The 61,529-nt window shown below is 37.8% G+C and overlaps 4 protein-coding genes across 4 annotated transcripts; all 4 read right to left on the bottom strand.

Annotated features, from left to right (window-relative positions):
- Nucleotides 1-18,586: 18,586 nt before the first annotated feature.
- On the bottom strand, nucleotides 18,587-21,873 carry LOC146916697 (protein MEI2-like 2). The gene is made up of 7 exons (XM_085721707.1): nucleotides 21,599-21,873; nucleotides 20,983-21,298; nucleotides 20,715-20,873; nucleotides 20,426-20,542; nucleotides 20,207-20,331; nucleotides 19,747-19,845; nucleotides 18,587-18,825 (listed from the first exon to the last, which is right to left on the bottom strand). The coding sequence occupies exons 1-6, from the start codon at nucleotides 21,871-21,873 to the stop codon at nucleotides 19,809-19,811; spliced, it is 1,029 nt and encodes a 342-aa protein (XP_085577833.1). The 3' UTR covers nucleotides 18,587-18,825; nucleotides 19,747-19,808.
- A 16,192-nt stretch (nucleotides 21,874-38,065) lies between these two features.
- LOC146916696 (uncharacterized) lies at nucleotides 38,066-38,665 on the bottom strand. The gene has a single exon (XM_085721706.1). It carries the CDS (start codon nucleotides 38,663-38,665, stop codon nucleotides 38,066-38,068), a length of 600 nt encoding a protein of 199 aa, XP_085577832.1.
- A 147-nt stretch (nucleotides 38,666-38,812) lies between these two features.
- Nucleotides 38,813-42,335, bottom strand: LOC146916695 (uncharacterized). The gene is made up of 2 exons (XM_085721705.1): nucleotides 39,628-42,335; nucleotides 38,813-39,182 (listed from the first exon to the last, which is right to left on the bottom strand). Exons 1-2 carry the CDS (start codon nucleotides 42,333-42,335, stop codon nucleotides 38,813-38,815), a joined length of 3,078 nt encoding a protein of 1,025 aa, XP_085577831.1.
- A 17,485-nt stretch (nucleotides 42,336-59,820) lies between these two features.
- LOC146916694 (uncharacterized) lies at nucleotides 59,821-60,258 on the bottom strand. Its single transcript, XM_085721704.1, has one exon. The coding sequence runs from the start codon at nucleotides 60,256-60,258 to the stop codon at nucleotides 59,821-59,823; it is 438 nt and encodes a 145-aa protein (XP_085577830.1).
- Nucleotides 60,259-61,529: the final 1,271 nt, after the last annotated feature.

Genomic DNA, 61,529 nt, shown 5'->3' with positions numbered 1-61,529 from the left:
TTCAGATTCAATTGCGCAAACACTTGTCTTTCATGACAATGCTTTTGAGGTTTGGGAAGATTTGAAAGAACGTTTCTCCAAAGTTGATAGAATTCGCATTGCTCAATTAAGATCTTCACTTCACACATTGAAGCAAGGTAATAAATCTGTATTGGATTATTTCACAGAGATGAAGGCTTTGTGGGAAGAATTGCACTCACATAGGCCTCTTCCTACTTGTCACTGTCCTTTTTCTTGCAAATGTGATGTTGTGAGGCTACCAAAGACCTATAGGGTTGAAGACCAGATTGTTCAGTTTCTCACTGGTCTCAATGAGCAATTTTCAGTGGTTAAGACTCAAGTTCTCTTAATGGATCCTCTTCCTACACTGAACAAAGTCTTTTCATTGGTTATTCAAGAAGAGAGCAATAATGCTTCTGTTCCTGCTATGGCAACTCTTGAAGATAGCAGTGTTTCAATCAATGCTTATGATGCAAGAAAGTCACAGGGGCGTGGTAAAGGTGGTAATAATAATAAACCTCCTAGGCACTGTACTTTCTGCAACAAAACTAATCACACAGTTGATTATTGTTATCAGAAGCATGGGTTTCCCAATGTGAATAAGTCCAATTCACAAGCTAATGCCTCTTCTAGTGATGTATCTGAGGTTAATACTTCTTCTGGTGTATCTGGTTTGTCTCAAGAAAAGATGGATCAACTTGTGGCTTTATTGCAGCAGGCAAATTTGATTCCCTCACCTTCAAATTCTTCTGCTCCTGTCACCAATCATGTTGTTGTTCCTCAGGTTTCTTCCAGCTACACCAATCCTTCCTCATTGTCTCCTACTTCTGCAGGTATAATCAATTCCACTACCTGTTCTTCTTTATCAAACACATATTGGTTAGTTGATTCTGGTGCCAATGAGCACATATGTTGTGATTTAAGTTTGTTTACTTCATATCATGCTATTTCACCTACCACAGTTACTTTACCTAATGGCTCAACTGTCACTGTCACTCATGCTGGCAATATCAGTTTCAGTCCCCAGTTTTATCTTACCAAAGTCCTTTATTCTTCATCTTTCAAATTGAATCTTATGTCTGTTCACAAGGTTTGTGAGTCATTATCTTGCATCTTTAAATTTTTGCCTAACCAATGCATCATACAGGACTCAACATCCATGAAGATGATTGGTTTGGCTAGTCAGCAAGATGGATTGTACAAGTTCAATGCTACTTCTATTTTACAAAATAAAGTGTCATCTAGTTTGAATTCTAGTCTTTGTAACATTTCTGCTTCTTGTAATTCCAGTATTATACCAAATAAAGCCATTTGGCACTTTAGGTTTGGGCATCTTTCTCATCAGAGAATGAATATGATGTCTTCATTGTACTCAAATATTGTATCTGATAATAAAAACTCTGTTTGTGATATCTGTTACTTTGCCAAACAAAAGCATTTACCATTTTCTCTTAGTACTTCAAATGCTACTTCTAATTTGGAACTCTTGCATCTTGACATTTGGGGACCCCTATCTATTTCTTCTATTCATGGTCATAAATATTTTCTTACCATTGTTGATGACCATAGTAGATTCTTGTGGATCATTTTGCTTAAAAGTAAATCTGAAGTTTCTAATCATGTTAAATCATTCATTCATATGGTTCAAAATCAGTTTCATGTCACCCCTAAATGTATTAGATCAGATAATGGTCCAGAGTTCCTCATCCCATCCTTTTATGAATCCCTTGGCATTTTACATCAAAAATCTTGTGTTGAGACACCTCAACAAAATGGTAAGGTTGAAAGAAAACACCAACACATTTTGAATGTAGGGAGGGCCCTTTTGTATCAATCTAAACTCCCTGCATCTTATTGGTCATATGCTCTTTTGCATGCAGTTTTCCTTATAAATAGAATACCTACTCCCTTACTTAAGGTCAGTCTCCATACTATGTTCTTTATAACAAACTTCCTGACCTTGATACCTCCAAAGTGTTTGGTTGTCTTTGTCATGCTTCTTCCCTTCAATCTCACAGAACCAAACTTCAGCCTAGAGCCAGAAAAACTGTTTTCTTGGGCTATAAGTCAGGTTACAAAGGTTTCATTCTAGAGAGATATTTGTCTCTAGACATGTGGTTTTTCATGAATATTTTTTACCTTATCCAAGCAACAATGAATCTGTCACTTCTCAATGGGAGTATTTCTCACCTGTTGAACCTGTTGCTTCTGAGTCTGTTAATACTCCCCCACCTGTTCCTATCATTGATGATGAGGATTATCCTCCATCATCCTCTTCACCTGACATTGCAAATTCACTCCCTCCTTCACCTATCAACCATTCTCCTGATATTCCTGTCATTCCTGACATTCATTCTTCACCAAGAAAGTCCACTAGAACTAGAAATGCACCAGTTTACTTACAAGACTATGTTTGTAACCATTTGCATACTGCTACTTACCCTATTTCCAATTATGTTTCTCATAATAATTTGTCTAACACTCATTCTCATTTTGTTATGTCTTTACACTCCCAAATTGAGCCCAAAACATATGCTGAGGCAAGCAAATTTGACTGTTGGAATAAAGCTATGCAAGTTGAATTGTCAGCTCTTGAGGCAACTGGTACTTGGAAGATTGTTGATCTACCAGATAACATTAAGCCTATAGGCTGCATATGGATATATAAAATAAAATACAATGCTGATGGTTCAGTGGAGAGATACAAAGCCAGATTGGTTGCCAAAGGTTACACTCAAATTGAGGGCCTTGATTACTTTGATACATACTCTCCTGTTGCCAAGATGACTACTATCAGGCTTGTTATTGCATTGGCATCTATTCATAATTGGCATCTTCACAAATTAGATGTTAACAATGCCTTTCTTCATGGTGAATTACAAGAGGATGTTTATATGATGCTACCTCCTGGTATCACTTCCACCAAACCAAATCAAGTCTGCAAATTGCTCAAATATTTATATGGTTTAAAGCAGGCCAGTAGGAAATGGTATGAGAAATTAACTTCCATACTCATTCAACAAAACTACACTCAGGCCTCTGCAGATCATTCTCTATTCACTAAACACACTGATACATCCTTTACCATCCTTCTGGTTTATGTGGATGACATTATCTTGGCAGGCAATTCATTATCTGAGTTCCATCACATCAAATCCATACTGCATTCTTCTTTTAAGATCAAGGATTTGGGAAAATTGAAGTATTTTCTTGGTCTTGAAGTGGCACACTCTAAGCAAGGAATTTCTTTATGTCAAAGAAAATATTGCTTAGACCTATTATCTGATACAGGTACCATCAACTCCAAACCTATTTCTACTCCTTCAGATGCCTCTCTTAAACTTTATAATGATACATCCCCATTATATGAGGACATTCCTTCTTATAGAAGATTGGTTGGTAGGCTTCTTTACCTCAACTCTACTAGACCAGATATCACATTTATCACACAACAGTTGAGCCAGTTCCTTTCTAAGCCAACTCAAACACATCATGCTGCTGCTTTAAGAGTCCTCAAGTATCTTAAAGGTTGTCCAGGAAAGGGTCTCTTTCTTCCCCAGAAACTCCTCTCTTCACTTGCAAGGGTTTTCTGATGCAGACTGGGCAGGTTGTGTGGATAGCAGGCGCTCCATTTCTGGTCAATGCTTCTTCATAGGCAACTCTCTGATATCATGGAGGACAAAGAAACAAACAACTGTTTCTAGGTCTTCTTCTGAAGCTGAGTATAGAGCTTTAGCCTCAGCAACTTGTGAGCTGCAGTGGATTTTATATCTGCTCAAAGATCTCAGCATTCAAAGTTCCAAACTTCCAGTTTTGTTTTGTGATAATCAGAGTGCCCTTCATATAGCTGCCAATCCAGTTTTTCATGAACGTACAAAGCATTTGGAGATTGATTGTCATCTTGTAAGGGAGAAACTCCAAGCTGGCATCATGAAACTTTTGCCTGTTTCTTCACACGATCAGCTTGCTGATTTTTTTACCAAGTCATTACTTCCTCAGCCTTTCAACACTCTTATATCCAAGTTAGGGTTGCTTGATTTGTACCAACCTCTAACTTGTGGGGGGCTATTACATGACATTGCAAATGGAGATGACTTGAGCTCCAAGTAACAGGCTTTAGGGTTTTACTTAGACAATAAGCTACTGCCAGTCCATAGTATGTTATGGTGCTCTTGCAGTTTAGCTATATATAGCTTGGTAATCATTGAACAATCATAATAATACAATCATATTTTTTTTTTTTACGTTTCTTCCAAATTCTTTTCTGTTCTGTTGTAACAATGGCAAGTTATATATTTTGTTTGGCAAACTTGATTGTCAAAATCATTATGCCTCTAACTTGCACTTTTTTTAACATAACTTTTACGTTCATTAAAAAAAAGATTGTACTGTATAATCTTGTGGTTAATTTACAATCTGTCTATATATCAAATTATTATAAAAATCACAACTTTACGTTCATTGGTATTATAATAATTTTTCTACTTGCATTTTTCCACCTGTAACATGCATTTTTCAATCAAATTATTATAATCAATAAACTTAACATAACTTATTTTTAGGTCTCCTTATTTTGATATCATTTGTCCAGAATTTTTAAGATCAATCAACCTGCTAGTAGTATATTATCTAATAGTCTTTTTTTTTGAAGAAATATTATCTAATAGTCTATACACTCATTGATTGAATGTTTTTCTTCGGTTGATTTATAACTGTACTTTTGTTTTTGAGATTTTTTGGCAACTGATCTATACATCTACTAGGATTATATTGTACTGTATCTTTAAATTTATTGACCCTTTTAAAATCTTAAAAATCCATTTAACTCCTTTAAAATCTATACCATGAATCCATTAAAATCTTGCAGAGAATCTTGATTGTAAAAAGTCTTTCAAAAAATGTCTTTTAAAATCCCACAAAATCAATACAATCCAACAAAGTCTTTTAAAATCTTCAAGATTTTTTCTATGAAAACAGTCTTTTAAAATCTCAATCCAATACACCCTTAGTTACAAAGTAAGTTTTCTTGTAGTGTTAATGTAAAGTTGATAATTAATAATCTTAGTGGTTTTTAATTTCTACTCGAGATTCCAAAATTCCTAAACATGAACCGGGTTAATCACAAATAATTTAAATATTTCTTCATTTGAACTGTGAATTTTTTTTTTTTACAGTGTAATTTGAAATATCGGGATTTGAAGAACGCTTGGCCCAATATGTTGGGAGAAAACTTTAGATTTTGGGACACCCAATGGGAAGTGCATGGTACATGTACGCATGAATTTATGGACCAGAGTCAGTATTTTGATACGGCCATAAGAATTTATAAAGATAATAATCTTTTTTATATGTTTCGAAAAAATTCCTTTAAACTCGATCCCAATCGAACTTATAGGCTAACTGATATTAGAAGCTTTCTTCAGAGAGAACTTGGTAACTTTGAAAAAAAAATTTACTTTGGAATATTGCATAACTGATATGCAATATTTTTTAATGTTAAGTTATTTATGTATCAAATGAGATGAAATTCATTGAACCAGAATTATAAGAAGTTATAGATTTTTTAAATAAGTTGTATGGATTACTAATAACATAAGAAATGAGTCAAGTGGAAATGTTGTAAATTTCAGAGCTTATAGTATCTATTAATCACTACTTAACAATTGGAGAAAACAATAACTTACTTAACATTAATTGAATACATAGCTTATTAATCTCCTATTACAGTCATACATAGGAGGATCCTTGCAAAAAAAAAAGTCATAAGATCTGTCACATGTCTAGTAAAATGCTACTCTTGTTCCACAAGATACATCTGGATCAGTACAATTCACTCTGTTAGTTCCAGTTAGGTCGTAACAAAGTCGGATTTCATGGATTTGGAGTGGCACTCCACTGTTGTTATAGACTATTAGATAATATTTCTTCAAAAAAAAGACTATTAGATAATATACTACTAGCAGGTTGATTGATCTTAAAAATTCTGGACAAATGATATCAAAATAAGTAGACCTAAAAATAAGTTATGTTAAGTTTATTGATTATAATAATTTGATTGAAAAATGCATGTTACAGGTGGAAAAATGCAAGTAGAAAAATTATTATAATACCAATGAACGTAAAGTTGTGATTTTTATAATAATTTGATATATAGGTAGACTGTAAATTAACCACAAGATTATACAGTACGTTCTTTTTTTTAATGAACGTAAAAGTTATGTTAAAAAAAGTGCAAGTTAGAGGCATGATGATTTCGACAATCAAGTTTGCCAAACAAAATATATAACTTGCCATTGTTACAACAGAACAGAAAAGAATTGGGAAGAAACGTAAAAAAAAATGAATTTGGAAGAGTATCACAAAAGTTTGTGTGAGATTGTTGGATGAGTGTATTTTAACTAAAAAGACTCACACAATCCATTCCACAAATGAATCCATTAAAATCCGTCCAATTTTCAATACCACGAGACATTTTATAAGTTCTTAGAAATCTTAATTGAATACGGATTTTGATGTCTTAAAAAAAGTCTTAATTGTCTTGATTGAATACCACAAGATTTATTTAGATTTCATAAAAGTCTTGATTCAATACCTCAAGATTTTCTTTTCATAAAAAAGTCTGTTAAAATCGTTTAAAATCTCAATTCAATACACCCCTCTAAGAATGTACAAATTTGATTATTAATTAACCAAAATTGGCATGAAAATTTTTATAAGACTATAAACATTCAATAAAACTTACCACTGAGCGGTCAAACGATTTACCACCTGCGCATAAGAACGGACCCGGTTTCCAACCGGGACCCCAATATTTTGTGGGCCAAACCCGTGAATACTAAAATCATTTCTTGGGTTTTTTCTGCATCGTGTAGATGGTTCCCTACAAGTGGCGGGCTGCCACTGGAACGAGACGACAATGTAGACGTATTCATATCCAATTGCATATGTGAAAAAACAAAGAACAAAATAAACTCGAAATGCAAATTTCATTTTGCTCAGTGTTTTTCAAAATGTGTTTTCGAGCTTCAAAATACGTTGCACATTAATAGTTTGCAGATTGTTGAAGTAGTTGAGTGGTTGGTTGCACACAAATTTCATCCCTGTGATGAGTAGTTGGCTAAAAAAAAATGTATTTTGTATGAAGAACCTGCATGAGTGTATTTTACCATCAGATCCATTTTGTCTTATGATCTTTTTATTGCACTATTACTTTTGACAAATCATGCATTATTCCTCTTTTTTTTACAAACCATGCACTAATCCTATCAAAGAGAAAAAAAACATAAACATTAGTACATAAAAAACAATCAAGAATGGGAGAGATGGGTTGCCCTTTTCCGTAATGAAGAAGAAAAAGAAGAACGTTAATGATTAACCTTAACTTTTTTTTTTTTGAGGGAAAACTTTAAGCTCCCTTATGGACAGGAGGTTGTAAATTTAAACAAACCTGCTAAATTGTCTATTTTGACTGGAAGTTACTTTTAGTTGTGTCATATGGGTGAAGGGTAGTTTTGGAATGGAAGAAGGCTACACCAAATTCAATTTTTTTTTACCTGTATTGATAGTTAGGCTTAAGTGTAGTTTTGGTCTCTCTCTTTTAATAAATCTGCAATTTTGGTCCCCCTATCTTAAATTACACAATTTTGGTCATCAATCTTGAAAAAATTCATACATTTGATCCCCTGTCGATTTAACTTTCAATTTTGATGATGTGGCAACTAATTGAGTGATGTGGCTTTAAATATATGCTTTACCGGAAGCCATGTCATAACTTTTCCATTTTAATTTAAACAAAACATTTTAAATAAAATTATTGTTTTGAAATTAGTTAAATTGAACTAAAATAAAGAGGGGAGAATTGTTGCTCATGAACCCTAATTTGCCAAACATAGAAAAAGATTAGTTTTTTTTTTTTTTTTTTACCAAAACATTAAAGACGAAGATAGTTTAAGTTCCCATTATTTCCCAAAAGTCATAACATCTGAATCATTAACAGATGAAAGCAATGGATTACAAAGAACCTGAAGGTGAAAATGTGCACAAAAGTTCTATCTTTTTTGAAAAGGTAAATTAGTCCACTAAATTAACACTAGAGACGATTGAACCTAGACCTTGAGGAGGAACAAACTCCTAAGTCTCAAACTAACATGCAAAATTCTTCAATTAAAATAAGTTTATGAATTCATTACTTATTATCATTTTCATTGACCCATAAAAATCTTATAATTTCAACATGGTATAGCATTCAACATGTGTTAAAATAATTTAAACAAAATCGTCTACATCCATGCGTGGATACGAAAGTCCTATTACATGAATTGCAGCCTAACACAATTTGTTCAAACAATAAATGGATCCTAAATCACACACCTATGGCTCTTATACCACATGTAAGAAATAAATGAAATATTCTAATGTCATATATTAAAATAAAGGCTTAATAGCATTTTTAGCCCCCTAACTTTTTCAAAGTTGCGTTTTGGCCCCCTAAGAAAAAAAACTACAAAACAGCCCCCTAAGTCAAAGTCAATTTTGATTCGGTCTAACGCTGACATGACACCCTAAGTGAGGTGCCACGTGTTATTTTTTTTTATTTTTTTTGGCCTTGGGGGCCAAAACTGCTTCAGTTGCAAAACTTAGGGGGCGGTTTTGTAGTTTTTTTTCTTAGGGGTTCAAAATCGCAACTTCGTGAACGTTAGGGGGCGAAAACTGCTATTAAGCCTAAAATAAAGGCTTATTCAATCACCCGGTCCCTTAACTTAATTGATTGTCTTAATTTGGTCCCTTAACGTTTTTTGAGAGAAACTAACAGAAAGGACTAAAACTAGTAACGGAGCAAAACACAGAGGACCAAATTGGTACAAATTATTGTTATGGGACCAAATTTGAGACAATCAATTAAGTTAAAGGACCAGGTGATTGAATAAGCCTAAAATAAATTGCACATCATGGCAAGAGCGAAAAATCATAATCATATAGTGTATTTTGTCATGAACAATTAACCCTGGATCTAGTTCCATGAATTTAGAACATTATATATAATTTAAAGATAAAAAAAAGGGGTGAGAAAACTTATCTCTTGAATACATCTTCTTGATCTCTATTTGATACTCTTGAATGTCTGTCTTGAATAATAATAGGATAGGATCTTCCTCTCCTTATTTCTTAAGTCTCAATGGATAGACATACAATGACATAAACGAAAATAATAATAATAATAATAATAATAATAATAATAATAATAATAATAATAATAATAATAATAATAATAATAATAATAATAATAATAATATGTTTTCGGTCCCTATAATAAGGGTTAAATATGTTTTCGGTCCCTATAAATATACCAATTTTTCGTTTTAGTCCCTCTAAAATTTTCCTTCAATTTTTAGTCCCTATAAAATTTTCATGAACTACTTTTGGTCCCTATTTTGAAGTTAATTTTAGTATTTTTTAATGAAATTGTGTAGAAATGTGTAGAATATTGTAAAAATATTTTCCAAAAAAAATTAGAATTTTTTAACAAAACATAAATTTAATATGAATTTTTAACCATAAAATATATAAAAAATCATATTAAATTCATGTTTTTTTAAAAAATTCTAAATTTTTTTGGGAGAGATTCTTATAATATTATTAATTTTTCTGAAAAATTTTATTCGAAAATATAAATTCTACATATGAGTTTACTTTAAAAGAGGGACCAAAAGTGAAGATGGAAAATTTTTGGAGGACTAAAAGTTGAAGGAAAATTTTAGAGGGACTAAAACGAAAAGTTGGTATATTTATAGGGACCGAAAACATATTTAACCCTAATAATAATAATAATAATAATAAAAGTTAAAGTACATAAAATATATTTTAATTTTATGTTAAAGTGTTCATCAAGCATGTATGAACTCATGTTTTCAATAGGGCTTTCATAGGGTGGGCTTTCAATTGTTTTCATTGCCTTCCATCATTTTGAAGGCACGTCTAGAAGAATGTAAACATATAACAAATAAATAATATTGAGTAAGGGATAAAAATATATTCTTAGTCAATTCTTATCCTTAGTAATGAATAACTTTGCTGACAAACTGTTTCTATTAGACCATATGATTGTGTCAACAAAAGACAAAAGTAGTGGACGGCTCATTCGTCCTCAACAGATTCATGGTCGAAGTGGAGAGATGTTTGTGATCTGTAAGTGGTTCTCATCTTGGAGAGAATAGCTACGGAGAATGCAAGTTTGGTTGGGAGAAAAGAGAGATTATGAGACAATACCTCATCAGGTAACATGCTAATAATATTAAAGGGTGATTAATAATCCATAATCGATGATGAGTTGATATAAAAATTGATTGTTTTTTAGTGTGATGAAGGTAAAGGTTTTAGTGTGATGAAGGTAAAGGTAACTTGAATTTATAGAGTAGGTTGAAGAGAAGTAGAATGAGACATTTATTGTGAAGGTAATTTTAGAGTAGGTAAAGAGAGGTTCAAAGGGTCAGTTATTGTGGAGGCTTTAGAGTAGGTGAGAAGAGGTTGCAAAGAGCATTTAACGTGAAGAGGTTTTGTAGTTTTTGAGTTTTTTCTTTTTACCTATTTCAAAATATAAAAAACAAAATATATTTTTCTTTGAAGTTAATAAAAATTGAACTTTTTTTTTGGAAAAAGAATACAAATTGAAGTTAAAAAATGAATTCCCATTTCACACTTGAGAATTTGAAGAGGAGCACACTCTCAAGTCCTAAATCCATCATGCAAACTCAAATGGGTTAAAAAAAATCATTTTTATTCTATGAAATAAACATGTAATTTAAATCTTTTAGAAGAAAATGTTACCTAATCCAAAAAGTAAAATCTTTTTAATTTGTTCAGTTTATCGCATAACTCTAACAAGTCAAATTCATTTGAAAATTGTCGTTTTCCTCATTTACTATATCTGTTACTAACAAATTCTACAAAATCATATTAACACAATTTATAAAAATATTACACACAATTAAACTTATATAGAAATGGAAATCTTTTTACGGTTCATTTGTTGTTAATGAATATGAAATAAACTGATTTGACATTAAATAGGTTATAGATTCTTAAAAATACATAAACTAGTTTGTTGTATACGTTCACCATAACAAGAAGCATTTTTTCAAATAAAACTGTTTTTTTTTTTTTTGGAAAAACTACTCAAAACAACTTCTCATTCAAAGTAGTTTTAAATCTTTATTTTTACATACTCATTTCTCAAAACAAGATTGTAATAAACGGATTAAATATAAAAAAAATGATAATTTTGTTTTTAAAATCTGATTTTTCACCCAAAAATAAAGCTACTCAAGGTGATTTTTTAACAAATGGCAATGAAAAATCTTAGATAGTGTTTGTAGTTTGCCTTAACTTTGGCTTCTCTTCTCCTCAAAAGGAGAGTAGAGCCAATCAAAATTTAGGAAAATTTCAACATTCAAAAGAAACATTTTTAGGAAGAAAATAAAACAACTATAACTTCTAGAAAGGAGTTGGGAGGAGCTTAACATGTGCTACTGAGCAACTCAAATTTTATCCAATCTTAATCTTGACCAAACATATTTTCTAAATAGGTTTTTGTAATCCTTATTAACAACTTTAACTCTTTTTCTTGTTAAAGTAAATGTTTATTGTTAGTAGTCTTTACCATTAATTTACAACTCAATTCTTTTTGTTTTAAGTAGAGTTCGAACATGTAATGTTTGTGAATACTTTTAGAGAATAAGAAGACCAAGATAGGACAAGAACATTATTGAGAAATGTTCAAATCAAAGGTCATATAAAAGATCTTGAGAAAATGAGGCATGCAACCTTTCTTCTTGATTCAATGGCGTTATTCTTTTCACTTTCATCATGTACAAGAAAGCTTGGGTTGGTTTATCAATGAAATGAACTACACAAGAAAACCAAGAAAGAAAAGAATTTCGCAAAACAATACACATGATTTCAAATTCTTAAATCATAAACATATATAGCAAGAGTTTGAAAGAAAAAAAAATTAGGAACATTTAAAAAGGGAGACTTTCCATTACATGATTGACCATATGGGCAATCAATAACTCTTTCACCAAAGTCAAGAGATCAGTAAAATCATCAATGATAAAACATATTCATTATTTCACTTATTTTTTTTATTTTTTTTGGTACATATTCATTATTTCACTTAGACAAAGGAATAATACTACATGTAAAACGGTAGTTTTTTGTTTTGAAAAAGCAAGTGGATAATACACTGAGTTGCTTTTAAATCAAGACGATAATTATTGAATTGCTTCTTAAATAGGTGTAAGGGTTATTACACAAGTAACGACTACGAGCATCAAGATACCAACTCTAACTAAGAGTGGAAGAATCCGTGTTATCTTGATGCTCGTAGTGTACTACCTTTTTCCAATCATTTGCTTTGCCTCTTACAGCGTGATGAGGAATATTTTCGGTTAGCATTTCAAATCCTCGATTGCTTCATTTTCGGATCACATATCATGTGTTCCTTAAATTCCTCAAATTCGATTATTGCCTAATGTGTGTATTCTCTTCTGATATTTGAGATCATAACAATAGGACAAACCTTGTTTTATCCACGTGCTTTAGATTCATGTGTGTAGGTTCACATTTAGCAACAAAGTGTTGTAAATTTTGAGTATATTTCAAAAGTTTTAAATATTTTGTGTCTCATAATTTTAATTGAGAGAAATATAGAAAAATATTTTTAATAAAAAGTTATAATTATCATGTTTTACTCCATACTTATGTGAATACATTTTAATGATGGTTTACTTGGTCAATGCCTCTCTATAACGTGCCTTTCCTTCAATCTTGTAAATTGGCTTTAATGTGTAACTGATTGTTTTAATATGCAACGGATTGATTGGCATATTGGCATTTATAGAGAAACATTATTCCACATTGATCAGTATGAAAAAGGATATACAATTTCTTTACGTTTTCATATATAGATACAATGGCTCCTCACATTCATTTTTTAGTATATATACTAACTGACCAAAAAAACCAATCTTTCTTAAGCTATACACTACTTTGGGTTTCATCTTCCTGATTAAATTATATTCTTGCTAGTTTCTGTATCCTTGATTAATATCAAGAAGGGTCTGTTAAATCCTGGGGGATTAGCGTATAATTACGCGGAAAATCCTTAAGGACAGTGCGATCAGCACGTCTCAGACTATTCATGTTTTGTTCGATTATAAGGTGTTGATTTTAATCAGATTTGGCTGTGGTCGGTGATATGATTCAACAACAATCTCAAAAGATAAGTTTATTGACCTCTCTTTTGTTTATATTTAATTAATTTTTATATTTACATATTAATTATTATTTATAGAGATATTTTTATCCCTAATTTTACAACAATCTTAAGGATTTTCATTTAATTAATTGTTGAAACCTGTCACTCAAAATTTATTTACTCTCCTTCTAGATAAATGGGAAAGGAATTGCTTATCTTGAAAATGGAAACCAGTCGTCCGTGAATCCGTGAAAGCGCCAATTTATATTTCAAGCGCAAGGTTCTTAGTGCTATGGGGTTAAATACAAAGCCTTTGATTATCAGGTTTTTTCGATCATTATTTATTTTTATAGGTCATGGCTAAGTGTGTGTTTGTGATGATGCATGTGATAATATGGTGTAATAGAACTTGATTTGTTCATCCTTTCCACATTGAGCTTTCTATATTTTGCTTGTCTGTTGGAGTTATGTAAGTTGCTGCCTCATATATAGTATTTTGACGACATGATATTTTTTATTTCATATATAGTAAATATAAAATACACATGTGATAAAACTTTGATGTATTCCATCATGTTTATTCTTGCTTTGAGAAATAGATGTTTTATGGATAATTTAAAAGGCTAGTTGTGATATATTTTAGTCTTTTCCAATTGACATCCATGCATGTAATGTTACATCTATTGCATACGACATGTTTGTTTAATTACTAGGTTTGTTACTTGATAAGAAATTGATAATTCTGATTTTCAACTATTTGTATACATGTAAAGGTATGTCTATTAACTAGCTTGCTAGATTTTCATTGAGATGAATTCTAGATATGGTATGCATAATATCTTCGTGGTTCAGGAATTTTATAAATGCATTGATATGATATATAATAATGTATTATGTGGTTAATTCTTACTAAATTGCTTTAGACCATATTGTGAGGTCACAAAATTTGGAAGAACAAATGTTTGTGTTTTTGGACTTTGTATTTAGACTCTTTGTTTAACCTGCTTAACTGAAGTATGCAAGATATTTTTACTTGGCTCTGTTTGGTAAGACCATGAAAAGAGCTTATAGCTTATAGCGGATAGCTTATAAGCTCGTCTGACAAAATAAGCTCTGTTTGGTAACATTTTTTACAACGAGCTTATAGCTTATTTCACGAATTTCCACGAGCTTATAAACTATTTTTCAGAAGCTATTCCAAGTAGCGTTTGAGCTTATAGCTTATAGCTTATCATCTTTTATTCCATTTTTACCCTTATTAGTTTAACTAAATTTCATTTTTTGCCCTTTAACATTCATTATATTATAAATTAAAATACATATGGTTTAAACATGCATATATGAATGATTCTTTTTTTAATGAAAGATATTTTTTTCCAGTTACGTTTACGCTACTTTTGTTTTTACAATTGTTATGTTTTTTTTGGTAACTATTTCAATATTTACTATCGCTATATTGTTACGGCATAGCATTATTTTTACGCTTTACTTTTTTTTTTTTGGGTACAAACTACTTTTTATTTTAAAGAAGGTACAAACTACTGTTACATTTAAAATATGTAATTTTGTTTTTGAAGCGATGTAATTTTATTTATTGTTAATATATTTTTAACACTTTATATGTAATTTTTCTAGACAAATGAAAATAAATATAAATTAATATTTAGGGATTAAAAATTAATTTAATAATAATATTAAATTAATAAATTTAAATTATTAAATTTTAAGTACTTAGTTGATATAAACTTTATTATGAATTAAAAATGTCCTTTTATGTCATTTTACATTTATCAGCTAGTTGAACGCTAATTTTACCAAACACTTCAAATAGCTTATCAGCTATAAGCTATCAGCTATCAGCTATAAGCTATCAGCTATAAGTCATCAGCTATAAGTCATCAGCTATAAGCTATCAGCTAGCTTATCAGTCATCCGCTATTTTTACCAAACAGAGCATGTATTGTGCCGGAATGAAATAGGAATGTTGTGGCAGTGAATGCTTTCTACTTTTTATGTTGTGTGGTAATGTGTAAAGTTTTCTCTATATAATTGACTTTGATTGGGTATATGTCATATATGTTTATATTGAGACCACTCTGAGTTTAGTGTTTTGAAAATTTTATCTTACACAAGTGAATTGACATGAGACATTTTATTGAGAAAATTATGAAAAATATCTTATGGGTTATCCATTGTATTAGAATAATGCAATGATGTTTAATTAAATTTGTTTATGATAATACTTCAAAAAAATAATATATTATTTATGAGAAAATATATATTTATCGGATTTATTTTCCATTGAGGAAGTGTTGTCACTTGAAAATTATTCAAGTAGACCTGTAAAATAAATCTATACATAAAGTTATATTTTCTCAATGTGGGGGTTTGTCGATTAGACCTCAATGTGGGGGTTTGTCGCTTAGACTTTATCTAAGTAGACCTGGTGATTTATATCAAGGAAGTAAGTTTGACAATATATGAACTATTGTTTAGAGTTAATGAACCATTGCATCAAAATAATGCAATGATGTTAATTGATATTGAAATCTAATTAGAATAATCAAAATGTACAATTATTTTACTTATTGTGCCGATGTTGTCGCTTGTAGTCAGTCAAGCAGACCTGTATAATAAATCTACGAATGGATTTATATTTATCCACATTGATAGTGATGTCGCTTACTAATAATGTAAGCAGACATGTATAAAAATAATTATAGAGATCAAGTTTATTGTTATGGACTTTGATAAATATATGAGGTTGATTGACTTAGAGACGTCTTAGTCAATCTTATATGATGAAAGAAAATTGTCTTCATCATTTGTGTATAATGTAGCTATTAAACAAAACCCCTTGGGATGAAATAATTTGTGTACACGAGGGGATTGGGACTTAAGCCATTCGAAATTAATAAGTGATGGGAACCCAACCTTTTGGAGATCCCATGAATAAGGTTCATATGGGTAAGAACATGTCACTTATTAGTTCTGCTAGCACCAAAAATTAGTTAATTAATTTTTGTTCTCGTCCCTTTCCTATGGTGTGTGTGAGAAGTGCTAGACACTGCATTATTGAGAGGATAAGCCTATAAAGTTTTTAATGAATTTCATATCCCTTATGGGTGGTGTATGATTTGCAGCATACACTTGATGAAATCACCTATGTGAGTGTCAAGTGGGGCCGCTTGTATGAGATCTTGGCGAAATCTCTGGAGCACTCATGAAATAATCCAGGCACGCGCACGGCCTATTCGCGCACCACAGCGCCAACGGCAAGAATTGTGGGGGTGTGATGCGAATGGTATACCGCTAACATACGCCAAATGATTTTGGTTCATATAGCTTGCTACACCAACTTCACTGTGTGTTAAGTATTATCATTCTAGGGCTGGTTCATATAGCTTGCTACACCAGTTTGATGCATCACATCTAGGATGTTAACCCAGGAAGTCTTTTTTCTAATTTCTTTTAAACTTTTGAAATATGTGGGGGATTGTTGTAAATTTTGAGTATATTTCAAAAGTTTCAAATATTTTGTGTCTCATAATTTTAATTGAGAGAAATATAGAAAAATATTTTTAATAAAAAGTTATAATTATCATGTTTTACTCCATACTTATGTGAATACATTTTAATGATGGTTTACTTGGTCAATGCCTCTCTATAACGTGCCTTTCCTTCAATCTTGTAAATTGGCTTTAATGTGTAACTGATTGTTTTAATATGCAACGGATTGATTGGCATTTATAGAGAAACATTATTCCACATTGATCGGTATGAAAAAGGATATACAATTTCTTTACGTTTTCATATATAGATACAATGGCTCCTCACATTCATTTTTTAGTATATATACTAACTGACCAAAAAAACCAATCTTTCTTAAGCTATACACTACTTTGGGTTTCATCTTCCTGATTAAATTATATTCTTGCTAGTTTCTGTATCCTTGATTAATATCAAGAAGGGTCTGTTAAATCCTGGGGGATTAGCGTATAATTACGCGGAAAATCCTTAAGGACAGTGCGATCAGCACGTCTCAGACTATTCATGTTTTGTTCGATTATAAGGTGTTGATTTTAATCAGATTTGGTTGTGGTCGGTGATATGATTCAACAACAATCTCAAAAGATAAGTTTATTGACCTCTCTTTTGTTTATATTTAATTAATTTTTATATTTACATATTAATTATTATTTATAGAGATATTTTTATCCCTAATTTTACAACACAGAGATTAAAAACTCTTGAACAAAGGATTGATATGATTTTCTCTATTTTACTATATTGGCTCCTCCTATTTTGAAGTATATAAACATGTCATCTACAAGACTTCCTTCTTCATTTATTTTTATTCGCTTCAGCAGCAGATTTATCAAAATAACACTTTAATTTAATAGCTAGTAGTATGCATAATATGGAGTTTATTTGACCAATTTGTAATGCTTTAATGTATACTATAAAAACAGTTTAGCAACTTATTTACAAGATGATAGAAAAATATACAACAATTACGATAAAAATAATACAGTGTGGAATACTTTACCCCGAAACATTCAAGAAGTTGAAGATTCTGGTATAGGTCTAGTAGGAGAAGAAAGAATAGGTTTGGGTGGTATTTCCAATGAATTTATTTTGCCTTCTAACATTTCAATCACTCTACTACTCACTAGGTCGCGAACCCGTGCTTCGCACGGGTCAACGTTGTCCACAAAAAATATACATGACAAAGTCATTGTCAATTTGCATAAAAATAACAAAATAAGATAATTAAGAAGAGTTCCCAATAGGCTGATTGTTAAGATGACTGTACCTCTCTTAAACATCTCTGTGAATTATGGATATGTGATCACTCAGAAAATGAAAACTTGGTGGATACAAATGAAGTCAAAGATTGGATATTTATAGTACAATCATAAGGACATTGGATACAAACTGATGACAAAGTTACATCACCAGATAAAAGTGGATATATTAGGAAGAGAATTATTTGGTTAAAGGTTTATGGCTTTATGCGCAAGAAAGGTTGCATGCCATAGAAGCCTAGAACATCTTAATCTTTATGCTGCATACATACACATTATCAGCAAGTATCACCCGATAGGCCAGCCTACTAAACCTCTAATAATGATTATGTTTTAAATTATAACCTATTTTTCATGCTGATTGGGTGCAGCAATTTTCTTCTTGTGCAAGTATATGTAAACACTCTAATCACCTACTATTTATCAATAATAGGGCGGTTTGTAGACTGCACCACGTACAAAATTATCTGTCCCACACACACATAACACTTCAACATACCTGTCACCGTCCTAGGCACAAATAACACATAATAATCATTACTACTCCCATTATTAGGTGATATGAACCAAGGTTAGCATAGGAAAAGCATGTGCACTTAAACATAGCTATTTATCCAAGAGCATGATTACATTACATTATGCACCTTCTACACATGTGAGGTACACTTATCTTATTGATAGCACAAAATGGTCCAGGACAGTAGTGGCTTATGTATGGGGGAATGCAGCCGCCCTTCAAGGGAAATCAAACCATGCCAAAACCTTCACATGTATTTAGAGAAATGATGAGTACTTATCTCATTGATAACATAAACCTGTGCAAGAGAAATCGTGATTGCTTAAATAAATTAAATAAAAAAACTACGACAACATAGAATGGAGTGCACTAATTACATAATATGTGGTAAAACGTTCAAGCAAGTCCATTGTGTCATTTTAACAAATTGTGCAAATAAATATCCTTCTGATAACCTATAGCTTACATCCAATTGAAATCATAATGAATGGATTTAATTGACAGGCATCCTTATAAACACACTCAGATTGATAACCTTGCTATATAAGAGCTTGCTTGTAGATGGTAAAACCTTAACCAAATTTCCAAAAAAAAATTGACAAAAAAAAAAAACAGGCTCAGGTATATCAGCCATTTTTATGGACATCTGGTTTAACCATGGCATTATGGCACCTACAATATACATGATTTGCGCATCCTCATGTATCCATTTCTGCATCATTCACATCAGAACATGAATGACCCTCACTCATCCAATCATCAAATTTAATGACACAACAGATAAGGACTTTATGTGATTGAAAAGTTTCCATGAATTTTTTTTGAAGAGTTTTTGTTCATAACATCTGGTATAAACTCGTGAAACTAAACTTTTTTCAATGTCCTTTTCATGTATATTTTTTAAACTCTGATAAACTGCCATTCAGAAAGCGCGAAATCTCTGACCACATTCATTGATAGCTATTTTACCACATACTCATTTTACTAACAGACCAAAGTTCAACAACCATAATTTATTCAGCAACTATTACCCCTGCAACTGAGTGTAAAAATGGATAATAGTCTAAAAGTCAGGAAGAATCATATGGGAACATCAAATGGAAGAAGAGAAGCAAAAAAATAGATAGTGGAAGAAGAGAAAACGTATGAAAAAGGTTGGTGCAAACCTATACTTGTAGTAGAAACTTATAGCAAAACCCATCTCCTACATCATCAAGGCTCCACTCAATTATTCACATGCTAGTTCCCTGTTGCTCAGATATTGCCTAAACTACCAAATTTATAAGTCAATAATAATAAGTAGTAAAAGCATATATTAAAAAACAAAATTAGAAAATATAAATGAAATTGAACATGTTTATCATTTGGATGATAAAGCGCTTTAGATGTAATATTTTCCAAAACGGCTATGGTAGTCAATTTCTGGTCCTAGTTTTCCATCAAGGGGATCTATATTAAGTATGCATGTCCATTATAAAACCTTAACTACAAAATATCATTTAGATAGGCACACATAAATAAATTGATGAGTCATTAAAAGAAGTACTCTTTATCACGGGCGTTAAAAAGAAACAAATAAAATAAAAATAGCTAAAAGGAAGTGGGTATCGCCATCATGTTGCAAACCTAGGATGGCCAAGTTCAAGTTTGATCTTCTTTCCAGCAATTTTAATCCTGTTCAATGCCCGAAGTTCAGCTACATTATAAAAATCTATAAATTTGAGATGCTTCATCTCTGGATATTCATAGATCTGCAATTAAAAACATAAAATTTAAGGAATCTTGTATTATCTCCATGAAAATACAGGCAACTATGACCGGTAAAAACCAACAATGCACACTTACTTCTTTAATTTCTCCACAGAAGCCAAAAACACGTTTGAACTCATCGTTTAAAACACATGAATCAAGACCAGATAACATCAGTGTACCATGACCAATATCCTTATCTGGAGCATTGACCTAAAGAAGCAATCAAGTTATGATACATCTTTAGAAAAAGCATAAAAAGTAGGAAACTGAGGCGATTGGAAAAAGCAAAGCACATAGCACATAGCAAAGCACAGCCAAGTATATCCAAATGAAGGCTACAGAAATTGAATTATGCACACAGAACACATTGTTAGGAAAATACCTTTGAAATCGAATAATGTATATCGAGTTTCCGAGACCTCAATGGCTTGCTTTGAGGGGCTTGCATTGCCCTTTGTGCTGCTCTTAGATCAAAATAAGAAATCATGACAAAGCCGCGATGCTTGCAAGCAGTATACATGGTACGAATATCTCCATATTGCTGCCAGAAAAAAAAAAAACAGCAATCCATTTACGTTTTACAATTAATGCTTTTAAATGATTGCTAAAAATTAAGAATATATTAGCGTCGAAAAATAATGAGGACATACCTCAAATAGAGTCTTTAGCTCAAAGTCTTCTACACTGCTATTAATGTTTCTAACAAAAAGTGTTCTAGAAGGCTGTTCAACAAAAGGAAGTTTTCCTTTAGAACCTCCAAAGAAACCATGATCTCCATCCAAACCACTTGTTCTTCTTGGTGAACTTAAATGTTCATCTCTTTCCAGCTCCATGCCTCCACCGCTGCTAAAAACATCAGTATATTCCGAGTCATCATTAGTCCTAGCATGAGAATTGTATTCTAACCCATCAGCAACACCAAAAAATAGATCATCTTCATCAGGAAGGAGATTATGTAAATAGATCCTTTATCAATTTGCATTTTAAATACCATAGCTGTTTTGGAAATATCTTATTCAACACTGAAAAAGAGCTGATGTAGGAAAACCAGTATATGCGATGAAAAAAACAATTAATCAAGAATAAAAAAACCAAATAACCAAATAGCATAAAAAATTATTGATCAAGCATAAAAAAACCAAATAGCCACAATTAGAAATGACTAATATGCGATGAACAAAACCAGTATATGCACCAGAAGTGCATAAAAAAGAGCTGATGAACAAAACAAAAGGCAATAAAAGCCAAGCCCCAAAAGACAGCTACCTGGCGCAAACAAAGCCAGAAACAGGCAGCAAAAAACAGAAAACTGCAGCAGCAGGAACACGGCTACAACAGACACCAACAACCTTAAGAACGAAGGATGTGTGATTGTTCCTACTATCATGATTTGTGAAGAAGCAGAACCAAGATAAAAGAGGAAGAGGTCGCTGCTTTTCCACCACCACCATTGAACACACCACAGGCAACCGCAACTGCCGCCGCAATCCACCAGTTATGCGACAACAAACATCAACACCAACCCTGTTTTCCGTTTCCATCTCACTACTCACTCTCCACTACGGCGACCCCGTCGTCAAACCCGCATCTTCAACCTCTCTTTGTCGCCACTTTCGACTACGGTCGTGCGTGCCCAAATCCACCGTACTACCACCAACTCATCTGATCTCCATCTTTCTCTTTGCCTTTTTCTTCTTCCTCTTCGTTTTCTCTCTCGGTTTTATGTGTTTGAGTTTCATTAATTTTTTTTTTTTTTAAACTAAGGAACAAACCAGGAGGAAACTCAATAATCTATGGAAAATTTTGGGGTGGAGAGTATCATCTAACCATTGGTCTATTCTACTATGCAATAATTAATTTTGCTGTAAAAGTTGTGCATAGAACCGACCACCTATGTTAAATAGCCGTCCACTATGTTCTAGGCAGGGTTGTCATATCACAAATTTAAACCATAGTTTCCCTCCCAGCAAGGGCAATGCAGTAAAATTACTGTTTCCAATCCTAGGGTTTTGCTAGGGTTTTCATGCATCTTTTCCTTTCATTTGTATTGTTAAGATTGTGTTGGAATTTTATTTGATAATTTATTTTAAAGTTAAGTATTATATATATATATATATATATATATATTAATTATTATTATTTAATTAATTCCTTTGGCTTGGTCATAGTTTACGGTTACTTGATATTTCCTATTCCTAAGCTAGCCGTTTTACACATGTTGAAATGCTTATCGAATGGCTTTTACTTGCTTTTGGTCCAAGCTTTGATTTGGTCTTTGTAACAACAATTTCCCCATTAATTTCGGTTTGAACTTTCACTTAAATATGAATTAATTGTACGTGTATATGGAGGATATATAGTGGGTTGGGGAGAGGAAAAATTGGGCAGAGGTTTACATACATATGCTCCATTTTTCCTTGTGTCAATTTCATCTCTAATCACAAACATATAAATTAAGTTCCCTTGAGCATCTATAAGTTGTTCCTGAGACCTTGCTAATTCACGTGCGGTGCTAGCAAGATGTGACTATTGTATGCTGGGGAGTATTAGCTATGAGACCTACTGCATCGGGTAACCTATCCGGGGTGGCAAAATACTCTTAAGCCCAGTGCTTCGTGCAAGCCTCAGTCAATACTCGATAAGTTTACTTGTTCTCTATTCAATTATATTTAGAGTTCTATTAATTTGATGCTAATATTATTTGTTGTTTATTACCTTATAATAATTCTATGTCATATTTTTCCAACAATCTTAAGAGTATTTTGTTGACATGGAATTATTGTTATAATTATCAAAAGTGACACTGTTGTTATTCTATTTTGAAATTATATATTGTTGTGGATTATTTCTTATATCACCGTAGTACTTCAGGTAGTATTATTTGTTTTTGATTTGGAAACATGGTGTCACAACATGCAATTTAAATATATATGATTTGTCATTTGATTGTGATAAAAGGAGAGGATTTTCCGTGGATGATTCAAAATTGGTAGTGAATCTTTGATTTAAAAAAGAATGTCTATTCAGCTAAAGCCCAAACATATTCTTCCGAAATCAAACTCATGTTTTTCCCAAAAATGGATGGTTCAGAAGATATACAAATTAAAGAAACTAGAAGAGTATGATGTGATCAACTTTGTTGTAAGTTTTAAATTCTTGTACCCTTGAAATCAACCACAAGGGGTCAGGTACACATTCTAACCATATACCTCACAAATCTTGATTTTGTGTGTTGTGAAATTGCAAGAGTATGTATTGAATATGTTGGGAAAAATAGTGCTTGCTCTTGTAGCTTTCTTTTATGCCTCTACATTAGCTATTGAGTTTTATTTTGATAATGATTAATGATTTTACTGTTGGAGTCTTTGAATGCTCTTTTAGCTTACATGTTAATTTTTGAATGCGTGAAAATGATCTTGAATTTTGTTTATCTTCAATTAAATGTTACTAAGTAGATGGTGTACGTGATTAGAACTCGGATTTAAATATTATTGTTAAAACTAAAGGTTTTTAATAGCGGTGAACTTAGTGTAGGAGGAAATGGAAAATAATTCTCTACCAATTATATTGGATAAATGTTGTCATGCAGGTTCTATCAATTTCATCTTATTTCTCATTATTATATATGATTTACTTGTGTCAATTATAAATGATTCATAGCCATGATAAAATTTTCAAGTTTATTTGGTTCAAGTTTAAGCTGTTGTGAATTGATGTATACAAGTACCTAATTTTGGTGTATTTCTAATGCTAGGTTTACTTGTGCATCTGACTATGTTATATGCTTCATTTTGATAGTTATTTACTCTATGAGATTTGGATATTTTTGAGCTTTGTTTGAGTCAACACTTGAATTGTTTTGTTTACTATGTGAGCATCACATAAAAATTTCATGAGAGTGACTTGGAATTATTTTTATCTCTTTAACTTAAATTTCGATAGTGAGATATTGAGTTGTCCATTTTTTTATATTATGCATTAACTGTCATTTTAATAGATGCAATAAGATCGTAGCCATTGAAGCATGAAAATACATACATGACAAATAAAGAGAAATTCATTAAGATACATGTATGATATTATGAGTGAAATAAGTGCAATTGAGATGTTGTCGCTTAGAAATAATCTAAGTAGACCTGAATATATTCTTGCGACACTTGCTAACTCATGAGTTATATATTGAGATTCACCTTAAAATAATGGTGACATCTTGTGGATTATCCATTATATTAAAATAATACAATGATGTTTAATTTATCTATATGTGGATTTATTTTTCCCAATGTGGGGGTGTCGTCACTTGAAAAATAATTCAAGTAGACTTAAGTAAAAATTCACAAACTGATTTATATTTACCCAATGTGGGGGCGTTGTTGCTTGGAAGCATTTTCAAGTAGACCTGTATAATAATCTAAATAGAGATTTAATTTTCTCATATGTGGGGGTGTTGTTGCTTAGAATTTAATTAAGCAAACCTATGATAATATATCATAGATGATGTTTTGATAATATATATGAGATACTGACTGAGAGACGTCTTGGTCAATGTATTATTTTTGATACAGCTGTATAGTGAAAAATATATTTACATCGAAGAGGGATGAATTATGTCCAATACAAAAATTGAGAGTGATGGTAACCCAACATAAATTGTGAAAATTCGCAAGGTTATGTTCATATGGATAAGAACAAGTCACTTGTCAATTTGATGAGACACTATCCATTTTATTTTTGAGAATTCATCCCTATGGTGTAGGATAGTGTATACTACAGTGTTGTAGGTTGAGTTCATACTCTTAATAAATCTATAGCTCATTCAATTGAGTGGTGTGCTTGACTGTGGTGTACACTTGATAGATTTACTTATATGAGTGTTGGAGGTGGGGCCGCCTCTATGAAAGTTTGGGCAGACTTTCTAGAGTCACTCATGAAATCCAGGCATAGGTGCAAGGCCAAAATGCACCACACCGCGTTGAACAAACTTTGGACGAGAGATCAATGTGAGTGATGAAGTCACTGATTCACATACGGAATGAGGTTCATAGATGTTATAATCTCACCGACATTCTAGTGGGTCAAATTTCATTTGCTCTATGTGCTAGCTCATAGTCCAAAAGACACTAGTGCTTATGCATTGATTTTTCACGCTCATGGGGAACACCTAAAACTTTAAAATAAATTGTGGGGGATTGTTGGAATTTTATTTGATAATTTATTTTAAAGTTAAGTATTATATATATTAATTATTATTATTTAATTAATTCCTTTGGCTTGGTCATAGTTTACTGTTACTTGATATTTCCTATTCCTAAGCTAGCCGTTTTACACATGTTGAAATGCTTATTGAATGACTTTTACTTGCTTTTGGTCCAAGCTTTGATTTGGTCTTTGTAACAACAATTTCCCCATTAATTTCGGTTTGAACTTTCACTTAAATATGAATTAATTGTATGTGTATATGGAGGATATATAGTGGGTTGGGGAGAGGAAAAATTGGGCAGAGGTTTACATACATATGCTCCATTTTTCCTTGTGTCAATTTCATCTCGAATCACAAACATATAAATTAAGTTCCCTTGAGCATCTATAAGTTGTTCCTGGACCTTGCTAATTCACATGCGGTGCTAGCAAGATGTGACTGTTGTATCCTGGGGAGTATTTGCTATGAGACCTACTGCATCGGGTAACCTATCCAGAGTGGCAAAATACTCTTAAGCCCAGTGCTTCGTGCACGCATCAGTCAATACTCGATAAGTTTACTTGTTCTCTATTCAATTGTATTTAGAGTTCTTATTAGCTACTATTTACTAAATCACCTTAATTTAAAATAATAGTTTATGAGTGAGTTAGTGGGATAGAAGCAAAAAAGATTATTATGGAGAAGAAAATAAAGAGTAATTGCAAAGCTGTCATTTTACAATCATAAGTCTCGATATTTAAAAGTCAACAATTAGGGAGAAAACTTCTCAGAACCTCCCCACTTTCTACTTCACGTTAAACATAACCAAAAACCCTCACCCTTGACTCCCAATAACAACAAGAACGGTTCCAACAATTCTTGGCATCATCACTGGCCCCTTCTTAATCAGGTGAGTTCTTATTAAGTGTTGATTTTAGAGATTATAATTTGAGAATTAAATAGGTATAGTAATTCAGATATAAATTGGTAATTGAATTAGTCATCATATAGAATAGATGATGTTGTTACTAGAATCCCCACGATGAACGGTGTGGAAATGAATTTTGAGTTGTTAGAACCCAAAAAGGTGTAGCTTCTGTGAGATGTAGCTCTGTTAGGTGTAGTTCCCGTGAGATGTAAAACCTAGAATCTACATCTACTTGTTTATATGTGAACCTGGAGCATGTAGCTCTTATATAATCAAAATTGGTGGATACTACTTATGGGCAACTAAATTAAGATCATTATATATGGGTAGGAATGTGAATCGTATAATAATATTAATACTCATATGTATATATATTAGGTAGTTCTTATGCTTTGGATTGTGAAGAACCTGTGTCTATTAACCTCTATTATGAATGGAATTATACACATATATATCTGTATGTGCCGCACTGGATATATATATATAGACACACACACACATACATACACATACATACACATGAGAATTAGCTTCTATGTGGTAGTGGGTTTTGCACCTTTAAATTTTAAGTTATGTTCTATTCTAATGTCGAATATTGTTACAGGTCTATTATGTATCTATCATAGTTTCTAAATCAAGGTGAAAGACACTAGTCATTAAATTATATGACTAGGCAGTATAATGAAAGAATTTAAAAGATACAAATTGTGAGGTAGAAGGGTATCCTCATGAACATGGTATATCCTAAGTATGTTCGGTAAGGGAAGGTAAATGGGGCGCCATTTACGACTTATTAGTCTACCTTACCGGTTGGCAACCACCTAAGTATACTCGCGCTCGGGTGGACTTTTGCAACACGCATAGATAAGTAAAGGATGAAAATACCTTAATGAAAAGGGTTGTGTTGATAATTAAATTCTATAGTAGAGATAGACTATATTATTCATTCTTTGATGAATATGTATTAATGATGATGAGCTTACAGTATCTAGCCATAATTAGAGTTTTAGTAGGAAGTTTATATGCAAAAACTTAGCAATATTATTGAAGGGGCCAGGTACATATATGGTTTAGTTATGAACTCACTGAGATGTATTTCTCATCCCAATTAGTTGAATTGTTGAAGGCAAGGCGAAGGACACTTGGGGAGTTGTTCGTTGTGGTAGTCTTTCTTTTAGTTTCGTTAACTTTCATTCCCTAATAAATTGAAGTATGCACTATGTACTCCTTGATTATTTTATGTAATAAGTACTATGGTTGTTTGAGTTTTAACTTTGAGTTTTACCAGTTTCTAGTATCGTAGTGAATATTTCTATATTATTTTCTAGTTAATAATATGGAGTGTCACAATCAGCATGAAGGTTTTTCCTCCCTCCAACCATTTCCAATTACATCATTCCATAACTATAAACATCAGACTTGTGTGAAACTCCTCCAAAATTTCTATATATTCCACAACTCTGGAGCTACATATCCCTCTAGCATTTGACATCGAAATAATGCTCTCTTTCTTTGGGCAAAGTCTTGCCAGGCCAAAATCTGATATCTTTGGACAAAAATTTTCATCCAAGAGAATATTATGTCAAAATGTAAAATTCGAGTGCTACATCCCCTATGTAGGTACTCCAGCCCTTCAGCAATTTGATAAAGAATCTCCCAACTCAAAGATGGAATGGTTCCAAGTCCCTTATTGTAAATAAGTTTTCAAGAGAACCATTGGACATCAATTCATAGATGAGAGCTTTTTTCTGACCATCAAAACAAAATCCAAGAAGGGCGACAACATTAACGTGAGAGGTTTTGGTAATGCTAGAAACCTCATTCATAAAATCTTCATTTCCTTTAGATGTCTTCAATATCTTTACACATTTTTTACACATTACAACTTGGTTAAATTTAATGGTGAGTCAAAAGAATGAATAAAACCCACGGCCATGGCCAAAACTAGGTACTTCTTTTGGAATAGAATATAAACAAGAATAATAGTTAAAAAAATTGACGTACAGGAACTAAATTTTTAATATATACATTAAGTTTAAACATACATAGCATGATAATCATATCATTCTTAGAGAATTTTCAAAATATATATTTAAACAGTCACATATTTTTAAAATAGTCACATATTCTTCACACAAAACAAAACTACTCTACTAACTATAATTAATAATTTGTTTTAGTAAATCAAGATTATCAATTACCTGTGTAAAACTAAAATGAGACACCGAATATAAAACGGAGAGAATATAATATATGTTAAGATTGCATACAGTGTAAAGTACTCGTTGAGGTAAATTAATTTTCAACTTTTTTGATAAATAAATAAATTGACACACAATAAAATCTTCACATTGGGGTACTTAACATTTACCTTTAATGACACTGACACATATGTTAATATTTTTTTTTATCTTTTTTAAAAGCCAAACAAAGATAATTCATTAAAATGGCACAGCCAAAAAAAGAAAGATAATACATGAGTACTTATACAAATTCCATCAAAACTAAGACACACCCAATACAAACCAAATAACATTATAAAAGACAAAGGAAAGCACCAACAGCTCTACAATTCCAAGATCAACTATCCCCAAAACCCTATGAAACACAGACACTGACACGCCAACACCGTTAATAATTTGAAAAAATCACATAATTTAATGTATTTATATATGTCAGTGTCGCGTGTCCGACACCGAGATACGGCTAATCCAAAAAGTGTTCATGCTTCATAGCCAAAACCAAACACAATTGAGATAAATTTCCAGCTCCTCCTGCTACAGATACTTTCTCCTACCTTAGTGCAGACCTCCTAATAATGCTTTCACCCTGTCAACTAAATTTCCAAGCATTGCAATGGATTTCTTCCACCCAAGCCTATGGCGAATCAGTTTTGTTTTTTAGATGTTTTCACATTGCGGTCTTGTCACATTACCCATATACAAGCATACTAAATGACGCTGAATCTTTCTAACATGTCTCTTCCCTCGTCTATCAAACCCATTGTTAATTGTCACCAAGGCCTTAAATATTGCAAAGAATATGGGCATGGCCGTATCTGAGGCAGGGCGAAGAGGGCGACCGCCTTATGCCCCAAAAAATAAGTACGGAATGTGGGCCCCAAATTCTTTTTTTAGGGGTCTATTAGGTCTATAAAAATTGCTTAGTTTTTGTGTATCAAATTTGATGTTTAAATATATTTATTAGTTAGTATCCAAATTGTAGGTTCGCCCTTAGGCCACCAAAATCTCAGAAACGGCGCTGAATATGAGTGACGAAACGATTAACCAATAGATAAAAGGAAGTGTCCTTACAAACTAGACATATGATGGTGAAGGGTTGTTTAGTCTAACCGCTGGGGCAAAGTACTCATTTGTTATTTATACGTATATATATAAAATATAACGTCGTACTTTAAAATGTGTATATTTACCTATTAACAATGTTTTGTTTAGGGTTTGGGTGAGCCGTGACCCACCCTAGCCCATAAGTGGTTCCGCCACCGTTACAAACCCTTACAGGTGTCACATATACTCGGCAGCCATTGTATCTGCTGCCACCACTCACCTCTACCGTAGTGTATTAGCCGCTCAATTACTTTAACCTTTACTTGTAAGTATTAGAATGAAGTTTTAAAACATGGTTCCATTATTTGAGAGAAATGATATTTGAACAACCATTTTATGATAATTTTTGTAAAAACTTTCTTTAACATACTTACATTGTATTTATACCTTCTCTTTTCACTGCTTTGATTTTTTTGTCAATCCTTACGTTTCTTTGTATATTTTAGTTGTCCAATAAATTGTTTTAAATTTCATAACAACTTTCTTTAACATACTCACATTGTATTTCCACTTTCTCTTTTCATTACTTTGATTTTTGTGTCAATCCTTACATTTCTTTGTATATTTTGATTGTGCAATAAATTGTTTTAAAAAGTGGTTGTTCAAAATAACATTAATCTTCTTGGAATAGCTCACACCTCACGTAGTAATTTTTCAAATCACGTTTTTCTTGTGAGAGATCTAACAAATTTTTATCTAATTTTTTTTTGTGGGAATCTAAAAATATATTTGTTTTCTCTATAAATCTGTCAACATTTTCTATTGGTTATTTTTCATCTTTCTTAAAACTTCAATCATACGTATATATTTGGTTATCAATTTTAGTCTTTATCATTGGTAAAACAGTTTTAGGCCTCAATGTTAACAATGACAACAAATGTTCTTTAAAAAAAAAGAAAAAAGCAATGACAACAAATGTCTAACAGAAGTTCATGTGACATCATAAAAAATTCGTCAATGTCAAAAAAATAGTTATATAATAAAGTTAATTAGATATTTAAAAAAAAATTTAATTAGATAGACATTTTAAAAATAAACTCTCCCTCTCCAACAAGCCGGCCCTAGTTTTCTCTTCCAGTTTCTTCGTTAAGGGGTGGTTTTAGGTCAATTTTTGATCTGAAATCACCCCCTCTTTCATCTTTTTCTCTCTATTTCAATCTAAATAAGTGATTTTCCACGTAGATCTAGGTTTTTTCTTTGTGATTTCATCATCTAAGTGTGGTGGTTTGTTGTTCGTCGTCTTGTGCGGTGCTGTTTGATTTCTCGTCTTTTTGCGGTGCTCATTTGATTCATCTTGAAAGATCGATTATTCAATCAAAGATTTGGGGTGTCAACGTTGCAGATCCGGAGGCTATGGATATTCCGGTCACTTTAATTTTATCATATATTTTTGTAGCCATTATGCCGTTATATGCTATTAACTTGGATGCTGTGAGTTTGTCCGCAGATTCATCCTTTACGTTTTTAGCGGTGTTGAATGATGTAATCTCTCGATTTGAATGAATGAATATCATTTTGTTTTTGTCAAAAAAATTCGTCAATGTCACTATAGTTAAATTGGAGACTGAAATTGGTAATAAAATTTGTGTAGTTGAAAAAGTTTAAAGATAATGTTTGTAAGGGCTAAAACTAAAAATAAAGTTTATATGTTTATACCTATAATGTACGGGAAAATTTATTCTTTATCGTCAAAAGTTACATATTATTTAAATATTTTTTTTAGAGACATATTATTTAAAGTTGAAAGGAATATTAATTTAAAATATAGATATAGAGTATTCATTTTTTTTTTAGGGAAGATATAGAGTATTCATATTAACGAGGGAAAAAATAATGAAAATAGGATAGAGGGAATGGAGCATATATACTATGACCAATAATAATCAGAATAAAAGAGGCGAAACAATAATCAAAACAAAATACTTATGCTAATGACGATTAAAAATAATAAGTTGTATGTTCCAGTTAGGTCGTAACAAAGTCGGATTTCATGGATTTGGAGTGGCACTCCACTGTTGTTAACTCGGTTCATGTTTAACAACAGTGGAGTGCCACTCCAAATCCATGAAATCCGACTTTGTTACGACCTAACTGGAACTAACAGAGTGAATTGTACTGATCCAGATGTATCTTGTGGAACAAGAGTAGCATTTTACTAGACATGTGACAGATCTTATGACTTTTTTTTTTGCAAGGATCCTCCTATGACTGTAATAGGAGATTAATAAGCTATGTATTCAATTAATGTTAAGTAAGTTATTGTTTTCTCCAATTGTTAAGTAGTGATTAATAGATACTATAAGCTCTGAAATTTACAACATTTCCACTTGACTCATTTCTTATGTTATTAGTAATCCATACAACTTATTTAAAAAATCTATAACTTCTTATAATTCTGGTTCAATGAATTTCATCTCATTTGATACATAAATAACTTAACATTAAAAAAATATTGCATATAAAAATATTGCATATCAGTTATGCAATATTTCAAAGTTAAAAAAATATTTCAATGAATTATGTAGCAACCTGGAACTTGGTAACTAATATTAGAAGCTTTCTTCTGGAGTAGTAATTATGTAGCAACCTGGTCAAAATATTGCATATCTATTATGCAATATTCAATGAATTATGTAGCAACCTGGTCAAAATATTGCATATCTATTATGCACTTGATCACTATTAACAAAAAAAATATTAATTATGCACTTGATTAAATCTGAGAATATACTCATGTCATTTTTAAAATTCACGTTGGTACCCCAAATTAAAAACTTAACATTGTATGTGATCGTACCTGATCAGAAGGAGACTGCCGGTGCTTTGAATGCGGTGGTGGTGACGGTGGTGGAATACGTTAGAATGCTTCTTGGAGCGGATGGGGGGTGTGTACCTGCAAACACTCCGACGCTCAAGTCAGTAGAGATCAGAGAGTGAGGGGTTAGAGGAAGAAAAGAATTCTACCTTAGGGACTGCAGTGAGTCCCCTATTTATAGAGGTGGAGAGCTGCAGAGCCGTTGGAGAGGCACACCTGACTCCGGCGGTTACGAAATCGTGGGAAGTGTAACCGACGGAGAGTTTATTGCGGGAAACGTGCAGAACGTGCAAAGAGACGTTGGGGTTCGTTTGAACCAGTCTCGTTTGCTTCGTGCACCCCCCTCGCGGAGAGGGGTAAGTTGTGAGCAATAATGCCAAACGTGGAGTTTGGGCTTTGTAAGGTATTGGGCCTAAGTAAATGGGCCAAGAATCCTTTTGGCCGGTCCAGAACAGTAGCCCCCCAAGTCGTTGCTCTTGATAAAGAGTGATGACTTAAGTGCGGGCGTTTTGCTCGTCAGGAGTCGACCTCAAGGGGAATTCAGTTGGTATGTATCCCCATGCTAGAGGAAGAGATGGATCTCGTTTGCGGACTTATGCACGCATTGACTCGGAGAATCGTTTGCGAGGTGGACCGAGAATGCTGAGAATTTGGGCCGAATGGGCTCTCTTATCTCGAAGCGTTTGTTCTCCCTCTAACGATTTAAGTTCGCCTGACAATGTGGCGGAGTCCATAATATGTATGTCCGGCGGTGAGATCGGACGGAAAGATTCCCTCGTCAGGAAGTTTGGTCGAATGTCATTCCGTAATTAATGCCAACGTCTCGAGGAGGAAGTTGAAGGGACATGACCTTTGGTTTCTGAGTGACACGTGTGAAAGCTGTTGGTAGCACTTGAGTGCCTATAGTTTCCAGCGTGTTCTCGGGTTGTATTTCCGAGGTGTCATCATCACCGTTGATTGAACCCTGACATTCTGAGAACCGTAGTGAAGGATCATAGCCCTTGGATGAAGAGGTATGATTGAACCTGGACCATCGAAGCAGCGCTTTAGAGGAGGAGTAGCGAGTGAAGGGATGCACCGGATAGACTTTGTGACTTTTGGGTGGTTTGTGAAACGAGTATAAATAGTTCCACTGTTGTTTTGGAGAGTCACTGCATTTTCGAATTTCTCCGAGACTTAGAGATTTCCCACAGTTTCCAAAAGCAAAGTTCTTCCGAGTTTTCGCCTTCCAATCGCAACTTCACTCCCTTCCTTTTCACAGGTAACGTTCTGATGACTTGTTTCTTTACGTCTGTATGTTCAGTTTCTGTTCTTTTTAGAAACTGTAGGAATGCATGCTTCTAGGGTAGACGTAGGTTTGACTCGGAGGTTTTCGCCGTTGGTTTAGGCGGTTTCCGCCGTGCATCAAAGGATTCTGCAGATATGCTGTCTGTTTTCTGTTTAGTGTTTAGAAAAACATTGGCGACAGGCCTGGGTTTCTTCCGTAAGCTTTAGGTTTGTTCGCTGAGGGTAGATCCGCTCGATGCGTGAGTTGAGTTTCTAGACCTCTTAGCTTTTTTATGGTAGCGATTTGATCCCTTCCTTGCCATGACCGACCTGATAGGTGAAGGAAGGGTGGATCTGACTATTAGATTCACTTTTTCCCTTACTTTTTCAAGATCTGTCATGGCTGACGAGGGAGTTGCTGCGTCCGTCGTTATGAGGCCCGGAGAGGAACCCTTAGAAACGGAATCAGTGTTTGCCGCCGATGGTGTGAACGAAGCACCTTTTGACCTCATTGCCGCCGATAAAAATTACGCCTTTCCCATGTATGAGGTGGTTTTCAAAGACATGGGTTTCCGGCTTCCTTTCTCTAACTTCCAGCGGGAGGTGCTCCGTTGGACCAAATTGTCGCCTACCCAGATTCATCCAAATTCTTATGCCTTCATGAGGGCTTTTGAGCTGTTGTGCGATTATCTTCACATCCCTGCCTCCAAGAACGTCTTTTTCTCCTTCTTCACCGTACATCGGGGTACGAACTGAGTTTCTTTTCGTCAGACCTAGAAGATATTTGAGACCTTTGCCGGGAAGATCCGGAGTTTCAAAGAGCGCTTCTTTCTGGTTCAGCCAAAGAGTACAGCTGCTCTGGAGAATCTCTTGGAAGCTGCTAAGGAAGGCGAGCAGGAGCGCCGTCCTTTTTTCCACCTGTGCTGGTCTCAGGACCATTTTGCTTATGAACCGAAGGACTTCAGTCGAACCGTTGCCACTTTGACCGACGAAGAGAAAGGCCTTCGTCAACAACTCTGGGCTTTCATTGAGTCCCTTCCCCAAAGGGTTAAGACTGACCGACGGAGGGACCCTTTGGTGAGTGCGGACGGGACCCCGGTAACAGAGCCCCGCTTCATCAATACTTACGAGTTGTTGACCTCTGATAATTCTGATGCCTGCCTGGGTAGTTTATTTTTCGTTCTTGTCTCCCTTATTGCATTCTTGTTTGTTTCTCCTAACTGACGCAGTTTCCTTTGTCTTTGTGTCTGCAGAGAAAATGAAGAAGGACTTGGGAGCCCTTGTGATCGCCGCGAGCAAGAAGATCTCAGCCAAGAAAAAGCGTAAAAATGTCCAGTCTCTGGAGCATTTGATTTCTGGATCTGGCCCTAGCTCAACCCCTGGTCCTGTGGTGGATTTGGAAGGGGAGGAGCCGCCTGAGGAGTTGGTGCAGGATTCTGCCAAGAGGCAGAGGGTGAGGGTGCCTTCTAAGGATCCAATCACTCCGATCAAGGCTGTTCCTGTCAGTTGCCGAGGGTGTGGTCCGAGCCGGAGCAGTGTGGTCCCCAGTCGACCCTTTTCTTGGATGATTCTGAGTTGAGGATTATCCAGGATCTGGGCCCAGCTGACCGGAGCAAGGTAATAACTGATGGGGTTATTGCCACCATGAAGGCTCTGGAGGTTGCTGCTGCCTTGAACAACGCTTCTCTAGACAGTGAGATTCTGGTCGATGCTCTGGTGCGGGAGAAGGATGCTTTGACCGTCAAGGTTGCTGTCCTTGAGGAGGATCAAAGGAGCAAGAGGTCAGTTGCGGAGGAGCGTGATCGTCAACTTGCTTCTTTGAAGAAGCAGTTTTCTGAGGCCCAAACTGCTCTCGAGCAGGCAACCGATTCCTCCCGGAAGCTGGCGGAGGAGAAGGCGTCTTTGGAGGAGGCTCTGAAGAAGGCGGACCTCCCTGGAGAGGATGAGGCGGAAGACCTTGCTGTCCTGCGGCGCGCCGGCCTTGTGGACAGGATTGGTGAGCTGGAAGGAAGCTTGGTGGAGGCCCTCCAGCTTGGCTTTGATCGGGCAGTGGCCCAGTTGAAGGTGACGAACCCTGGCTTTGAGCTGAATGTCGAAGGAATTCACCCTCTTAGCGAGGTGAAAGACGGGGTGATCGTTCCGCCTCCTGATTCTGAGGAAGATGACGGGCATGTTGATGAAGCCCAGGCCTGATGAGGCCTTATAATTAATATCTTCTTCAAAATCTTGTAATGACATTGTGCGCCCTTAGTGGTTTTATCACCTTTATAACATGATTGTTTTATTCTCATTTATACTTGTTTCTGAAATGTATGATTTACTTTCAAGTATAATGTTTTGAATTTGAATGTTCGTTGTGTGAGGCTTTAATATTGTTTGAAGTATTTGTTGAGAGCGAATTATCTATCTATCTTGTATGTTTGACAGATTGCAATAATTCGTGTGCTTTTAGTTGTTCAACTTGCGAACTTGTCTGCTTTCGAATTGCGTAGTTCTTAAGTCGAAGTGTGGGTGGGATGGACTACCCCCCGCAGTCATTATTTCGACGAAGTGACTGAATGACTGGAGAGTCTTGCACGCCCGCCCAATGTTTTGTTTCTTTGACTTGATGAAATCAAAGTTTTGCCTTTTGCTTTCCAGGTAATAAGTTACTTTGGTTGGAAAGTTTTTACCTTTGCGTAGTTTTGCAAGGAAGAGTTCAGGCAGGAAGTTTCTAACTGTTTACCCGGGGTATTAGTAAGAAGAGTTGCACATCCAAGAGATTGCTTATCTGAATGTGTGTCCAAAGTTATGGATGTGTAACAGCGGGTGAACGAGAGAATTTTATCTAAGTTCACTCCACTGAGGCGTGAAACACCCATCGTGAGCTGGGGTTCTACCTAACATGCCGAGCAGTGATGTCGCAGCGGTAAGCGTACATACTGAGGAGTAAGAGAATGTGTAAATTCTTCCCATCCTTTTTCTTTTTGGATTCGGAGTGGCACAACTTTCCTCTTCCGTTTATTTGCTCGACGAGGAGCTATGAGTTCGTTTTTTAGAACTAAGTATGTACATTAGAGTAAGTTGGCATTGTTTGCCATCTAAGTGTAATACTTTTTGAGTTTTTCTGCATTCCAAGTTCTTAGAATTGCGTTTTGATGGAGGTCTTCGAGTCCGTAAGCTCCCGTTTCGGTCTTCATCCGGATCCTGAAGGGGCCGTCCCAGTTGGCGGGGAGTTTCCCTTCTTCAGAGTCCTTCTGGTTTCGCCGGAGGACGAGATCGCCCACTTCGAATTCCCTTCTTATGACCTTTTTGCTGTGTCGAGTGGCTACTTTTTGTTTTAGCGCTGCTTCTCGCAAGGTCTCCCCGATCCTGACTTTGTCGACAAATTCGAGCTCTTCACGTAGGTTCTCCGTGTTGGCGGGGAAGTCAGTGATGTAGTCAGTGCGCCATGTGAGCTCGGTTAACTCCATGGGCAAGACCGCTTCTGTCCCATACGTGAGTCGAAAGGGTGACTCGCCAGTTGTAGAATGGGGAGTAGTTTTTTAGGCCCAGAGGACTGCGTGTAATTCCTCCGCCCATTGTGTTTTGGCCGCGTCTAGCCTCCTTCGTATCCCTCGTAGAACTACCCTGTTTGCAGCCTCGGCGAGGCCGTTGGCTTGAGGGTATTCCTTAGGTAGTCCTGGAACCTTTGGTCCGTGAACTGTGTACCATTGTCGGATATCACTAATGTTGGCACTCCAAATCTTGCTAAGATGTTTCTTTTGAAGAAACGGAGTACGTTTTTAGCCGTGATTTTGGCTAATGGTTCTGCTTCGATCCATTTGGTTGAGTAGTCGATCGCGACGACCAGATATTTGAGTTGCCCGGAGGCTTTGGGGAATGGTCCCAAAAGGTCGATGCCCCACCATGCGAAAGGCCAAGGGGAAACCAAGGATGTCAGCTCAGCAGGGGGTGCTAGGTGCATGTCCCCATGTCGCTGGCATTTATCGCAGAGGTTCACGTAATCTTGGGCGTCTTTCAACATAGTGGGCTAGTAGTAACCTGTTCGTAGGACCTTTTTTGCGAGAGCTTTTGCACCAAGGTGTTGTCCGCAAATGCCGTCGTGGATGTCGGCAAGGACTTCTTGGGTCTCGTTAGGTCCCAGGCACTTGATTAGTGGAATGGTGAAGCCTCTTTTGTACAGGGTTCCTTCCACTAATGTGAATGAGCAAGCCCTTCATTTCAACCTTGTTGTTTCTTGTGGATTGGTAGGGAGCTCGCCATTCTCTATGTATCGAGATATGGGTCCTCTCCAGTCTTCCATCCCGATGATCGAGTTGATATCTTGATGCAGAGTTTTGTTGTTTTGGATGCTTGGCTCGCCGAGGACCTCTTGTATTACTGTTTTGTTTCCGTTCGCAGTTTGCGTACTTGCTAGTTTTGAAAGAATGTCTGCCCGAGTATTCTGTTCGCGGGGAACGTGAGTTACTTCTACGGCGTCGAATTTCGTCATTTTCTCTAGTACTAACTGGACATACTTTTGGAGGTGGTCTTCTTTTACTTGGAGCTCTCCTGTGACTTGGGAAGCCACTAGTTGCGAGTCGGTAAAGATTTTCAACTTTTTGGCCCCCATGTCTTTGGCGGTCCGCAAGCCAGCCTGGAAGGCTTCATACTCTGCAGTGTTATTGGTAACAGGAAAAGACAAAGCGAGGGAAATTTTGACAACGATACCTTTGTTGTCTTCTATGATTATTCCGGCTCTGCTTCCCTTAGAGTTGGATGATCCATCTACGAAGACGGTCAATTCTTCAGGGCTTTCCTCGGTTGGGAAAGTCATCTCGACGAGGAAGTCGGCGAACACTTGCGCCTTCAGTGCCTTTCTTGATTCGTAATGTATGTCGAACTCAGACAGTTCGAGCGACTATTTCATCATCCGACCGCCTACGTCTGGGCGACCCAAGATTTGTCTGATGGGTTGGTCTGTCTAGACTATCACCGTGTGCGATAGGAAGTACTGCCTTAGTCTTCTGGCTGCGGTGAGGAGTGCGAGTGCCACCTTTTCGATCCTCTGGTACCTTGTTTCAGGTCCCAACAATGCTTTGATGATGAAGTATACTGGTTTCTGCCCCTCCGCCGTTTCTCTGATGGGGACGGCGCTTACCGGGTCAGAGGAAACAGAGAGATATAGGTACAGTACTTCACCTTGATCTGGTCGCGATAGCACTGGTGGTGCAGAGAGCGGTACTTTGAGGTGCTGCAAGGCAGTTTCGCACTCGTCTGTCCATTCGAACTTCGTTTCTTTCCTCAAGAGTTTGAAGAAAGGAAGTGCGTGTTGAGCGGACTTGGCCACGAACCTAGAGAGCGGTCAGCATTCCGTTGAGCGTTTGGATGCACTTCTTGGAGTGGGGCGTTGGGAGCTCAGTAAATGCTCGACATTTATCTGGATTCGCTTCGATTCCTCTTTCTGTTAGATAGAAACCGAGGAACTTACCCGCTTGGACTCCAAAGGTGCATTTTTCTGGATTGAGTCTCATGTTGTATTTCCGAGTTTGCTCAAACACTCTTTTGAGATGGGCGGCATGATCCACCTCTTGTTGGGATTTTACGATCATGTCGTACATGTAAACCTCAAGAATGTCGCCCAAAAGTGTCTTGTCATAAACTCTGTTCATCATACGTTGATAAGTAGCCCCCGCGTTTCGTAGACTGAAGGGCATTACGTTGTAGTAATAGTTCCCTGATTCGGTCATGAAGGCTGTTTTCATTTTATCTTCTTCAGCTATAAGTATCTGATTGTACCCAGAATAGGCGTCCATGAAGGATAAAAGTTTATAGCCAGAGGAATTATCAACGAGTTTGTCGATGTTAGGAAGAGGATATGCGTCTTTAGGGCAGGCCCTATTAAGATCGGTATAGTCAACACACATACGCCATTTTCCATTAGATTTTTTGACAAGTACACCATTGGAAAGCCAGGTAGTGTATTTGGCCTCGGAAATAAACTTTGCCTCTAGGAGGTCTTTTATAGCTTTTTCTGCAGCCTCTGACTTTTCAGGAGACTGCTTCCTACGACGCTGGGCTACAGCGCTAACTCCGGGATCCACTGTCAGTTGGTGACAGGCGACGCTAGGGTCGATTCCGGGCATGTCAGCTGTGCTCCAGGCGAACAGGTCAGCGTTTTCTCTGAGGCAGGCGATCAGCTGGTTCTTGACAAGTTTGGGGAGATCCTTGCCAATCTTGAAGTTCTTCGAGGGGTCGTTTCCGAAGGGGACCAGCTCGAATTCACCATCGGGAACAGGTCGAAGAAGTTTCGCGTTGAGCGGATCCTTCTTCTCCCGTTTTTGCTCCTTCAGGTCTTCTTTGGTGAACCTGGGGTCAAGTTCGACCAAGTTGGCGTCCAGGGTACTCGCAGCAGCTTTCCCTTTGTCCTCAGCAGGTTTGCTGGGTTGGGAAACCGAGTTCTGGGTTTTATTATCTTGGAGGAAACATCTTCTTGCAGCTTCGATGTCCCCGCTGAGTGAGGCGATGATGCCATCCTTAGCATGGTATTTCAACTTCAGATGAGCGGTTGAACATGCGGCCCCTAGTTGGGCGAGCCCGGTTCTCCCTATAATGCAATTGTAGAGAGACTGGCAGTCGATCACCAGGAATGGGATCTTTATTGTCTTTTTGGCCTCCTCTTCGCCGAAGGTGACTAGTAGCTCGACGTATCCCCATGGTTGGGTGGATGAGCCGTTGAAGCCATAGAGTTCATCCCCAACGTAGGGAGAAAGGTTTTTCTCCGTCAGTTGGAGAGTTCGGAACAGGCTGGTGTACATGATGTCGCATGAGGCTCCTGTGTCTATCAGGACTCGTCTGACATATGCGTTGGCCATTGATGCTCGCACGAGCAAAGGGATGGCAGAATTTGAAGCTCCACCAGTTAGTTCGGAGTCGTAAAATGCCAAAGGTGGCCTTCCTTCTTGAGTGGAGGGGGCCATGGCATTGACGTCCATGAGCTCCTGAAATTTCCTCTTCATGCTGCCCTTGGAAATGTTAAGCGTTCCTCCGGTGATGATGTTGGCGGTAGGGAATTGCTCCCAGGTGCATGAATAGGGGGTGATTTCCACGTTGTCAGGGAAATCCCCTAGATGTTCCACAGACATGGCGATGGTTCTGCCAGGATCGGGACCGTCATCGACAAGATCGACAGCTTTCCTTTCCGATTCTGGATTTTTCACGTATTGTTTGAGTCCACCCCTTTGGATGAGGAGTTCGATGGCGTCCTTCAGATGGATGCAGTCGTCGGTGGTGTGTCCGTGGCACTTGTGGAACCGACAATATTTTGTTTTGTCGACTCCCTTCCTCTCCTGAGATGGAGCCTTTGGTGGCTTGATGCCGACTTCTGCTAGATCGGCTACAGCGATCTCAGCGAGGATTTTCTCCCTTGGCATAGCCAATGGAGTGTACTCGGTGAAGTGGTCGTTGGGCCTATTGCCTTCACGAGCAGCTTTGCCTTCCTTCTTTTTCTCCTGGAAGGGCTTTCTGGAGGGTTCAGTAGCAGGCTCCTCCTTCCTGACTTTGTTGAGGCTGTCGGCGTACAAAGCCTCTTCGTAGGCAATGTAGATCTTGGCGATCGCTAGGAACTCGTTGAGAGTCCTCGGGAGATCCAGGAGAACAGCCTTTTTAACGTCCGTCTCTTCGCGCAGACCTTTGGCAATGAGGTACAACTTCATTGTCTCGTTTGCGCCTTGGACCTGGACGGCTTCTTTGTTGAACCTCTCAATGTAGTCTCGGAGAGGCTCGCTTCTTCCTTGGACGATGGCTTCGAGAGAAGCCACCGTTTTTGGTTGCGTCCTGGAAGCGGTGAAATGGGTTGTTAACTCGTTGCAGAGGTCGCTCCAAGAGTTGATGGAGTTTCTCCTCAAGTTCTTGAACCATGTGACTGCTCCTCGTCTCAGCGTGGTGACGAAGAGCTTGCATTTGACGGCGCCCCGCACCGACCGGTAAGTGAGAACTGCTTCGATGTTCTCGATGTGCTCATCCGGATCGGAAGTCCCGTCGTATGAGTCCATTTGTGGCGGTTTTTCCAGTCCGCGAGGGATAGGAGCTTCCCGAATACGCCGTGTGAACGGACCGTAAGCGTTACGATCTGTTCGGGTATCGCAGGTGTCCAATGAACTGGAAGGCGACCTATTGCGTCTGGGCGGGGATCTTCTCGATGGGGCCCGTCTCGGAGAGGATCTCCTTGGAGGAGACCGTCGGGGGGACCTCCTTGTTGACCTCCGGGTGTAGGATGGGGATCCGATGCTCGCCGAATGCCGAGGGGATCTGGAACGTGACCGACTGGGGCTCTCTCCTCTTCTGTTACGTATCGGGGAGAGAGATCGCCGGGTTTGGATGGTTGGACGCGCTTGCTCCAGATCCATCAGCCGGCGGTTCTGTTCCTCGATTAACGACGTTTGTCGTTGAACCGTGCGGATCAGGTTACTGATGAGTATGCCGGATGATGCTGCATCTTCTGGCATCTCTGTTGGACGGCTGGGATAGGAAGTACTTGAGCTGGTTCCTCTCTGGGTGTATCCGCAGGTGAAGGTGAAGATGTCACGCCATCCTGTTGAGGAATGCGCACCTCACTTCGTAGCTGGGATTTGGCACCGTTGGCAGCCATTGTAGTTTTTTGTGAAAAGCTTTGGTTTTTAGGGATAAAGACGGGGAAGCTTATAGATCCCCACAGACGGCGCCACTGATCATACTTGATCAGAAGGAGACTGTCGGTGCTTTGAATGCGGTGGTGGTGGCAGTGGTGGAATACGTCAGAATGCTTATTGGAGCGGATGGGGGGGTGTGTACCTGCAGGCACTCCGACGCTCAAGTCAGTAGAGATCAGAGAGTGAGGGGTTAGAGGAAGAAAAGAATTCTACCTTGGGGACTGCAGTGAGTCCCCTATTTATAGAGGTGGAGAGCTGCAGAGCCGTTGGAGAGGCACACCTGGCTCCGGCGGTTACGAAATCGTGGGAAGTGTAACCGCCGGAGAGTTTATTGCGGGAAACGTGCAGAACGTGCAAAGAGACGTTGGGGTCCGTTTGAACCAGTCTCGTTTGCTTCGTGCACCCCCCTCACGGAGAGGGAGTAAGTTGTGAGCAATAATGCCAAACGTGGAGTTTGGGCTTTGTAAGGTATTGGGCCTAAGTAAATGGGCCAAGAATCCTTTTGGCCGATCCAGAACAGTATGCATCATAGATAGAAGAGAAAAAGGTGAACGATTGAAGTTTAGAATAGCAAAAATGTCCGGTTCCAAGCAAAATTGGAAAAAAACAAATTGGAAAAAAAAGGTGAACGCATATAAGTACCGTAGAGCAAAGTAATTTAGGGGATTTTGGGAGTTCTTTACAGGTTTAAAATCACATTTGGTTGTTTCAATTATCTATGTTGTCAATTTAGATAGACTAGTTTAAGTTCTTAAAAAAAAAATTATTTAGCATTAAATGATGCTTGAATTTAACAATATGAGCAAGTATAGTCATAGTTTTAAAAACTGAACCGGACCGTCGGTCGAACTGGTGGATAGCCGTTCAATCTACTTCAGAAACCAAATACAAATAGCATGGACCAAATTGAAGTTTCACACATGATTGAATTATAAGCAATGACGATTTGACAACACTGTGTACTAAATACTGTATCGCATAACAATAATGATTTGCTCGAATTCCACACAAATCTATAGTTGTATAGCTTGGCAATAGCAGTTACTTCCTCCATCCCTTATTATAGGAACGTCTAACAAAAATATGGTATTAAGAAAAGTTGTTGGAGTAATAAATTTGTCTGTTTATTAGTAAATAACCCTCTATGAATAAATAAACTCAACGTTGATTTATTATATTCTCAGGCAAATTGGTAATACTAATTAGGGATACATTCAAATAAATGAATTTAGAGACAAAACAAATATTAAAAAATACCTTTTGGGTGGGGTTTGGATGAATTTGTAGTGTGCACACTTTGTATCACTATTTTGAATCTCACATAGAATTCACTTTCACAAAGATATAAGAAAAATGTTCTTGTTAACTAGGGTTGGATATCGGTTAAGGAATCAAAACTAAAAATTGTATTAAAAATATAAATTGTTACTTTTGATTAAGTGGTTATTACACAACGATGTTTTAATAAAATCTTTCTTTTGTTGACGGCTTAATCAATGTCCCTAATTTACAGTTTAAATTTCTCTAAAAAAATTACTGAACAACATTTTAATAAAATCTTTCTTCTTGTTCGTTGCTTAATCAATGTCCCTGATGCAATGTTTAACATTCTTCAAAGAAAAAAAAAGTTCAAACAAGAATACTGATATTGTTAGGATTAACGTTTTTATTCACGTTTAAATCGCAGAACTTGCAATTATAGTTTTTTTATGAAATAAGTTAGTAAAATTGTAATTTTTTTACGGGGAATTAAAATCACAAGTTTCGTGAAGATAGAGGGTCAAAATGCATGTAGGCCTAGGCATGGGGACGGCCCCCCCCGGCCCCGCCTACGAAAACTCTATTTTTTATAAAATATTTAAAAAATGTATATTTTTTCATAGCAACAAAAAACAATAATTATATTAATAATTAAATATCTATTAATAAAATTTCAAAATAGCAAAATAATTATAATAAACATGTTTCTAAAGAGTATTAATACATTCAAATAGGTTGTGCTTATAGAAATAAAATTACAAAATTTAATAAAGTAAATTTCAAAAAGCGGATGCGGGGTGGGGCTGGTGTAAGCATCCCCCCGTACTAAAAACTCATATTTCCTCCACACCCCCACCCAGTTAAATCGGCTTCACTAAAGTATTCCTCATCCTCTTATATTTTTCCTTTATTATCCCTTGTAACACAAACAGGTACAGTCACCTTAATCTTCTTTTTGGGAGAATTTTTTTTCATTGGTGATTTGGAACACATCTTGATTAATTATATAGGACTACTTGGTGTTAATTCCAACTCTATATAGACCTATTTACTTGGGATGAACTTCAACACCTTCATAACCATCTTGACATGTAGTACACATGTTATCCACACTATCATCAAACCTTACACCTTCAGCATCACCATCACAACTCCATTTATCTCCTTCTTTCATCATACCTTTCACCACTTCCTTTTTCATTAAACCCAAGGCAATTAGGTTCCGTAACTTTAACAATACTGGTTTTGGCTTGTTTAAAAATAACTTTGACAAGTTGATTTTGGTTTGTTCAAAAAAATAAAACTTTGACAAGACTGTCCTAGACATTGTGCTCAACACACACATACATATGAACGTGAACTTTATTAACATTGTCCAAAACTCGCTTTTCTTCCTCCTCAAAAACTTGTACTTCTTCAATCGCAATTTATTGTATTTTGTTTATGGGTTTTTCGATTTCAACCTCTAATGCTTCTTTCTTCTTCTCCCTTTTAAGATTTTGGGTATAGGGATTTAAGCTCATAACTCTCTTCTTCATTACCGGAAAACATGGAATTCATGTCTACAGTTTAGGTAATACATGAAATAAATTAACGTTCGGGAAATGTTTGCTGCGTTTTATGTCGCGATGATAAACAATTTCCATCTAAAAAAATCTTTAAATGGTAAATGGAAACAAAATTATGGGGTAAATTGAAACTTGCCCAATTGAAATGATAAAGGGTAAACATTATTTAACTCTTAAAAGTAAAAATGAAAGGTAATAACAATAATAGTAATACACACAACAAAAACTAATAAAGGTGATTATGTAAATAAATAAAGTAAAAAAAAAATGCTAAATAGTGTCTTTTGGACATTGGTTAAGAAGACAAAAATGGAAATATTCTATTGAGAAATGGTGAAAAATAAATTTAAACTTTTAAAAAATGTCTAGCAGCATGACCCCTAGAGTAACAACAAATTTTATTCTTTTGATAAAATGAAGTAAGTAAGTTTTGAAGTTGTTCTTATTCAGTTCAGTTCACATCTAATGGCTCTTTAAAAGTTCAAACTTTATTCATTAGAGTTTACAAAAAATATGTTTTTATTTCATATTTTGTGACCCTCTTTTGTTTATAAGTTTGTGTTGGTCTTATTTTAGACTTTTTTAACGTGTAGTAGAAACCAAGAGCTAATGATTTGGACTAGTTATATTGTTGAATGTTGGCCGAGTCTAATGATTTGTTAGTTTTTTTTTATTAAATTTAAGGACAAGTAATCTTTTCAAAGTAATAAAGTTGGCCATTCAAAGAATGGTCTATAAAACATATACTTTTTTTTAGGGATATAAAACATATACTTTGTTATATATCAAAGCAAGAAATACAAATTTATAATAGATCAATATATTTTGGGAGATGTCCAAAAATCCAGTGATTATAGATACAAGTGTCATCACTTTAGCCTAATTTGTGGAACTTGAAACCTGCGCAGTTTATGGAACTTTTGAATCAATTAAACTAAATATTATTTGTAGTTGAGCTAAAGTAATTGAAGACGGTGGAAGGAGCATATTGTTGCATTATATTATTTTTAATCGTCATTAGCATAAGTATTTTGTTTTGATTATTGTTTCGCCTCTTTTATTCTGATTATTATTATGAGTAATGATATTTTGACATCCATTTGATGACAACTTTGTTGACAACCTTGTTTTTCTCACTTCTTATTGGTCAAAAACAATGGAGAGAGAAAAAGGAAGAGAGAGGATAACAACATCATGTGAGTATGAGAGAGAAAGTTGTCCAAAAGTTGTCAAAAAGTGGTTGTCAAAATATCATTTATCTATTATTATTGGTCATAGTATATATGCTCCATTCCCTCTATCCTATTTTCTTTATTTTTTCCCTCGTTAATATGAATACTCTATATCTTCCCTCAAAAAAAATGAAGACTCTATATCTATATTTTAAATTAATATTCCTTTCAACTTTAAATAATATGTCTCTCAATTTTTTTTTAAAATAATATGTAACTTTCGACGATAAAGAATAAATTTTCCCGTACACTATACGTATAAACATATAAACTTTATTTTTAGTTTTAGCCCTTACAAACATTATCTTTAAACTTTTTCAAGTACACAAATTTTATTACCAATTTCAGTCTCCACTTTAATTATAGTGACATTGACGAATTTTTAAAATGTCTATCTAATTAAATTATTATTTTTTTAAATATCTAATTAACTTTATTACATAACTATTTTTTTGACATTGACGAATTTTTTATGATATCACATGAACATCCGTTAGACATTTGTTGTCATTGTTTTTTTTTTTTTTTAAAGAACATTTGTTGTCATTGTTAACATTGAGGCCTAAAACTGTTTTGCCAATAATAAAGACTAAAATTGATAACCAAATATATACCTATGGAAACAAAAAAAAAGAGCGATGAGAGGTTTCCAGAGAGAGCAGCGCGGTGGTCAGTGGCTCAACCACAGACAACCGCTCCGGTACATATCGCCGGCGGTGAGATTTTCTGGGGGGGACGGGATGCCTGGCAGGGTGCCACAAATTGGGGGGGATGGGGGAGAGTGGATTGACGTGAGACCGAGACGGAGGAAAGCGCGGCGACAAGAGCTTCATGGTCAGAACAGGTTCGAGGATGGCGACAAGCCTAGGGTTAGGGACAACTTGGCTATTCGACAGTCTAGGTTTTTGTATGCTTCACGGGATGACAGGTATGATGGTGATTATGATACTGGCTCGGAGAGGAATTCTGGCAGGAATGTTGATTGGGGTGATCAGGATAGTGATTATTATGGCTATGGCAGAACCGGGAAACAATATAAGGGCAGCGATCAGTATTGTGGGAGTCAGAACAGAAGGTTTAGGAAGGAGGAGAAAGCGACTGGTTTTGATCACAAACAACTTTCATGCGTGCCTGAGAAGGATGGCGAGGGATCAGATGGTGCAGCATCCTTCAAAAGGTTCGTTACATTCTATATTATTAACTTTCCACCACAAGCCTCGGTTTTTTTCTTGCGAAAGGGATTTGAGGTTTGTGGAATTCTTGAAGATGTGTTTGTGGCTCCAAATAGAAATATGAATGGTGATATATATGGCTTTGTGCGTTTTGCAAAAGTACGTGATGTAGATAAGTTGTTAAAGGCCTTGAACAATGTTTGCTTTGGCCAGTATAGAGTTATTGCTAAGTTAGCTCGATTTGATAAGAAAGTTCCACGGGAGGCGGTGAGTGAGAAGGCTGTTGAGGGTGACGCGAGGAAGGTTGATGGTAAGGTTTGGCAGAAGGACGGAGGGGGGTTTTAAAGGTGCGGCAGATGGGTCTTGAGGGAGAAAATAATGTGAGTTACGGAGAAGGGAGAATGGAGGTGTCACAGGGTATGAAGGGGATAGGGAAGGCTGTTGTTGAGAAGGAGGTGAGGGTTGGATCGGTTATGGTGAAGGTGGGGGGATCGACGAAGAAAGGGTTGGATGGAGAGAGGGAGCTGAAGGGAGTGCGTCAGAATATTGTTGGTAAAGAGAAGCTAATGGCAACAAAGGAATTGGTGCGTCGGTATAAATCTCGAGAGGATGATAGAATTTGGGCAAGTCGTGGCTTAATAGGAACTGTCAAAAATGGGGAAGCGATACCTTTGATTCAGCATAGAGTGGAAGATGCAGGGTTCACAGACATTGATATTGTCCCTTTCGGGGCAGACAAGGTTTTCATTCACTCATCAACGGGTGCGAATGTATCCGCGATAGTAAAAGAGGCACGACAATTTTTTGTCCCTTCCGTGTGTATGGGATTCCGTTACATGCATGGAATGAAAATTTCTTCAAGTTATGTGTTTTAAATTGTGGAAGGTATTTAAAAACGGACAGCTGGTCTTTGGATCGTGTTCGGTTTGATTTTGCAAGGGTGATGATAGCTACGACATCCTTAGACTTGGTGAATACGACTGAACAAATTTTGGTGGATGATGTTTTGTGTGATATTAAAATAGTTGAAGAGTGGGGATTTAACTTAGGGGAGGATGCTTGCTTGTCGGAACAGGAACAACTTTCAGAACACTCTTGTCCAGATAATGAAGAACTTCATGAAGATTTTGAAACAAATAAACATGTTGAGGTTTACGTGGATCAAATTGTAAAAGACTTACAAGAAGCAGAAGCTGTTGATTGTAATTCTGCCAACAGTTGTAAAGAGGTGAACTTGGAGACTACGAACACAGGAGAGATGCACGATGCTGGTGCTACTCGGACTGTGGCTTCGGACAGTCCCAAGAACACACACTCGGTGCCTGAAATCTCTTGTGATGCTTCGGTTAATTTAGATAAAGATATGCTCAATTCTGTGACTCAAGACGCTGTTGTGGACAAAGGTGATTTGGATGTTGTTGACAAGTGCACGGTTGATTGTGGTTCGGAGGAGGTGGTGTCAAGGAAGCGAAGGTTAAAAGTAGTGACTAGTTGTCAAGAAAGAGGAGCATCTTCGAGGTCTGGTCCGTGGAGTGTGGAGTGGTTACACAATATTCAACAAGGCGATGTCGGTTTGATTTCTTCTAAAAAAAAGAGGGTGAAGAAGGTTGTAAAGGATGGTGGTGAAAAAGGTAGTCGACCGGTTTTAACTTTGAAGAAGGTGGCGAGGCTACCTAGTAAAGATCGAGCTGAGGTGATGAAAGTATTGAAAAATTCACAAGTTTTGAATGCTCTCAAAAAGAAAATTAGACAACGTAAAGTTCTAAGGGAAAGAGTAACTAAATCATTAGAGGACGTCACTCACAGTCCTGTTCTTACAAATGACTCTGTTTCTTCGGCGTCGGTAACTAAAGATTGGACTAATTGGGTGGTATTACGTGGTAATGACGAGGTAGTGGCGGATGATATTCAGGGCATAGGTCAAGATATTGGTGTCTCATTTCGAGCTGACACACAAAATAAATTTAGCGTGTTGTCTCGTTCTAAGCAAAATTTTCATGAGCCAGTGTTGATGCCGGTGGAGGGAGTAGATGTCGAGGAGGGGGGGAGGTGTAGTTGTGCCGATTGGTGTGGGGGTGGGGCGGGGAGGGTGTGTGAGATGAAGTTATTATCCTGGAATGTTCGAGGGTTAGGTGGGTTTGAGAAGCGGAGGGAGGTGCGGTTGTTGGTTGCGGAAAAACAACCTTTTATTATTTGTATGCAAGAAACTAAATTATCCTATTGTGATGTGTCGTTGGGTGTGTCGTTGTGGGGAAACTCAAATCATGACTTCTCTTATAGGCCCTCAGTGGGGGCGTCAGGTGGGTTACTGACAATGTGGGATAATTCGGAGGTGGAGGTGTGGTCTACTGCTACTCAGGAACATATGTTAATTATTCATGGCAGATTTGAGCGGACGAACGAGGAGTTTTATTTATTCAATGTTTATGCCCCATGTGACTCGCGAGAAAAACAACAGTTATGGAACTCATTGACAGCGAGACTCCAGATGTTAAGGGGATCAAAGGTGTGTGTGTGCAGTGATTTCAATGCAATCAGACATGTGGAAGAACGGAAGTCTGTTAGGGGGAGTGGGGGAGCACTTGACAGCCCCTATTTTAATAATTTTATTGAAGAAAATTTGTTGATTGATCTTCCTTTATGCGGGCGTAAATTCACGTGGTTCAAGGGTGATGGCCTTTCAATGAGCAGAATTGATCGTTTTTTGTTGTCAGAAGATTGGTGCAGTCAATGGCCAAATTGTTTTCAGGTTGCCCTTCTCCTGGGTTTGTCGGATCATTTCCCGCTTCAGCTTTCTGTCGATGAGGAAAACTGGGGTCCTCGTCCTTCGCGTATGTTAAAGTACTGGCAAGATTTGCCGGGATATAAGAAGTTTGTATCTGAGAAGTGGAGGTCGTTTAAGGTGGATGGATGGGGTGGTTATGTTCTCAAAGAGAAGCTGAAACTAATAAAGGTTGCTTCGAAAGAGTGGCACTCCATGCATTATAAAAATATTCCAGCTCAGGTGGAGTCTTTAAAGACTCGGTTGTCAGAGTATGATACAAAAGGGGAGGAAGAAGGTTTATCTCCAGGCGAAATAGAGGAAATGAAAGGTGTAGCGCATGAGATCTTTTCATTGTCTCGCGTTAATACGTCCATCAGTTGGCAACAATCGCGTTTACTCTGGTTGAAGGAGGGAGATGCAAATTCTCATTATTTCCATTCGGTGATGTCGGGTCGAAGGCGCCGTAATTCTATTGTTTCTCTTATGGTAAATGGGACGCTGGTGGAAGGGGTTCAACCAATTCGTGATGCGGTGTTCAGTCATTTTCGTAATCATTTTGTTTCGCAGCGTTCTAACAGGCCAAGTGTCGAAAATATGTCTTTTTCAACTCTTTCTTTAGTGGAGGGAGGAAGTCTGATAAAGCCCTTTTCTATTGATGAAGTCAAGAATGTTGTGTGGGATTGTGATAATTACAAGAGCCCCGGTCCAGATGGTGTCAATTTCGGTTTTGTCAAAGAGTTTTGGTACGACTTAAAGGAGGATGTAATGCGTTTTTTGACTGAGTTTCACAGGAATGGTAAGTTGTCAAAAGGTATTAATTCAACTTTTATCGTTCTTATCCCAAAAGTTGATAGTCCTCAGCATCTAAATGAGTATCGACCCATTTCTCTAGTTGGGTGTATGTACAAAATTTTGGCTAAAGTTCTTGCTAATCGTTTGAGAAAGGTTGTGGGAAGCGTCATTTCAGAAACGCAGTCTGCTTTTGTGAAAAATAGACAAATTTTGGATGGCATCCTTATAGAAAATGAGATAGTTGATGACGCTCGTAAGTCTAATAAAGAGCTTATGTTGTTCAAGGTGGATTTCGAAAAGGCTTACGACTCGGTTGATTGGAAATATCTAGACGATGTAATGTGTAAAATGGGTTTCCCGGTTTTGTGGAGGAAATGGATTAAAGAGTGTGTTACTTCAACTACTGCCTCAATTCTTGTTAATGGAAGTCCAACAGATGAGTTTTCTCTTCTGAGAGGTTTGCGTCAAGGGGATCCCCTTTCTCCCTTTCTTTTCCTTTTAGCTGCGGAGGGATTGAGTGTGATGATGAAATCGATGGTTGCAAATGATATTTTTTCTGGTTTCGGGGTGGGAGCATCTAATTCAATAAAGGTTTCCCACCTCCAGTTCGCGGATGACACGTTGTTAATAGGTGAAAAGAGTTGGGCCAACGTCCGAGCTCTTCGGGCGGTGCTGTCTTTGTTTGCATCAATATCCGGATTGAAAGTGAATTATCATAAAAGCTCCTTAGTTGGTGTTAATATTCCCGAGTCTTGGTTGATTGAGGCGGCGTCTATTCTGAATTGTAAGATAGGAAAGGTTCCGTTTGTGTATTTGGGTCTTTCAATTGGAGGTGATCCTCGGAGATTGAAATTTTGGGAGCCTGTGGTGGATACTATAAAATCTAGACTGTCAGGATGGAAAAGTCGTTTCCTTTCTTTCGGAGGCCGTTTGGTTCTTCTCAAGTCCGTTCTGACCTCTCTGCCTGTCTATGCTCTTTCCTTTTTCAAAGCTCCGTCAGGTATTCTCTCTTCCATTGAATCTATTTTTAAAAAAAATTTTTGGGGAGGGAGTGAGGATAATAGAAAAATACCATGGATATCTTGGAATACTATATGTTTACAAAAGGTGCAGGGCGGTTTGGGGGTGCGGAGGTTGCGGGAGTTTAATTTAGCGTTGTTAGGTAAGTGGTGCTGGAGACTGCTGGTAGATAGAGGAGGGTTGTGGTATAGGGTGTTGGTAGCGAGATATGGGGAGGTGAATGGGAGGTTGCAGGTAGGGGGCCGGAGTATTTCTTGTTGGTGGAGGGAAGTAGCGAAGATTAGGGACGGAGGTGGAGGAGATGAGGAGGGTGGTTGGTTCTCCGAGAGAGTGTCGAGGAGGGTAGGGGATGGAACAAATACTTTATTTTGGCATGATAGGTGGTTAGGAGAGGTTCCTTTATGTAGGAGGTTTAGTCGTTTGTTTGACCTGGCGGTGGAGAAGTCCATTACGGTGGCTTCAATGTTTGCTCGTGGTTGGGAGGAAGGGGGTGGTGCGTGGAGATGGAGAAGAAGGTTGTGGGTGTGGGAGGAGGAAATGTTGGGGGAGTGTAGGCGTTTAATTAACAATATATATTTGCATCAAAGTATTTCTGACAGGTGGATTTGGCAACCTGATATCGGAGAGGGTTATACGGTTCGTGGAGCGTATCAACTTCTTACTTTGCAGGTTCATCATGTTTCTGATGTTACTGAGGATCTTATATGGCATAGACAGGTACCTTTGAAGGTATCCATCATTGCTTGGCGGCTGCTGCGAAATCGGTTACCGACAAAAGAAAATCTATTAGCTCGTGGCATTATTCAAACCGAGGCTTGTTTGTGTGTGACTGGTTGTGGCAAGGCAGAGTCTGCAGTGCACTTGTTCCTTCATTGTGACATTTTAGGGACTCTGTGGCAGCATGTTAGAGGATGGATTGGCGTTTCAGGTGTGGAACCACTCAGCATTCGGGACCATTTTGTTCAGTTTACTTACTACCTTGGGGGTTCGAAGGCGACCAGGTCTTTCCTTCAACTTTTATGGCTTCTTTGTATTTGGTTGCTTTGGACTGAACGCAATAACAGACTGTTCAATAATGTCCATACTACACCTTTAGATCTTTTAGAAAAGGTTAAGCATAATTCTTATTGGTGGCTGAAGGCAAATAATGCCACTTTTGTTTATGGTTCGCAGAGATGGTGGTCGGACCCCTTGTTATGTTTGGGTATCGACTGACCGCTTTTGTAAATATTACAGATTGTTTTTGAAGTGGCCTTTTAGTACACCTTGTACTAACAAGGTTTCACTGTTGTTGGTAATATATTCCATTTTGATTTCTTAAAAAAAAAAAAATATATATATATATACCTATGATTGAATTTTTAAGAAAGATGAAAAATAACCAATAGAAAATGTTGACAGATTTATAGAGAAAACAAATACTCCCTCCGTTTCAAAATACATGTCCATTTTGGAGAAATTGCGGTAACCAAGAATCCAAATAAATTTTGTTACTTTTGATGAAATTATGTGTGTGTTTTCTATAATACCCTTAACAATTTATTATTTCATTCTATTTTTTTCTCTCTACAATAAATATGTAAGGGTATTATTGACAAGACAATAATTAATATTGCATTGAAACTTGAAAGTGACGAGTATTGTGAAACAAAATTATTCTCCAAAATGGACAAGTTTTATGAAACGGAGGGAGTATATTTTTAGATTCCCACAAAAAAAATTAGATAAAATTTGTTAGATCTCTAACAAGAAAAACGTGATTTGAAAAATTACTACGTGAGGTATGAGCTATTCCAAGAAGATTAATGTTATTTGAACAACCACTTTTTAAAACAATTAATTGTTCAATCAAAATATACATAGAAATGTAAGGATTGACACAAAAATCAAAGTAATGAAAAGAGAAAGTGGAAATACAATGTGAGTATGTTAAAGAAAGTTGTTATGAATTTTAAAACAATTTATTGGGCAACTAAAATATACAAAGAAACGTAAGGATTGACAAAAAATTCAAAGCAGTGAAAAGAGAAGGCATAAATACAATGTAAGTATGTTAAAGAAAGTTGTTACAAAAATTTCTCACAAATAATGGAACCATTTTTTAAAACTTCATTCTAATACTTACAAGTAAAGGTTAAAGTAATTGAGCGGCTAATTAATACACTACGGTAGAGGTGAGTGGTGGCAGCAGATACAATGGCTGCCAAGTATATGTGACACCTGTAAGGGTTTGTAACGGTGGTGGAACCACTTATGGGCTAGGGTGGGTCACGGCTCACCCAAACCCTAAACAAAACATTGTTAATAGGTAAATATACACATTTTAAAGTGCGACGTTATATTATATATATATATATATATATATATATATATATATATATATATATATATATATTCTGGACCGGCCAAAAGAATTCATGACCCATTTACTTAGGACCAATACCTTACAAAGTCCAAACTCCACGTTTGGCATTATTGCTCACAACTTACCCCCTCTCCGCGAGGGGGGTGCACGAAGCAAACGAGACTGGTTCAAACGAACCGCAACGTCTCTTTGCACGTTCTGCACGTTTCCCGCAATAAACTCACTGGCGGTTACGCTTCCCACGATTTCGTAACCGCCGGAGCCAGGTGTGCCTCTCCAACGGCTCTGCAGCTCTCCACCTTTATAAATAGGGGACTCACTGCAGTCCCCAAGGTAGAATTCTTTTCTTCCTCTAACCCCTCACTCTCTGATCTCTACTGACTTGAGCGTCGGAGTGCCTGCAGGTACACACCCCCCATCCGCTCCAAGAAGCATTCTGACGTATTCCACCACCGTCACCACCACCGCATTCAAAGCACCGACAGTCTCCTTCTGATCAGGTACGATCAGTGGCGCCGACTGTGGGGATACGTCGAGCTACTGGTCACCTTCGGCGAAGAGGAGGCCAAAAAGACAATAAAGATCCCATTCCTGGTGATCGACTGCCAGTCTCTCTACAATTGCATTATAGGGAGAACCGGGCTCGCCCAACTAGGGGCCGCATGTTCAACCGCTCATCTGAAGTTGAAATACCATGCTAAGGATGGCATCATCGCCTCACTCAGCGGGGACATCGAAGCTGCAAGAAGATGTTTCCTCCAAGCTAATAAAACCCAGAACTCGGTTTCCCAACCCAGCAAACCTGCTGAGGACAAAGGGAAAGCTGTTGCGAGTACCCTGGACGCCAACTTGGTCGAACTTGACCCCAGGTTCACCAAAGATGACCTGAAGGAGAAAAAACGGGAGAAGAAGGATCCGCTCAACGCGAAACTTCTTCGACCTGTTCCCGATGGTGAATTCGAGCTGGTCCCCTTCGGAAACGACCCCTCGAAAAACTTCAAGATTGGCAAGGATCTCCCCGAACTTGTCAAGAACCAGCTGATCGCCTGCCTCAGAGAAAACGCTGACCTGTTCGCCTGGAGCGCAGCTGACATGCCCGGAATCGACCCTAGCGTCGCCTGTCACCAACTGACAGTGGATCCCGGAGTTAGCGTTGTAGCCCAGCGTCGTAGGAAGCAGTCTCCTGAAAAGTCAGAGGCTGCAGAAAAAGCTGTAAAAGACCTCCTAGAGGCAAAGTTTATTTCCGAGGCCAAATACACTACCTGGCTTTCCAATGTTGTACTTGTCAAAAAATCTAATGGAAAATGGCGTATGTGTGTTGACTATACCGATCTTAATAGGGCCTGCCCTAAAGACGCATATCCTCTTCCTAACATCGACAAACTCGTTGATAATTCCTCTGGCTATAAACTTTTATCCTTCATGGACGCCTATTCTGGGTACAATCAGATACCCATGGCTGAAGAAGATAAAATGAAAACAACCTTCATGACCGAATCAGGGAACTATTACTACAACGTAATGCCCTTCGGTCTACGAAACGCGGGGGCTACTTATCAACGTATGATGAACAGAGTTTATGACAAGACACTTCTGGACGACATTCTTGAGGTTTACATGGACGACATGATCGTAAAATCCCAACAAGAGGTGGATCATGCCGCCCATCTCAAAAGAGTGTTCGAGCAAACTCGGAAATACAACATGAGACTCAATCCAGAAAAATGCACCTTTGGAGTCCAAGCGGGTAAGTTCCTCGGTTTCTATCTAACAGAAAGAGGAATCGAAGCGAATCCAGATAAATGCCAAGTATTTACTGAGCTCCCAACGCCCCACTCCAAGAAGTGCATCCAAACGCTCAACGGAATGCTGACCGCTCTCTCTAGGTTCGTGGCCAAGTCCGCTTAACACGCACTTCCTTTCTTCAAACTCTTGAGGAAAGAAACGAAGTTCGAATGGACAGACGAGTGCGAAACTGCCTTGCAGCACCTCAAAGTAACGCTCTCTGCACCACCAGTGCTATCGCGACCAGATCAAGGTGAAGTACTGTACCTATATCTCTCCGTTTCCTCTGACGCGGTAAGCGCCGTCCTCATCAGAGAAACGGCGGAGGGGCAGAAACCAGTATACTTCACCAGCAAAGCATTGTTGGGACCTGAAACAAGGTACCAGAGAATCGAAAAGGTGGCACTCGCACTCCTCACCGCAGCCAGAAGACTAAGGCAGTACTTCCTAGCGCACACGGTGATAGTCCGGACAGACCAACCCATCAGACAAATCTTGGGTCGCCCAGACGTAGCCGGTCGAATGATGAAATGGTCGCTCGAACTGGCTGAGTTCGACATACATTACGAATCCAGAAAGGCACTGAAGGGGCAAGTGTTCGCCGACTTCCTCGCCGAGATGACTTTCCCAACCGAGGAAAGCCCTGAAGAATGGACCGTCTTCGTAGATGGATCATCCAACTCTAAGGGAAGCGGAGCCGGAATAATCATAGAAGACAACAAAGGTATCGTTGTCGAAATTTCCCTCGCTTTGTCTTTTCCTGTTACCAATAACACTGCAGAGTATGAAGCCTTCCTGGCTGGCTTGCGGACCGCCAAAGACATGGGGGCCAAAAAGGTGAAAATCTTTACCGACTCGCAACTAGTGGCTTCTCAAGTCACAGGAGAGTTCCAAGTAAAAGAAGACCACCTCCAAAAGTACGTCCAGTTAGTACTAGAGAAAATGAAGGAATTCGATGCCGTAGAAGTAACTCACGTTCCCCGCGAACAGAATACTCGGGCAGACATTCTTTCAAAACTCGCAAGTACGCGAACTGCGAACGGAAACAAAACAGTAATACAAGAGGTCCTCGGCGAGCCAAGCATCCAAATCAACAAAACTCTGCATCAAGAGATCAACTCGATCATCAGGATGGAAGACTGGAGAGGACCCATATCTCGATACATAGAGAATGGCGAGCTCCCTACCAATCCGCAAGAAAGAACAAGGTTGAAACGAAGGGCTTGCTCATTCACATTAGTGGAAGGAACCCTGTACAAAAGAGGCTTCACAATTCCACTAATCAAGTGCCTGGGACCTAACGAGACCCAAGAAGTCCTTGCCGACATCCACGACGACATTTACGGACAACACCTTGGTGCAAAAGCTCTCGAAAAAAAGGTCCTACGAGCAGGTTACTACTGGCCCACTATGTTGAAAGACGCCCAAGAATACGTGAACCTCTGCGATAAATGCCAGTGACATGGGGACATGCACCTAGCACCCCTGCTGAGCTGACATCCTTGGTTTCCCCTTGGCCTTTCGCATGGTGGGGCATCGACCTTTTGGGACCATTCCCCAAAGCCTCCGGGCAACTCAAATATCTGGTCGTCGCGATCGACTACTCAACCAAATGGATCGAAGCAGAACCATTAGCCAAAATCACGGCTAAAAATGTACTCCGTTTCTTCAAAAGAAACATCTTAGCAAGATTTGGAGTGCCAGCATTAGTGATATCTGACAATGGTACACAGTTCACGGACCAAAGGTTCCAGGACTACCTAAGGAATATCGGCATCAAACAAAGCTTCACCTCCGTTGAACACCCTCAAGCCAACGGCCTCGCCGAGGCTGCAAACAGGGTAGTTCTACGAGGGATACGAAGGAGGCTAGACGCGGCCAAAACACAATGGGCGGAGGAATTACACGCAGTCCTCTGGGCCTACAGAACTACTCCCCATTCTACAACTGGCGAGTCACCCTTTTGACTCACATATGGGACAGAAGCGGTCTTGCCCATTGAGTTAACCGAGCTCACATGGCGCACTGACTACAGCACTGACTTCCTCGTCAACGCGGCGAACCTACGTGAAGAGCTCGAATTTGTCGATGAAGTCAGGATCGGGGCGACCTTGCGAGAAGCAACGCTAAAACAAAAAGTAGCCACTCGACACGGCAAAAAGGTCATAAGAAGGGAATTCGAAGTGGGCGATCTCGTCCTTCGGCGAAACCAGAAGGACTCTGAAGAAGGGAAACTCGCCGCCAACTGAGACGGCCCCTTCAGGATCCGGATGAAGACCGGAACGGGAGCTTACGGACTCGAAAACCTCCATCAAAACGCAATTCCAAGAACTTGGAATGCAGAAAAACTCAAAAAGTATTACACTTAGATGGCAAACAACGCCAACTTACTCTAATGTACATACTTAGTTCTACAAAACGAACTCATAGCTCCCAGTCGAGCAAATAAACGGAAGAGGAAAGTCGTGCCACTCCGAATCCAAAAAGAAAAAGGATGGGAAGAATTTACACATTCTCTTACTCCTCATTATGTACGCTTATCGCTGCGACATCACTGCTCGGCATGTTAGGTAGAACCCTAGCTCGCGATGGGTGTTTCATGCCTCAGTGGAGTGAACTTAGATAAAATTCTCTCGTTCACCCGCTGTTACACGTCCATAACTTTGGACACACATTCAGATAAGCAATCTCTTGGATGTGCAACACTTCTGACTAATACTCCGGGTAAACAGTTAGAAACTTCCTGCCTGAAGCTCTTTCTTGCAAAACTACGCAAAGGTAAAAACTTTCCAACCAAAGTAACTTATTACCTGGAAAGCAAAAGGCAAAACTTTGATTTCATCAAGTCACAGAAACAAAACATTGGGCGGGCGTGCAAGACTCTCCAGTCATTAAGTCACTTCGTCGAAATAATGACTGTGGGGGGTAGTCCATCCCACCCACACTTCGACTTAAGAACTACGCAATTCGAAAGCAGACAAGTTCGCAAGTTGAACAACTAAGAGCACACGAATTATTGCAATCTGTCAAACATACAAGATAGGTAGATAATTCGCTCTCAACAAATACTTCAAACAATATTAAAGCCTCACACAACGAGCATTCAAATTCAGAACATCATACTAGAAAGTAAATCACGCATTTCAGAAACAAATATTTAAAGAAGCAAAAAACATATGAGCCACAAAGGGCCGTATAATGTCAGAGGCACGAAGGCCGGTCAAACAAAAGCAAAAAAATATATTACAGGGCAACACAAAGCCCGGGCTTTTCGGACATGCCCCTCGTCATCTTGGTCAACAATCTCGCCATTTCGCACGTACTTCAGAAAGTTAAGCCCGTCCTCACGAAGCTGTACGCCAGGTGAGTTGCTCTATGGCGTTCTCAAAGCCATGACGAGCAGCACCTACAAGGTTTCTCTCCAGTTCCTCAAGCCTGTACACCAAGGCAGGACGGGCCAACATCGCTGTATCATCTGTCTCGTCTTCACCAGGCTGGGTTGCATCACGAAGAGCATCTTCAAGAGTCCTTTTCTCTGCAGCGAACTTGGCACGGACCTCGGTCAGCTCACGACGGCAGCGGGACCCCACTTCAGCTTTCTCCACCAGGAAGGCTATTAACTTGCCATTCTCGGAGGCGCTCGCTTTCAGTGCGGCCACCTCCGCCTCAAGTTCAGCTATTCTCTTGGTCGTCGCCTCCCGCTCGCGAGCAAGAGCATCTGCTCGAACAACTTCCTCCATGGATGAGTTGTTGAGGAAGACGGCGACCTCCAAGGCCCTCATGGCACCAACGACCCCCCTCGGTCACATCACGACTCCGACTAGCGGTCCCCAAGTCGCGGATGGCCTTCAACTCAGAGTCACCAAGGTACAAGGAAGCCTGAGGACGACCACACCTTCGAAAGCTGAAACAGGCCCTCATTAGTGGAAGGAACACCTCTGGAAGTAGCTACTTCCTGAGTTTGGACTTGCTTGCCTTTGTCCAAAGCGGCGACCCTCCTCCTCTTTAAAGGAACCTCTTCCTCATCCACCTGTTCATCATCAGCCAAACGAACGGGGAACCATGCATCCGCCGTCCTCTCCCGCTGCTCATCTCTTTTTCTGCTGCCACTACCTTGACCAGTCACTTTCTGGTTAGCCTTGTTCACTAGGGAACGGATATGGGACATCTTTCCTTCACGTGAAAAATAAGGACGAATCATTAGTCAGAAAACTCAAGGGAACGAGCGGTAAAGAAAAACACATCAGCACTAGCATATCTAGAAGAGCTAAAGGATCCTTGGAAAACACCAAAGAACGGGTATCAATCAATCGGGGCTTGGTAACAGGATTCCCTCGCAAATCCATCACCGGATCGCCGCCATCATCGACCACCACCGATCGAGAAAGAGTTCACAAACCCCACTAGTTTGGCGAAACTATCTTTGTTCCGCTCGGTCAACTTGTCATAGCTAATCCTATACATGGTGGGCTCTTGCTTCAGATGGTCACGACTCCAGTTAAAACGGATTCGAGGAACGCGCGCAGGCGCGACACCACCCTCCCTGCGGGGCCTATCGACAATCTTCAAGATGCTCTGAAGCGCTGTTTCCGTTCGAGGCCTCACCAGGAAGAACCTCTCATGAAACTCGGCAACACCGGCACCAAAAACCTCAAAGAGAGAGGTGCGCTGATGAAACGACACCCAGCTGCAGCCACCATCTGTGTCCAGGTTTCGACGGACAGCGAAGATAGCAAAGAAGAGGTCTCTTGAGGTAGAAAATCGGAGAAAACAACATACCAACTCAAAAGCCGACATATAGGCAAAGCAGTCGGGTCTCAATTGGGAGGGACACACCTCCAGCCACTCTAGAACGCTGGTCTGGAAAGAGGAAAAGGGAAGCCTAAAACCCACTTCCTTAAAGGTCGCTTCGTACATGGGGAAACGATCTCTTGGGAAACGTGAGCATACTCGGTCCGCAACTTTAGGGAGGAGGATCTCCCAATCTTCTTTCCTCCCTATTGGACAGTGCGGAACCACCCCAGCGCCGTCTACCGCAAATTGGGATGCCGCC

Source organism: Medicago sativa, chromosome 6, assembly GCF_051527215.1.
Source record: "Medicago sativa cultivar Bolivia chromosome 6, Bolivia_mono, whole genome shotgun sequence".
In the NCBI taxonomy this organism is placed as follows: domain Eukaryota; kingdom Viridiplantae; phylum Streptophyta; class Magnoliopsida; order Fabales; family Fabaceae; genus Medicago; species Medicago sativa.
Note: the sequence above shows the minus strand (reverse complement) of the source record. Positions and strands in the feature narration are given on the sequence as shown.

Coding starts and splice junctions, on each gene's coding strand:
- LOC146916696 (XM_085721706.1), bottom strand. CDS start 38,665: ATGACTTTCCCAACCGAGGAAAGCCCTGAAGAATTGACCGTCTTCGTA.
- LOC146916697 (XM_085721707.1), bottom strand. CDS start 21,873: ATGGAAACGGAAAACAGGGTTGGTGTTGATGTTTGTTGTCGCATAACT. Junction 20,332..20,425: donor TCTGTGGAGAAATTAAAGAA/GTAAGTGTGCAT, acceptor TTTTAATTGCAG/ATCTATGAATATCCAGAGAT. Junction 19,846..20,206: donor CTTGAACTTGGCCATCCTAG/GTTTGCAACATG, acceptor TTGGTAGTTTAG/GCAATATCTGAGCAACAGGG.
- LOC146916694 (XM_085721704.1), bottom strand. CDS start 60,258: ATGAGGGCCTTGGAGGTCGCCGTCTTCCTCAACAACTCATCCATGGAG.
- LOC146916695 (XM_085721705.1), bottom strand. CDS start 42,335: ATGCCAGAAGATGCAGCATCATCCGGCATACTCATCAGTAACCTGATC. Junction 39,183..39,627: donor TTCATGGACGCCTATTCTGG/GTACAATCAGAT, acceptor ACCGCTCTCTAG/GTTCGTGGCCAAGTCCGCTC.